The sequence below is a fragment of the Apodemus sylvaticus genome, chromosome 2, assembly GCF_947179515.1.
Source record: "Apodemus sylvaticus chromosome 2, mApoSyl1.1, whole genome shotgun sequence".
Lineage (NCBI taxonomy): Eukaryota > Metazoa > Chordata > Mammalia > Rodentia > Muridae > Apodemus > Apodemus sylvaticus.
In genome coordinates, this window is record NC_067473.1 from 58,496,641 (window position 1) to 58,568,729 (window position 72,089).

General features: G+C 42.1%; 1 protein-coding gene across 1 annotated transcript; it reads left to right on the top strand.

Annotated features, from left to right (window-relative positions):
• The first annotated feature begins 16,439 nt into the window (after positions 1-16,439).
• LOC127678453 (aldo-keto reductase family 1 member B7) lies at positions 16,440-27,367 on the top strand. Its single transcript, XM_052173408.1, has 10 exons — positions 16,440-16,571; positions 19,048-19,215; positions 20,358-20,474; positions 21,516-21,593; positions 23,221-23,343; positions 23,609-23,715; positions 24,113-24,194; positions 24,641-24,724; positions 25,265-25,347; positions 27,015-27,367. Exons 1-10 carry the CDS (start codon positions 16,506-16,508, stop codon positions 27,055-27,057), a joined length of 951 nt encoding a protein of 316 aa, XP_052029368.1. The 5' UTR covers positions 16,440-16,505; the 3' UTR covers positions 27,058-27,367.
• Positions 27,368-72,089: the final 44,722 nt, after the last annotated feature.

The window sequence follows — 72,089 nt, forward strand, 5'->3', positions numbered from 1 at the left end:
AATGTTGCTTTTACTTAGACCACTCAGGAGTAGTTAAGGATTCTATGGCCAAAGTTAGGGAGGGTCTAGCTAAGAGAAAGAGAGAAAGAGAACATGTCAGGGGTGGTTTGAGTTCTGGTTTAATTCATCTCCATGGCTTACCACCCCGATCTCCACTCTTTTAGGACCTCTGATAACCCTCCTATTGCTCTTAACTTTTGGACCTTGTATTTTAAACTGCTTACTAGCTTTTATTAGAGAACTCATAAGTACAGCTCAGATTATGATGTTGAGCCAGCAATATTTAGGATTAGATCAAGATGTGATGTAATTTTCAAAAAAAAAAGGGGGAAATGAGAAGTAATGCCTGTGACACTAGCGGATACTATGGACCTCAACCAGAGTTTCTTCTGGCTCACCAACTTTTGGGTCCTAATACATATGCTCATATGCTCATGCAAAAAGAAAAAAAAGGAAAAGGGGATCCAGACTGCTCTCCTGGTGTCTCCTCCTCCCCTTCTCTCCTAACACGCTTTACTAGCACTCCCCTAATGCAGACCATAAATGCCAAAGGGTTATTTCTATCCAAAATTGCCCTAGAGATAAGATACCCCCTGTGTTTGTATTAGATATTCTTTTGATGGCCTCCTGCTCCTGCGTGGAGTCAAAGATTAACCAAACTCCATTCTACACAAAAAAGCACTTCCCAATAAAACACAATAAAACTCAGGGATCTCCGGGCAGATCTGAAGGTTAATGGTCTATGGGTGTTGACTAATAGGTTTTAGTTACAAACTGACTAATATTCAAAGGATGAAAAATACAGCCTAACTCTCCAATGACCCCAAGAAGCCAGAAGTTTAGAAATGCTATCTTACTCCAAAGAAGCCCTAAATACCTCAAATTCCAGACCCTGCTCTCCACCAGTAAATAGGTAAAAGGTCACATTCCTTGTTGTTCCAGAGCCCGCTCTCTGTATAGAACTAGGTGAAGGGGTGTAAGACAGGCCCTTGAGTATATGATCCTGGCCTAGTAAGATAATAGGAAATAAGCTAACTGCTTGTAAACTGCTTGCGCCATAAAAGGAAACCCTTGTGACCTATCTTAACTGCAATATGTCCCCTCCCACCCAGGAGCCCGTGCAAATGCGGACCTCCGAGACTATAGGAAACTGATAGGTACACAGAGCACGGGCTTAAATGATTTGAAATGACTGGTCTAGAAACTATGGAGTGGTACAAATTGATTGGCCCGCACTGCACAGGCTCTCGATGCTAAGGAATGATTGGTTTGCTTTGTTGTAAACTCTAAAGCTGTCCTGATTCTGCACTTGGGGTCGGCAGTCCTCTACCCCTGCATGGTGTAGACTGCGGGCCCCAGCGCACTTGGAATAAACATCCTCTTGCCGTTTGCACCAAGACCGTGATTTGGGGTGAGTGATTTGGGGTGTTGCATTTCCCGAGCTAGAGCGTGGGGGTCCTCACTTTGAGGGTCTTTCAATGTATCTTGTACCTCTAAAAAGTATAAAAGCTGCCTACAATGCAACTTCGGGGTCGCCGCTGCCCCGACTTGCAGGGTGGCCACAACGCATTGGAATAAAACCTCATGCTGATTGCAGCGGTTTCAGCCTCTGTGTCTTTGTGAAATAAGGGCACCCAGACACTAGCCCTTTCAGGTCCAATACCATAAGCCCTCTTCCCTCCCCCTGTTCACCAATCGACACCTTCCTGCTTCCCTGTCCTGGTATTCCCCCCCCCCCAAAGTGTCTTAATACATCTTCCAGAGTAAGGTCCCTTATGCTTGAGGAGATGCTGAGACCTAGAGCCAGACTCTTTCTGACCCTGCACCCTCTACTCTGACCAATTGCAGAAGTTCCTAAAGACTCCAGGTCCTTTCAGTGACCATTTCCTTATTTTTTATTTAATTTCATTCAATATATTCTGATCCTGGTTTTCCCTCCCTCAACTGCTCCCAGATTTTCCCCTCCTCCCCACTCACCCAACTCCACACCCCTTTCTTTGTCTTTAGAAGGTGTACTGGTTGGTTTTGTGTGTCAACTTGACACAGGCTGGAGTTATCACAGAGAAAGGAGCTTCAGTTGGGGAAGTGCCTCCATGGGATCTGGCTGTGGGGCATTTTCTCAATTAATGATCAAGGGGGGAGGGCCCCTTGTGGGTGGTACCATCTCTGGGCTGGTATTCTTGGGTTCTATAAGAGAGCAGGCTGAGCAAGCCAAGGGAAGCAAGCCAGTAAGGAACATCTCTCCATGGCCTCTGCATCAGCTCCTGCTTCCAACCCTACTTGAGTTCCAGTCCTCACTTCCTTTTTTGTGATGAACAGCAAGCAATGCAGAAGTGTAAGCTCAGTAAACCCTTTCCTCCCCAACTTGCTTCTTGGTCATGATGTTTGTGCAGGAATAGAAACCCTGACTAAGACAGAAGGTAAACAGGCAAAACAAAACAAAGGCAAAACAAAAGAAAAAAAAAAAACCCAACTAAACAAAAACCCAAACCAAGCCTAACCAAGAAACACACATACCCACAATGCACACAAAAACCCATTATAACACAACAGAAACCTGTTGTCCTGTTGTGCTCGGACAGAAAACTGTGGCCTCAGGAAACCAAATCATCTGGTTCCTCCTCTGACCCCTTCACTAAGGCCCACTGCCCTCTGGTCAGTATTTCACAGCAGAAACAACTGCTGCCACATTCAAAGGCAGCCACACCTTAGCAGGTTCATTCATCTGACTAAAAAGGAGAGAGAAAAACAATGTGAACTCCTGGGCTAAAAACCAAACACGACAGAATTATTAATACAATGCCAAGAAAGAAAGAGGCAGCCTTCTAGGCTTTGCACCCCTGGAAGGGAAACCAGGACAAAATGTCACATTGTTTCACCTCAGGGGAATCTGAACTCTGTGTACCAGCAGCACAATAATATTGAAGCCTCTCCTTTCTTTGCTTTCTCATATCCACTGACTCCCAAAGGATGTATTTAAACTTCTCTCACTATCTGCAGTCCAAGATTATAAGGAAAGCCATGCCATTGTCATGCCACTGTTGCAAAGTATTTAACAAACAATGGTACTACTTACTCCGGTCCCCATCTAGAGTCTGATTGCAGCCTGTGTGGGTTCTGTTGTAGATACCTTTGTTTTCAGCAGCTCCAGGAGGCTGCTGGAGTCATGGTTCTCATTAATGCTGATCTGAGTTTACCCTGTTCTAGGAAATGGAGGTAAGACGTCCCCAGAGATTAGCAGAGAGAAAGGAAAGGGCAAAATCGCTACCTTAGTGGCCTGAACGGGGCTGGGAAGCCTGGCCTTGAGGGGGAGAGAAGAAAAAGCCCACATAGCTTCCAGCTACACGGGTACCCAGACTGCACTGACACCTGCCACTCTCTGTCACTCCTGCTGAGATCAGAGAGCTAAGTGAGAAAAAGGCATGAAAACAAACTGTTGACAGCATTACAAAGCAGAGGAGTGGGTTTGCTAAGCAAATACTCTACCAACTGAGCTGAGTAGCTCCGCCCACTCAAGCGGGGATATTAACATAAAATATATTTGTCAACTTGACAGGGTCTAGGATAAATGAGGAGACAGACCTCTGGCATGTCTATGAGGAATTATCTAGATTAGGTTAATATCTTAGTTCAGATTTTATTGCTGTGAAGAGACTCAATGACCAAGGCAGCTCTTATAAAGGCAAACATTTAATTGGGGATGGGTTACAATTTCGGAGATTCAGTCCATTAACCTCATGGCCAGAAGCATGGTGGCCTGCAGGAGGAGCTGAGAGTTCCGTATCTTGATTGGATGGTAGCCAGCTGGAGACTCTGCAGGCTCCTCTGCAGGAGGAAGCTCCCTATCATCCTGGGTGGAGCTTGAGCATAGGATATCCAAGCCCACCCCCACAGGGACACATTTCCTCCAACAAGGCCACACCTATTCTAACAAGGACACACCTAATAGTGTTACTCCCTGTAGGGCAAGCATTCAACAGATGAGTCTCTAGGGGACAAACCTGTTTAAACCACTACCATTAATTAAGGTAGAAGAAACCACTCTAATGGGTGGCATCATCCCATGGGTTGATACCCTAGCTAGCTTTGTACATTCATTTTTCTCTGCTTCTTGAGTTTGGATGCACTACAATAGCTATCCTAAATTCTTGTCCCAATGACTTCCCTGCATGGTGGACTGTGTTCCTTCAAATTGTAAGCTAAAATTAATCCTTCTTCCCTTAAATTGTTTTTGCTAGGTATTTTGCTATAGCAATAAGAAAAGTTATAAATACATAACACCTAGTTCATTTTCTTTTGCTAAGATTTTTCTTCTAGACTTTGTATGCATTTTTTAACCAAGTGAGTTTTATTATGTACATGAATTCATCAGAATAAAAAGGTAGCCAGACAGGAGTGGCGGCGCACACCTTTAATCCCAGCACTTGGGAGACAGAGGCAGGTGGATTTCTGAGTTCGAGGCCAGCCTGGTCTACAGAGTGAATTCCAAGTCAGCCAGAGCTACACAGAGAGACCCTGTCTGGAAAAACTGAAAAAAAAAAAAAGAATAAAAAGGTAGATATGTTTAGTAAAAGTATAAAGAGTAAATTGGTAAATTCATGAAGATAGGAGTACCTAAGCAAAGATTTTATTAAACACGCTGAGGTTGATTAAAAGTATCAACAAGTTCCTTATAATAAATCCCATCAAGAAATGGGAGTCTCTTTCTAATCCTCTGTTTTGTGCCGTCTTGGCAACTCATTTGACCAAGGGAATGTGGCAGAAGTGACACTGCATATATCCGATGAACAGAGCCACCGGAATGCTGTTACCTCATGACTTTGTGAGTAAGTCCCAGTCAGTCCTCCAGTGGATGAGAGAAGATACTTTGGAAAAGAAATCCCAGCCTTTTCTGAAATCCCAATCCAGCTATTTAAAGCCAAACCTAAGAGGGAACCCGACTGATGCCTTGCAGACCAAAAAATTCCAACCCAAAGCTTGAATTCATAAGAGCTCAAGCAAGAATGGTTGCAGTCATGACAAGTTGACATCATACTCAGAAATTGCTGACTGCTTATTCACAATTACTCAATAAGAATCTTTTTACTGACTCAGATTTATTGACTAAAGTACAAGTATGAGTAAGAACAATACACCTTTCTTTACGTTGTGACTCAAAGCGGATTTCCAAATTATAGTTATAACACTTGCACTGTCAGGCCACCCAGTGTGCATAGGGAGTAGATTTAGGAGACTTAGTACTGTTCTCTGGTACCACCAATTATAATATATGCATAAATTAATGTTGGAGTAAATAATATAATAATATATTATGATTCTACCCACAGGAGCAAAACATCACATCAATAGAATTCCATAAACAACTTCACTATATACCATCTGGGGACTAACATCTGCTTCAAGTTCTAATCAGAGTTGACTTATTCACAAATGAGGATGTATCTAAAGCAAAAAGAAGCACAAAAGATAGAAAGAAACACATCACCCATGTGTCAGCCCCAAATAATGTCACACCGTGGCAACATCTATATTCTTTCCATGGGTTGCTGGCTTCTCAAGTGTTATAACTGACATAAATCATGTCAGAACTTGTCCATCACTAAAGTGAATCTAGGACTGCAATCTTTAAAATCAAGACTCTGCTGTTTTCCTCTCCTCAGGATCTCTGAAAATTGCACCCTCCTTTTTTCCCCCCAGTGACTAAGTGTCTGACTACATGAAGCCTGTCTAGCTTTCCAATAGCCTTCAATGCAAATTTGCTGACTCATGGTGAACAAACAGAAAACCAGAACTTGAAGCGATGTTAGTTGCCAGACAGTAGATGGTGGAAGTCTATTGACATGATGTTTTGATGTTTTGTCCCTATTGGTAGAAAACCTTAACACACATCATAATATATTGTTAAATTTAAATACTTTAGTCAAAAGTTCATAAACATTAGGAAAAAAATCTAAATCCTTCCATACATATAAGTTCCATCAAAATGTGGCATAATTGGGGTTGGAGGAATGGCTCAGTGGTTAAGAGTGCTTCCTGCCCTTCCAGAAGATCTGAATTCAGGTCCCAGCACCAATTTCTGGAGTTTCACAACTACCCATAATTCCAGCTCCAGGGAATCAGGATGTCCTTTTCTGGCCTCTGCAGATATTCACACAGAAATAAAAATAAAGTAAAATTTAAAAATGGTGCATAGAGTCAATGGAACAATAATTCTGGACTCCCTCCCTGTCCTCTCAAATGGCTCATCATCAAGGCACTGAGAGACACAGAAAGGTTCTAAGTTTGCAATGTTAAAATATGAACATCTTTTAAGAACAAGTTTTTATGCTAGCTATGGGATGTACTTAGAAATCTGAAAAAGAAATAATACAAAGATAGGCAATAGACCACATCAGTACTTCCAGTATTTAGTAGGTAGAAGCATGAGGATCAAGAGTCTAAGTTCATCGTAAGGTGTACTGTTAGTTCAAAGCCATGTGACTCTGTAAGTCAGACACAGTAAGTCAGACACAAGAAATGCATACACTCCAGTTCCAGGAAATAAGTAGCAGCTAAGGGAAAGAAATAGAACTTAGAAAGTCTGAGTCCCTGGAAAAGGACTGAATAGCTTCACATTTCATTAAACAAATAATGCAGTTGTTATCTAGTTGTAAGCTTGGAGTTATCTCATAAACTTGCTTGTTTTGAAATCAAAGTCCATAGCATCATTGCAAAACAGAGGAATGGATTTGTTTTGATATTTGACCTTTATAAAATAGTGCAATAAAAGCAAATATGTATAGCCTATCCAAAATGATAGTTTAATAGTAAAAGTTAATGATAACTTTTACTATTAATAAATTAGTATATTTGGTCTTAATCTTTCAAAAGTTAATTATTATTATGAACATGTAAGGACATGTTTTTGAGAATAAGAATAGTCACCTGGTTATATATATATATATGTGTGTGTGTGTGTGTGTGTGTGTGTGTGTGTGTGTGTGTGTGTGTATTAGCAAGTATATTCTCTTAAATGTGTGCCAGGTCTGGCATGACTGCGTAAGGGGAGATGTAACATAATTCTTGCCCCTGGAGCACCACCAGGGCATTGATCCCATGACCCCCGCATGTGCTGATGGTTGATCTGCTGCTTTTACTACTCCACTTTCAATCCTTCTTTCTGGGGAATATACTTCCCCCATTACTCAGAGCTAACATATGAAACAGATGTAGTTTTCAGGAATGAGGAATGGAGGTGTTCATGAGGCTGTGGAAGACAAGGAATATGCCTTCTGCTTGGCCTTTAGGATCATGGGAAAAGATCTAGACAATACAATCATAAGGGCCATCAACGCCTACATGATCCTTTTTGGAAATGATTCATTGCCAGACTTGATTTTAGAATCAGGAGGAAGCACATGTACCCTCCGGTCCCATGACTCCTGCAATGATTAACTGGGATGAATTCAGAGACATTAGGGATAGAGAGTTAGAGTGGTCTCAGGAAGAAAGGGTATGGATAGAAAATATAGGAATTTATATATGATCTAGGAATAAATAGAATTATAAGAAGAGTACATGAGGCTATGGAATTGCCAAGATAGGGAAATGAAGATTAAAGAATTAAAAGATGATATAGAAACATATAAAAAGTTAGTACTCTATTTTTCTAGCTATTTGAGGAATTGAAGATAACAATGCCTGGAAAGATATTAGAGAGAACTAACTGTCATTTTAGTAATTTCTCATTTTTCTATTCTTATAGGGCAGAAGTTACTAAAGATTTCTGTCTGCTGTATCAGAAAACTAGAAGAGCTGTGGCCAGCTATCCGTAAAGAATAGGCGGAATAAACCTATAAGGAAATGTGCTTTTGCTTTGTGCTTGGTTTTGTTCTAAGGAAACAGGAACTGGAATTATTGATCTGGGGACTCATGGACTTTTTGTAAATCTAAGAACTCTTGACAATTATTAACACTGATCAAAGCCTTGATGATGTAACTTTAATAAATAAAAGACTGGGTTCAGGCTCTCTGAGAGGGGACAAAGCAAAAGAATGAGAAAGACGAAGGAAATAAGCTGAAGAATCAAGCTGTCGAGCTGAAGTTGAAGAATAAGGAAGACTGAGAATCATCAGGGAACAGAGAGAGTACCTGAACCAGCAGCTTGTGTCTACTACTGACTCAGAGTCAGTATTGACTCAGCACCATCCCATTCCCACCTTTCTCAAGACCCTCCTCATGGTGAGGCAGGACCTCTGCAAATGTGATGCTGTGATTTAAATGTATATGTTATTTAAAATTATATTAAATGCTATACATTTAAATTTATGTATAATTTTTAGTTTACCTGAAGTATTATTTCTTCTTCCTGTTGTAATTTAACTTTGTATTTCTTCTAATAAGTTGCCAATAAAATTATAGAAAAACTTATGTCCATATAAACTCCAGCGGAAAAAAAAACTGAAAACAACTTGTAAGTTGAAATTCTGCCAGGTATGGTGGCACATGCCTTTAATCCCAGTACCTGGGAGGCAGAGGCAGGTAGATCTCTGTGAGTTTGAGGCCAGCCTGATCTATTTAGTGAGTTTCAGGGAAGCTGGGGCTATGTAGAGAGACCTGTTTCAAAAGTAAATTCTTAGTTTAGAATTCTTGGTTTATGAATCAAGGACTTTTTGGACAATCTGAAATCTAGATAAATAGATCTACTATGATGACTCTGTTTTAATATTTTCAAGGGAGTTTCTTTGTAGGCAAATCATTCAAATTGATAATAGCCAATCTTGATACTGTATAATCTGAAAATGATGGAGCTTCTGGAGGCCAGCCTGGTCTCCATATTGAGTTTTAGGATAACCATAGCTATATAAAAAAAAACTTATCTTAGATAATAATGGCAACTGTAGATATTATTGAATTTATAGTTGAAGATTAAGAGATCCTGGCTACATCCCAAACAAAACCTTTCTGGATTTTGAAGAATTTACATTACTATGCCTTCCCCTAGAGTAAAACACCCTCATCCCTGCACTGAATGAGACATCCCTGCACTGAATAGGTAAGAGAGCATGGCTTACCTATCTAGTGTTAGTTAGATGAAGTTAATTTATGTTCTTAGACTCTGAAGACTTGCAGTGCCTGGGATCTGCATGGTGCTTTATGAAGCTGAAACTGTTTTCTGAAGCCATGGCAGCATTTTCTTCCATTCTTATTCTCTCAGAAGTGAATAATAGTTTCTAGTCAGAGCCAAGAGGAGTATCACTAGCGCAAAGCCAACTGGTCTACCAAGTGAGTTCCTGGCCATCCACAGCTACACACCACTACTGTGTTTAGAAATGGAGAGAGGCACAGCTTGCCTACTAGACTTGTCTGATGAGCTCCCCAGAACCTCACTTGCTAGCCTCACCCCAGTCCTAGACCCAGTCCTATGGTTCCTACACTGCCTTCTCTGGTAAGCATAGCTCTTGTCTTCACCATAGAAGCTTCTTTTTGCAACAGTCAAAACTACTACAAAAATCAACAAATGATCAAAATGAAAAGAACAACTGACCATGGGGTACCCAACCCAGATGATATATCTACAACTCAGGACAGTAAAGACTCAGGGAAGATGAGGGGGAAAGATTCTAAGAGTCAGAGGAACAGGACTTCTGCTGCAATGTAGTGTCTTCTAGACATGGCATGGAAGCTGTACCCATGAAATCTCAACAACATGGTCATCTAAACAAGATCTGCATAATGGCACCACCAATTAACGTGCCAACCTGAATGTGGCCAATCTCACAGGATCTTACCCCTTAGACCAAATGTTACAGGCAATCGATAGTTATTGAGAAAGGGAGAATCAATGTTTTCCAGGGATGAACCCTCTAATAGGTTATCCACTTCCAAGTGGCCAGCCCTAGACACATATATATATATGAGCAATGCTAAGTGCACTTAGTAAGTTGTGTGTATGTGCATATGCATGTGCATGTGCATGTGTATGTGTATATGAATGTTCATGTGTATGTGTATGTGAATGCTCATGTGTATGTGTATGTGAATGTATATATGTGTATATAACACACGCATAAATGTAATATAAATTGTCTTATATAAATTGTTTTATATATATTTATAAAACAATAGTAATTAAAGAAAAAGAAGCCATGAATTTGAGAGGAAATGGAGGATGGGAAGAATTATAGGAGGAAAAAGGATGTAAATATAGGATTCTTGGGTGAAATTCTCAAAAAAAATTAAGAATAAATGGAGTTAGGGTGTGTGGAGATCCAGATTCCAGCAGTCTTTAATCGGACTGGATATATTCAGAAGTTAATGCATAATGTTCTTCCAAAGGGCTGGAGTTCAGTCCCTAGCACCCATATCAGGCAGCTCACCATCCTTTTAGCTCCAGCTCTGGTTGCTTCAGGCCCTTGTGCCCATGTGAACATATTCCCCAACGCATGTACATAGCTAAACATATTAAATTAAGAAAAGTACACATCAAGGATTTTTATATGAACATAAACTAGTGCCACCCTTACTGAATTTTGTTTTGGAATTATTGAAGTTTTATGTGAAAATCTTACATGTAAGAATGGTCTTCTGATTCTTAGTGGTATTGTACACCATGTTGTAATTGATGTCCTATGTCAGGGACCCAAGGGTCCTTCCTATGTGGAGCTTTACTTGTCATTAATGTCTCACATAGCTTTTTAAAAACAAAAAAACAAAAAAACAAAAAAAAAAAAAACCCAAAACATAATATACTGGTAGATGGGACACAGAAAGAACTTTTATCAGTTCTAGGAATGAAAATTACACAATTTCCTATTGTGTAACAAAACCTTTACTGTGGAGATGCAACCCCAGTACAGAACTCAGGACAGACCAAAGTCCAGTTTGGTGAAGCAGTGAGTTTTATTGGGGTAACTTATGGAGGTATGGTTTGGGGGTCACTTACAGGAGCAGAAATTACTCAGAGACAGCTGCATCTCCAAAGCCCACCTTAGCACAGCCTGCAGACAGCTCTACAGTCTCAAGAGTGTCCTTTTCAAGTGGTTGCTTGCTCTAAACCTCTCTCAGGCAGCGCGGACTGGTTTCTGCTTCTTCCAGGCAGGACTGGTCTCAGTCTTCTTTACAGCTTGGATTCTCTGAGCATCTTACAGGCCCCTCTGTTCTAATTGCTTACTCTGGCAGGGAGGGGCCTTGTGAATTTGTTCAGTTTTAGAAACTGAAGCTATTTTGAGTTTTCTTTTTTGTTTTTGTTTTGTTTTCTTTTGTTTTACCTTCTTGCTTAAAGAGTTCATGCAGGATGGAACGTTTCAGTCCCAGAGAAAAGAAACACAACATTTCCTTGCCAGGCAAGTCCCCTAAGACAGAGCTTCTGCAACTTTTCTGAAATGACTTTAAAAATTTGAGGCAGGTTCTCACCACACTGCTGTGATTGGCTTGCAGCTATCTCTTTCCATAGATCAGTGTGGCCTTGAATGTTATTCTTTTGAGGAAAGGACTCTTTATCTCAGGCTGGTTGTGCACTCCTTATGCAGCCAACAATGACCATGACTTTTTAATCTTCCTGCATTTGTCTCCCACGTACACGACGACATCAGAGGTATGAGCCATCGTGTGCGAGAGAATGCCATTTGTTTTTTGGCAAAAGCAAAAAGTAAATTTCTACTATAGTCACAGTCATCCTTAGACCTTCATTCAGACCTAGTTCAGAATAAAATCTTATTTTCTTTAACACAGAGCTGTTATTTCATCAGCTCTAGAAATCAGCTGCCAGAAATGTAACAGAAAAGTTTTGAAAGTACACATTACCTGGCAAAAATGGTTACACCTTTTCTTCATTCAATAAATATCTTTAATTTTACTTACAAAAAGAAAAAAAAATTACTTCCGTGCTGAAAAAGCTTGGAGTGTGTCTCAGGGGAAGCAGAGCAAAAGCGGAAGGTTTACCCAAATACAGGAAATGAACCCAAGGCCTGCGTGAGAAAGAGGGAAATAACAGAGGCTCTTGGCCTCTTGTCATTACTCTCCAGGAATTGGCTTTATTCAGAGAAAGGACCCAGAGGCTGTCGTCCAGCCTTGAGCAGGGAGAGCTTTGGAAAGAAAGAAAGAGTGATCTATCAAAAGCAGCATCACAGGGACCTGTGCTAAACTGCACTTTACAACCTGTAGAGGAGCTTCATTACAAGGAAATGTTTAAACTGAGAATAGGAGATTCAGAGACAGAGATGTCTACCACAAAAGCAAGGGTGGAGGTGAGGGCAGAGGGGCTGGCTATGTTGATCTGAATGAAATGGACCCCATAGACTCATAGGGAGTGGCACTACTGGAGGTGTGGCCTTCTTGGAGGAAGCATGTCACTGGGGGCTTTGAGGTTTCAGAATCTCAAGCCAGGCCTAATGGCTTATTCTCTGAAAGGAAAAGTATCAGCTCAGGATGCCCAAGGCCAAGCTTTCAGCACAAAAGAGATTTATTTGCAGAGGGCCAGAGGGCTGGTAATAAGAGACAAAGACAAGAGATGAGGATGGGAGAGGAGGAAAGGAGTAAGGGAGAGGAAGGAGGGGTATTTGTCTTGGAAGAACAAAGGACTACTTCTGGATACAGATAGGAGGCAGACATGGCACATAGGCAAATGGCAGTTTATAAAGGTAAAATGGGACACTCGGGTTACAACGAGGTGTATAATTTTAGTTGAGCATGTTAATTAGGTGAGCTAAAGGGGGCTTTTGATTGCCGACCTTCAATCAGCAATTTTGAAAGCTGGACTGTCGTAGTTAGCCTAAGGAGAGGAAGTAACTAAATAAGGGAATGGACCTTGGTGGCTAACTTTAGAAATGTAATCTAATGATTTTGTTTTTACTAATCATTTTTATTTGTTTACATTTCAAATGATATCTCCTTTCCTGGTTACCCCTATATACACACACACACATACACACACACACACACACACACACAGAGAGAGAGAGAGAGAGAGAGAGAGAGAGAGAGAGAGAGAATAAGATCACTACTATAATTTTGAGCCAAATTTGAAACAAGTTTTAGTAAATACTGGCCAGCACTGACTGCTCTTCCAAAGGTCCTGAGTTCAAATCCCAGCAACCACATGATGGCTACAACCATCTGTAACAAAATCTGGCACCTTCTTCTGGAGTGTCTGAAGATAGATATAGTGCACTTACATATAACAAATAAATAAATAAATAAATAAATAAACAAATAAATACTGGCCAGGATAATGGACTTTGGCCAGGTCCATTCCAGATTTCCCCCAAAATGGCCATGAGCTTCACTGGTTTGGTGCTTATAAAGACAAACCCATGAGGTTATGTACTTCCTACCTTCATCCAATCAGGAGCAAGCTTACATCCTGATGTACTTCCTGACTATATATGATCAAGCACATCCAGTGCAGTTGGGTCAACCAAACTTTTCAGGGAAGTGAAAATATAGGCTTGTCATCTTATAAGAACAACAGCCTCCAGCATCTCAGGAAGTATTTGTCCTTGGGCAAGGAAATTGCAGGTTAGAACATTTTTGTTTTGTGGATCTCTTAAGAACAGTAATTAAAACTTAAAACATAACTTTGGCTCTCACAATTTCTGTAGGAAGAATGGTCACTCCCCCTCCCCCCAAAAAATTTAGCCATACAGTAGCATATACTCTAGCTGGCTGGTGTTATGACACCTCAAAACATAGCCAGGATTAGTTTAAGACAGCGGGGGTGGGGGGGTGGGGGGGTGGGGGGTGGAAGGTGGGGGGGGGTCTCTGAAAGCTCTTTCATGGGCTCTGCTACAGTCTGGACCTAGAATGTTCCTTGAAGATCCAGATGTTAAAGACTTTGTCTTAAATTTTTCTCTGTTGGAGGGTGGTGGAAACCTTAAGAGATGGGGTATAGCATGTACAAAGCCCTAAGATTGTTCTCCAGCATTCCCAAAACCAGTCATGGGGTGCATGCTTATAATCTTAGCACTTGAGAAGGGAAGATAAGACCATCAAAAGTTCAAGGTCAGACTGGTGTACTTGAGACCCTGTCTCAAGTAAATAAAAAGGTGCAGGAAAGATGGCTCAGTTGTTAAGAGCAATACTGTTCTTGCACAAGACCTCAATTTGGTTCCTGGTACCTATATTAGGGTTCGCAACAGCCTATAACTTCAGCTCCACTGACAACCTCTTGAAGGCTCCACAGGCACCTGCACTCATGAACATGTGCACACACACACACACAATTTAAAAATAAAAATAAATCTTAAATGCTCAAATAAGAAAGCCACAAATCAAAACAACAGCAGTTTCATGGGTGGGTGATAGAAAAGCAGTGAGCTCTCTCCCATAGGATTGCTATGTTCCCACATCTTCAGGTGGTGATTGGAGCCTAGCTGTGTGTCCAGTCTAGGGATACATTCCAAGAGTCTCATCAGAAGTTCATGAAGATGTCAGAGTAGATAACAAGTAGACAGTAATGGGGCTCTGTGTTGTCCGGCATTCCCTCTACCCACAGTCTGGATGTTCTAGTCGGCCATAGCAAAGCGGTCTGCAGATCTTTAGTATCGATGAAAGGTCAACCTAGTACACTTGCTGACCCTGCCTCCCTCTGTGTTACATTTTATCCCCATTTACTTCTGGATTAAAATATATGGCATTTAGGATCTTCTCTTTCCAGGTGCCAGTGGGATTTCAGAGGAAGGGGAGCGTGTAGTAACATCATAGTGTGTGACAGAGTTTGGCTGTGATTTCTACCTGATGTTTAGCTTTCCTGCCTAAGTATATCTGGTTTTTGATGGGGTGAGCCCTGTGTGCAGGCTTTGGAGATGTCCATATTACTATCCAGTCTCTATCCACAGAGCCTACTCCCCGAGTCCAACTTACCTGACTGTGACAAGGGTATGCCAGCACATTACATTGTTTTACAATTCTAACTGTAATTGGTGGCTAGCTGGAGCTCTTCTTTCATCCAGATTCTACAGCACACATAGACAATCCCATTTGCGAGACTTCATCAACACAGAGGAAACGCTCTGCATATACCTAGGCATCTGTGGCAGTAATTGTCAGTGTCCTGGGATGTGGAACTTCCATGAAATGTCTACAATACAATGGTATACTTAGGAGTATTATTTATTCCTATTATAAACCAATTGAAAGCCAACTAAATATCTAAGAATAGTGGAAATGACCAAACAAATGTTTACAAAACCAAATCTTTTTCAAACCAGGCACAATTTTTAAAATTAAAATGTATGTGGTAGAAGTAATTTGAAAATGGTGTTTTAGGGCTGGAAAGAAGGCTCGGTGGTTAAGAGAACATGCTGTTCTAACTGAGGGCCGACGTTCAACAAGCACCTAGAAACGTCCAGGGGAGCTGATGTCCTATTATGGCCTCTACAGGAACCTGCACACATGGGCATGGACACATACAAAAGTAAAAAAAACCAAAAAACAAAAACAAAACATTAAGTCAAAATGACTTGTTATAGATGTTTAGAAAGTTTGTTTTATGAAGTTAACTTCCAAAAAAGCATACATAGTATGTTAAGAACTAAGACATATATACTCAGAAACATTATTAATAATACACATATGCAAAGACAGAAGAAAATAGCAGTGGGAATGGCAATTTAAGTGATGGAAATATTCCACTTTATGTTCTCACCTTTATAAACTATCTTTGGTTTTCATAGTGGAGTACATGACATTTCATAAACATAAAAGATCTTTTTCAAACCAGGCACAATTTTTAAAAAATGTTATAAACACTACTGGCCAAATCCCCAAATCTGAAAGAAAAGAAAAGGAGGAAGAAGAAAAGTAGGTAATGGGGAAGAAAGGAAAAACAAATAAAGGAGAAAGAGAATTTTATTAGAAAAGATCCTATCCAAATGGCTAGCAGGTAATTTTCATCCTCAGGGAATTTTCGTGCCTAACAATTTGACAGAAAATACATGAATACAAATTAAATTACAGGCATTTCCAGAAAAGTGTCCATGGCCTATATTTAAAAAAAAAATCTTTTCACAAGGTCATCTGCCAGTTTTCTCTGTAACAGACATCCCCTTGTTCTTAATTCTTTGGCCAATGACAGTTATTTCAAAGCAGTTACTGTAAGACCTAGATGTCTCATTTTTCCTTGACATTTTTAACTTGCCTCAAACTGCTTGAACATCCATGCGGTTCACTAGAGTTATAGCCACTCCCATGTCAATGGCCCTTTCCAAAACTTACCAATTCAGCTTGGACAACCTTTCAACCTTATTTTATAGGTTCACAAACTTGTGCGCTGCATTCCCAATAAAGCATGCATTCTGCACCAGGGAGACTTTGCACTGTGCGGAGTTTAATCTTTGTTCACTCTAATCAGTTCAACCCAAGATTGGAATGAAGTTCCTGTTCTCGTGCCCCAGCCTCGGGCCTTGGCTGCTTGCCAGTGTAGTAAGAGCCCGCCTCCTTTATCCAGGATATAAAAACTTCACCGGCCTCCTTGCAGAGAAAGCAAGCATTTCATCTGCTCACTCAGAGACATCTCTGCAGTCACCATGGCCACCTTCGTAGAGCTCAGTACCAAAGCCAAGATGCCCCTTGTGGGCCTGGGTACCTGGAAGGTGAGTGTGCAGTCTTGGGGCACCTGCTGCCTGGGTGGGTGGGTGGCTCTTAGCATTTTTTCTTCTTTGCAGAGCATCTGCCTTGGGTTTGAAACCCCCAGAATTATCATCACCCAATAGCTGTTCATTTGGAGCTGCTTTGGGTTGCAGAGTTCCAAGATGAGCCTTCCCCGGAAATGACAATAGCTGCCTTGTCATGTGTCAGGTTTAAATTGGTACTTCAGGGAGAAAACAGTTTTCAGGGACGATGTTCTCTTAGAAAGCTTTTTCTTGGGACTCTGAGGGTCTCTGTTGGTTTGTTACTGGCTGAGTGACTGAGAGAGAGAGGAGAGAGTTCTGAAAGACCCTGCTCCCACTCCTGCTCTTGATGTGAGACTATGCTATCACCTGAGCGGCGGCCTGGGAGCCTGTGGAAAAGGCCCCAGCCTAGGCCGCTGGGCTGGCCCCTCCCTGCAGTTTACAAAGACTCCATGTGATTCTCTCACATTGAGACCTGAGCAGCAAGAGGGCCACAGAATGGGAGTCGGCTCAGAGTCTGTCCTGGCTGTGTTAATCTCTGCTGGGGAGTTGCTCCGTGGCCCATTCCAGTGCCCAGTGAAGCAGAGTTCCCATGAAATCTTGAGATATTTCTGGCATTGGCCCATTTTCTTCTAACTCTGTCTTCTTTACTGTTTCCATTACCCACAATGTGACAGTAGCCAGCTTGTTACCAGGAGCTGTTTTTAGTTTTGATTTTGATTTCTTGATGCAGGGTCTCTCTCTATATATATAACCTAAAATGACCTTGATTGAATCTGGAGTAATCCTCCTGCCTCAGCTTCTTGAATGCTGGGATTACAGGTGTGAGTCTTCATCCTTGGATCAGGAGTGGCTTGGGAACCAGTCTATCCTATGTCTGAGACTCATTTCCAGCTTTCCTCTGTTTCTCCTTTCTTCTTTACACAGACGGTAGGTTCCCTCTTTGTTTCTGTACTAGGTTGGGATCTTACTAGAATAACAAGACTTGCAACCAAAGTAGAAATTTCACATTCTGTCAAGGTAACAAATAATTACAAATCTCCAGGATACTCACCCTGGATCAGTTTAGAAGAAATGCACTTCCAGAATTTCAGAAGCAGTTGTAAGTATTGTAAGGGGTTGTTTTCAAGGTAAAGAGACAGTGCTGTGGTAAGGCCTCTGTGCTTATCAGTGGACATGCAGGAGGGTGGGGCTTTGGCCCTGGACTCCAGAGCTCTTGAGTTTCTGGAAATTCCTTCTCCTCATGATGGCGTAGCTGTTGTTCTCTGCTTAATGTGTTTCTCAAGGTTTGATACTTAAAAACAGAATTTTTAGATTTTGTGATAGAGGAAGAGTTATTTATTTGCTGTTGTTTGAGAATGTCTCCCGTAGCCCAGGTTGGCTTATAATAATTTATCGTGTGGCTGAGACTGGCCCTGAACTCCTAAGTCTCCTACTCTTTACCTGCCAAATGCTAAGATTAAAACATGGGCCACCACATCTAGCAAGCTGTTGTTTTGTTTTGAATGAGATGGTAATGTGTCCCAGGCTAGCCTCAAAATCATGACCCTCTTGCCTTTGTGCCTCTCATGGTGTGATTACAGCCATGAAGCAGTCTACTCTGCAGAGAGATAAGTTATAAGTGCTTAGTTTCCTAAGTCAATACCTGGCTTGGTTAGGTCAGGACAGAAGGTGATATTTCAAATGTTCCTTCTCTTGTTTTGTTTTTTTTTTCTTTTCTTTTTATCAATGGGGGAAAATCTATTTTTATAAAGTTTCTGTTAGGTTTAAAACCCAGGACAAATGAATGAAGTGCCTACTTAACAGTTTCCTATTTGTTCATTTCCTGAAACAGTGATTACATGTTGGATTGCATCTACCCAGTCTTACCAAGTGTCAGGTGATGTGCTAAAATCTTCACAATCTTGTGGCAAGCTAGTCACACAAGCCTCATGGGGCAGGGTCCATAACTTGCTATGTTTTGCTGTCAAGGTTTAGGGAAATTGAGGAATTTCCTCAGCTTCATACTCCATCATAGCAGAGTTCAAATTATATCACTATAATGGTTTTTAAGATCCTTCCATCTGGAGTCTGAGAAATCCTCCTCAGAATCTAGTTGTGAGTCTAACCATCAGCAAGTTGTAAAGGGAGCCATTTGTCACTCTCAGAAACCAAAGGCACTTCAAGAGTGACCTGGATTGGAGGACTAGAACTCATGTTATTGTCATGAGTCACAATCATGACAATAACATGTGTATTAAGACGTCATAATGAAACTTAAACATTTGTATGATAACCTAAAAATTTAGTGAAATAAAAAAAAAATCATTTACTTTTTTCCTTTCCTGTGAAAAGCTCACCAAGTGTATGTTTTCCAAGAGACTTGCAGCAAGGCTGTGGTTTTGAGAATCTGGTCTATGTGGAGCCCTTAAGAGGGGGCCTTGAGAGCATCCAATGGTTTTTTTCTATTGCCTTTCAGTCTCCCCCAGGGAAAGTCAAGGAAGCTGTGAAGGCAGCCATTGATGCTGGGTATCGCCACTTTGACTGTGCCTATGTGTATCGGAATGAGAATGAAGTAGGAGAAGCCATCCAAGAGAAGATCAAAGAGAAGGCTGTGAGGCGGGAGGACCTCTTCATCGTCAGCAAGGTACAATGGTCATGACTTCAAGGCAGGTAGAAGTATCTGGGAATTGGCAGCTGTATTAGTTTGGGTTCTCTAGAGTCACAGAACGTATGGATAGTCTTTATATAGTTAGGGAATTTGTCAATGACTTATAGTCTATAGTCCAACTCCCCAACAATGATCAGCAGCAGCTGTGGATGGAAGTCCAAGGATCTAGCAGTTGCTCAGTCCCACGAGGCAAGCAGGCAAGGAAGAGTGAGAGAGAGCCTTCCTTCTTCCAATGTCCGCATATATCTCCAGCAGAGGGTGTAGCCCAGATTAAAGGCTGTAGGTCTCCAACAGAGGGTGTGGCCCAGATTATTGGCTTGTGGGTCTCCTGCAGAGGATGTTGCCCAGATTAAAGATGTGTGCATCCATGCCTTTAATCCCAAATGATCTTGAACTCGGAGATCTCCTTGTCTTAGCCACTCTGCTTCAAGGTCTCCATGCCAAGATCCAGGTCAGAAACTTATATCTCTGAGCCTCCAAATTAGGATCATAGGTGAGCCTTCCAATTCTAGACTGTAGTTCATTCCAGATATAGTCAAGTTGACAACCAGGACTAGCCACTACAGCAGCTTCAAGAGCTTATTAGCCTTTCCTTGTGTGCCTACATGTCTCCTGGCCCTTTGTTCTTTGCCTTCATATCTCTTGGTAGATTTCCACACACAAATTCACCCACTGTTGGAGTGGCCACACCTGTATATGTATACTTATTGTCATTCATCACAAGACCTGACAGGCCTGGGGATAAGGGAGTACTAAAATTGCCCCCCCCCCCCATTGCATCATAATATTTAAACTTTAAGAGCCATAAACAACTCCTGCCTTCTGAGAAATGAGAGCTGCTGGAAGGCATGTTAACACAGGAACAATTTGGGTCAATGGCCAACTAAGTTAAATGACTAAGAAACAAAGGCAATACCTACTGAGAGCATAGAGGAACACTTAGGAAACAACGTCGACTTGCCAAGAGCTGATGACCTACTAAGTTGCATTTCTTAATGGATTTCTTATAAGTGAATAGCCTGTCCTGGGGTGTACAAATCTCAAAGCAGGGAGAGTGTCTGTTCCAGGGTGTGACCTTTCTCTCTCTGGTACTAATGCTCCACTGTCATACCCTGCAGCTGTGGCCCACCTTCTTTGAGAAAAGCCTGTTGAAAACAGCCTTCCAGAAGACCCTCTCAGATCTGAAGCTGGACTATCTGGACCTGTACCTAATTCACTGGCCACAGGGATTTCAGGTTTGAGCAGCTCTTTGCCTTCTCTCTATTGTCGGGGAGATGCTACAAAATGGCTGCTGTGCCAAGACTGTGACACTGGGGCGGGATGAAGCAGGAGGCTGGTTTTAAGTTTGATTCTATTTTCCGTGTATGAGTGTTTCGTGCACATGTATATATGTGCACCATGCCCATGCTTGGCACCGGTGGAGATCAGAAGGGAGCATGTGATCCCTGGGAACTGGAGTTATAGAGGGTTGTGAAATACCACCTGGGTACTAGGAACCAAGTCTGAGTCCTCTACCAGAGCAACAAGTGCTCTCATCTTCTAACCCATCCCTCTAGTCCCCAGAAGATCTTATACAGGGGCAGAAAAGACACTGGTGTGGAATGGAAGCAGAGGCAATAGGTGGTACTTGGTGAGACTCATGCTTGGTTTTCTGCAACTGTGTTTGAAAGAAACAGTCATTTCTGCTACCAGCTTAGATAAGCTGCAACTGGCTAGTCATCTTCCTGTTGGATGCATGTCCATGTGTGCTCTGGGTCGGATGTCTTGTGATAATATTACATAAGTTTCTATTAATCAAAGAGAGAGTGACCTCCAGGTATCATTGGTAGTTAGCCAGTCCAACCTGAAGAAATACTGTACAGTGTCTGGAGCTCTGCTCCCAAGAATTGGAGGGGTAGGTTCTCATTCTGTTGCCCTCAGGAACAGCCTTGTGTAATAGTGGCATGGTCTCCAAAACTCAAGCCTTCTCAAGCCTCTTCCCTTATAAAATCTCTGTCTAGTGACCTTGACAGTAAAATTTCCTCCAAGTTTACATTGGTTAATTTCCATGATGATAATGATGGCTTTGATAATATACTAGTGGATTTGGAGTCAGCTGAGTATTGCCAGAAATAGAGGACTAACATCCCATGGTAGACTGACACAGGCATTTCTTTGAGTATGTTTTTATGTGAGTTCTCCAGAGTTTGACATGGGTAGTTCTTATTTCACTGTCTCTTTGTCAGACCAGGTATCTAAATGCAGATTCCAGTGAGATTTTTGTTTTTCATTTACAGGCTGGGAATGATTTATTACCCAAAGACAATAAAGGCAAAGTTCTCATGGGTAAATCCACGTTCTTGGATGCCTGGGAGGTAGGTTCCAACGTCTTTCAAGTGTGCTTAAAGTTAACAAATGACTCTTTTCTCAGGTGTCCTGAGACTCCTCCCTGATATGGAAAGGCTCAAGTGCTCTCTATGTAACTTCAAAAGTATCATTCTCTAGTTCTCTCTCTGTCCTGTAAAGTGCTGTATGTGGGGCTATGTGTGAGAGTCAGAGGACAGCTACCCAAAGTAGGTTCTTTCCTTCTACCGCATCGGCTCCAGGAAGAAGCAGAGGCTTGGTCTGGCAGCAAGAGTCCTTACCCACTGAGACATTTCCCTGGCCCCATAAAACACTTTCAGGAACCAAAAAAAAAAAAAAAAAAAAAAAAAAGCCTTGCTGCAAGCTTGAGGCTCTGATAAATACTATAAGGACCAAGTATGCCGATGATTGAAAAAAAAAAAAGATAAAAAGGAAGGACATGACTGTTTTTAGGTATGATGGAGGAGTTTATTCAGAGTATTCCAAGTAGTAGCTGACCACTCCTCGCTGTCCTTGCTTCTAAGCCCTTGCCACCCCCTCCCCAACTCAGTCATGATTTTACAACCTTTATTCATGTTTTTTTTTCCAGGCTCAATTTAAACTCTCCTTCTAATTATTCTCCCTGGCTTAGATGATTCCTCCCTTTCCTCCCTCACCCCTGTGCTAATTGATGTCAAATAAACTGAGATAGCCTAGCACTGAGGCTGATGGCTCAGTGACAGAAACCTGAGCACTTGAACTTGGCCATCAGAATCTCAAGCAGGAAGCACATTTTACACACACACACACACACATATGTATATGGAGATATTTACATATATATGTGTGTGTATGCACATATGATGTATATGTATTATAGTATATGCATATGTATATGCATATATAAACAAAAACAGAATGTATGAATAATTATAAATTCATATTCAATGTGTGGCTTCTACTATCAGGTTGGATAATTATCTTTGAGAAAGTTTAGAAAAAGTTCAGTGTATTTAGGTAATAAATAAATAAATCCTAGATCCTTGGGTGGATGTGGTATGGATTGGACAAATGACCAGTGGGACAGATGTCAGTTCATCCAGATCTAGGCTGGATGCCCCTGCCAGGGTCCATACTTCTGCAAGGCAATCTTTCCTGTATATTCACAATCACAGCTATGGTAGAGGCTGAAGCAGAACGATCACATTTTGAATCCTGCCTGAACTTCAGAGTAACTACAAGACCAACCTGTATAACTTAAAAGATCCTATTCAAAATTGAAAGATGAAAGGAGGTTAGGAACTAGAGATACAGCCCAATGGCAGATTGCCTGTGTAACATACGAGAGACCGCAGGAACGATTCCTTTCCTTACGCTGTGGACTGTGTCTTGGATAACCTACATCGCTCAGTTTGGGTTACTTTTGCCTAACAGTAGAAAGCAAATAAAACCTTTACTTCTCCTTCCTCATTACATCTGAGCTGGGGAAGAGTAGGAGGGCTGGAAGCAGCCATTAGGGACCACAGTCTAGACTAAAATTCTCCATTAGTGCTTCACTGAATCTGCCGTGTAGGAACCATTCCTCCTACGAAGGACTAAGCAAGCCAGCATCCCTGTATCCTCTTGCAGACATCTAAACAATGTTCCTCCCTGTGACAGGGCATGGAGGAACTGGTGGACCAGGGCCTGGTGAAAGCTCTGGGAGTCTCCAACTTCAACCACTTTCAGATTGAAAGGCTCCTGAACAAGCCTGGACTGAAACATAAGCCAGTGACCAACCAGGTAAGTTCCCTTTGCTGTGGGGTCCTGCTATGAGCCTGCTTCAGCACTAGGGGGCGAGCTCAATACTGTCTGCAGAGTCTCATCTCTGAGGTCTGTGTTCAGGATGCTCAGGGAGGTGGGAGGCAGGTCTCTGGGTCTGGTTTGTAGCACATCTATCAGTGGGTTGTATTTGACCATTGTGTTTGGCCTTTCTAGTGCCTGAAGTTCCCGCTGAGCCATACAGGAAGGCCTCCTTCCCTAGTGATGGAGATGTTTTCTCTTGCAGGTGGAAAGTCACCCTTACCTCACCCAGGAAAAACTGATCCAGTACTGTCACTCCAAGGGCATCACAGTCACAGCCTACAGTCCCCTGGGCTCCCCAGACAGACCTTTGTAAGCCTTCAGTGTACTGGCTCTTTTTTCCTGTCACTCTTAAAATTAGCATTTCATAATTTGTTCTATTAATATGTGATTTCCAAGGCACAGGATAAAATATACCAATGGCAATGTGTTTGGCAACCCAAGAGAGATCGTCAGGGTAAAGTGTTTTTTAAATGATAGTGTGTCTGATCCCCTGGAATATTTCATTTCTGATGTCCAGTGCTGGGACAACCTTCTCAAACTGCCAAAGTACTGGATCCTATGCATGAATTCAGGGGAAAGATCCTCCTGCCTGCCTTGCAGAGGAAAACAGGCTGCAGTGCTCATCTTTGACGCTATCTTGGCAGTGATGCTCACGGGTACATAGCAGCCATGGTGATTTTCACTCCAGCCTTCTTTCTGTCTCTAGCGCCAAACCAGAGGACCCCGTAGTACTGGAGATTCCCAAGATCAAAGAGATTGCTGCGAAGCACAAGAAAACAATAGCTCAGGTAAAATGAAGTGTATTTCCCTTTTTATTTCGCAATCAATTCTTGTAGTCATGTGTACAACTGTGTTTCTTGCTTTAAATTCCCTGGAGAGAAAGGAATGGGAAGTGCAAGCCTGTTGGGAGGTTTAGAAAATACCCCTAGTATTAGCAAAGCAAGGATCAGTCCTTCAGCTTCCTGCCAAGCCCTCAGGCTTTGGGTTCAGGTGCCAACTGTATAGGGTCTAAGCCTATGGCTACAGGCTACCCTCCTCATTCCTAGTTAGGAATTCATAACTTTTCTTGGATCAAGGGGCATAAGAAGGGAATTGGCAAAGTGTCCCTAACGGTGAAGAGCTTTGTTAATATTAATTGTTGTTAAGCCATTGGAAGCTACTTAGATAGTTGTCATTTTACAAGGAGAAGGTCTTGTAGTTAACTGGACACAAGCCTTCCCTTCCTTCTACATAGGTTCTGATTCGGTTCCAAGTCCAAAGGAACGTGGTGGTGATCCCCAAGTCTGTGACACCCTCACGAATACAGGAAAACATTCAGGTAAGTCCTGGGTTGTTCATCTGACATTCCTCAGTGGAACAGATGATAGGAGGGAAGGAGGAATCTTCTTCCCTGTCCTTTGGCTTCTCATCCCACACCTTCATTGACAGTGTGTCTTTCCTTCTTCCAAGCACTCTGTCAATTCGTAGGCCAGAAAGCTGGCTTCAACAGAGCTAAGATGATTGGGCTCACAGATGATACCAGCCAAACCTGTCAGGACTTATACCACTGAGAAAAACACTGCCTACCACTGAGCACTTAGATCATAGGGGGAACACTGTGCTAGCCAACTGCAGACTGTCTCGTAGACTTATGGACTGGACTTGAAAACTTGTCCTCTGCCCTACCCTTCGGGCATCATTGGACACACTTAGCACACCTACAACCCAATCTCTCCCCTCTTAGAACACTAAACTCTATAAATAACTCTTAATTTAGAGAATGTGTTTGCCATGGACATATTAGGGGAAACACCTAGAACCTCAGACTCTACCAACACCTTCCTTGCTGAGGATGTTTTTGGAACTCTTGTCTTTCTAGGTCTTTGACTTCCAGTTGAGTGAGGAGGACATGGCCGCCATTCTCAGCTTCAACAAGAACTGGAGGGCCTGTGGCCTGTTTGAGTAAGTGGTACTGGGTTAAGCAGGAGGTTGATCAGCCCTTTTTCTAAGGTTGATGGGTTAGTAAGAAGGAATGGAAGGCATGTGGGATTATGGGATGGGTTTTCTCTTCAAATACTATTTTCTGGCAGTTGTGAAAAGTTATATTAAAAAGTTTGAGTCCTGGGGAATCACTAAGAGCAGAGGCATTGTCATTTTATGATCAGTTTCTGAGCACATAAGGAGTAAGAATTTTAAAGAAAGGAGCTGTCACTGCTGTGTGGGAGTCAAGTTCTCCTTCCCTCACTCATTCACCCAGTGACTTACAGAAGTGTGCTATGGACAGGAATGGTCTACATGTTTGGGACATGACGCTACAAGCTTCCTATTCCCAGGCTCATATTCTACAGAGGAAAACTGAAGTAACGCTGATGCGTATGTTGGAGAGTGACAAATACTATAGAGTAAAATAATAGGGCAAAAGGTATAGGAAGTATGGAGCTCCATGTACTAGATATTTTAATATAAGACAATCCAGGGGAAGCTTTACTCACAAAGTGGAAGTTGAAGACAGTGAAAGATGAGTAACATGGATATTTAGGGAAATAACATTCTTGACAATCATGGTGAGCTTTGCAAATGTCATAGATCAGAGCATTTGAATGGGATTGAGAATACTGTGAAATGACTGTTATTGTAAGAAAGCAAAAAGTTGAGAAGATTTAGGTTAAGACAATGGATAGGTCTTTGATTTTTAGGCCTGAAAGAGGAATAAGCCATGAACAGAGGCTGGCATGATCTGATAATGTCCTGAAAGATTGACAATGACTTGTAGATTGAGAGGCTACTATAATAACACCTGGAAAAGATGACAGTTACTGGACCATGGTGTCAGGGAGGAAATGAAGAAGACCACAATCTAGATAAATGGAAGCATGCAATCAATTTAATTTCCTCCTCAAAATTAACATTTCAAACTGCTTTTTAAAAATTTTTGTTTGTTTTGCTTTTGTTTGAGCAACTCAAATACAGTTTAGCAATTTGGTAAAATCAAGGGTTTGACATGTGTTTATTATGCCTGTTGGGTATCAACTAGGAATATACGTGAAACTAGTGGATTTGGTGGCCTCAGAAGTCAACTGACACTGGGTCCTAATCCAAAATCTACTACTTATTTACTAGCACTGAGGTCCTTGGGTAATTTTGGTGATGTCATAAAATCACTTTTCTAATCTACAAAGTAGGGATGACAATATTAATCACAGCCAACCTTCACTGAATACTCATTTAGGATACAGCAAGCACTTTAAGTTCTTTGCTTATATTAGTGTCATATTTACTATTCATAACCAATCTATAGATTGCAATAGTATTTCCTGCTTCACAGCAAGGCCAGAATTTGAGACAATAGTTCTGAGGTCCTCAGCTGTATGTCAGCTTGCTTATGATCCCTCATGATGACAATTAACTGGTGACCAGGTGGCCGATTGCGTACAGGCCCTCCTTCCTTAATACTCTTCTGATTTTTTGGGTGAAGGTCATGTTGTGTGCCCACCTCGCCCCCATGTCCAGTGTTCGTAGTCTTGTTGGAGAAGAGATCAAAAGAGTACAGAGATAGCCTTATCATGTAAGAATACCTCATATCACATTTTTGCTTCTGTGGACTGTTTTCTTCATATTTGTTGTTATAGTGCAAGTAAAGAAGAGGACTTTCCTTTCCACGCGGAATACTGAAGTTGGTTCACTTGATGAGATTCACGGCTGGTAGATTCCTTCTTCCTTGTATGAAACTCATTCCTCCTGAACCCAATTTTAGCCAAGTCTCTCTAAAATCAACCTGGATGTAGGCTACCATCTAGCAATGCGAGATTTAAATGTTTGTGTTCATCAAGGAGCAGACTCTCACAGGGAAATGTGACTCTGGAGAAACAAAGGACAACAGTTCTCACTAGCAAGGACTGAGCAAATGTTTGCCATCAGGAACACGTGCTTATGATCACACTGAAGACACAAGGATAACACAATAAAAAGCAACAATACCAACTCTCGTAGCACGCTGTCCATTGCTGTGATAACCACCATGACCAAAGTAACCTGTAGAGGAAAGGGCTTATTTGTCTTACATGTTTCAGCCACAGTCCATCACAGGAGGAAGCCCAGGCAGAAACAGAGGTAGGGGCTGGGTCCCTGAAGCATAGATCATGAACGAATGCTGCTCAGTGGATTGCTCCGTGACTCATCCAGTTTGCTTTCTTATACAAACCAGCCCGACTTGCCCAGGGGTGGTATCAGCCACACAGGACTGGGCTCTCCTATAGCAATGAATCATTAATCAAGAAAATCCCCTACAGACATGTCCACAGGTCACCTGATGGAGGCAATTACTCAACTGAGGTTCCCTCTTCCTAGGTGACTCCAGTTTGAGCATGGTCACCAAAGCATCCGACATAATTTGAAGGGCTTTCCAATGAGTGAGCTCATTGTGTCCAAAATTCCCAGGCAAGGAAATAGCGGCATCAGGGAGCCAAGAACTTGCTGATGGTCCCAGGTCCTATGTGACTAAAGCAAGTTTCCAGGGAAGGTGCTTACAGGGACAGTGCTCGGCAATTTGATGGTCTCTCTCCATAAGCATTCACCCCCTTCCCTCCACTTTCTCCCCCGAGACTTTCTCAGTTACCTCCTCTTGTTGTTTGCCCATCTTGTCTGTAGTATGCTGTCATGTCAGAGTTTGAGATGCTGGCAGCAGAGGCTGTGAAATCCACAGAAGTGCCTCTGGTCATTGAGAGAGAATGGCACCTCCTGGTGTCTTACAAACCTAATGCCTATGGCCAACATCCCGCAACATTTGGTCTAAGTGAAAAAGGAAAGGAAAGGAAAGGAAAGGAAAGGAAAGGAAAGGAAAGGAAAGGAAAGGAAAGGAAAGGAAAGGAATGGAAAGAAAAAAGAAAAAAAGAAGAAAGGAGGGAGGAAGGGAAGGGGAAGAAAGGGAAGGGGAAGGAAGGAAGAAAGGAAAGAAGGAAGGAAGGAAAGAAGGAAGGAAGGAAGGAAGGAAGGAAGGAAAGAAGGAAGGAAGGAAGGAAGGAAGTGGTTCAACTAAGTGGTGACCAGTAGGAACAATAGTTCCTGGAAAGGATCGTATCTTCAGCGGAACCTTCTGCAAAGCTGATTAAGTGATTTGAATTTGCATGCTATTGAAAGATCAGAATAGTGAATTATCTTGAGCTATTTTTAGTAGGCTTAATAACCTTTTTATTACCTACTTCTATATGTGACCAGGAGATTCAAGACAATGAGCAGAATTAGGGGTGGGGCTGGGGGCTGACATGATGTGTTTACAAAACAGAGAAGGCAGCAGGCTGACCAAGAGAGCTGTGGCTTCGTAGGACAGGACTCCAGCACCTTTGTGTGCCATACTTGAAAGAATCTAATAAAGAGCATCAGGGGAAGCACAGAGAACAATCACTGTATGCCAACTTTCACACCCTGCTAACAGCAGAGAGCACCCTGCCTATTGTTTGCTGCAGAGAAACCTACCCACATGTATGGTACACGTTCATTTCCATAGCTTACTGATAAAAATGGTAATTCTGTTAAAGATTGATCCCTGTTGCAGGAAATATTAAAAACAAAACAAAAAACCAAACAAAAGGATTTTCTCTTACTGAAATCTCTGAATTTGGGTTAGGCAGTAACTACACACAGTGAAGCTATAATCTCTCCCTTATTTCAGGTAAGCCCTCTTTCCTTGAGAATGCATGAGCTAAAGGAAATGTGCCAGCACTACATTCTACCACTTTCCAAGCTTGGCATGGGCAAGCTTGGCGTGATGACCTGAGATCTTTGAATGGGACAAAGTTGTTGAACTGGGATAACACAGAAATTGGTTTACTAGCCACCTTTTCACACAAGGGAAACACCTATCCAACACATCTATACCAAATGAATGTGTCAGTGTCTCACAGCCTTCAACAGACTCATAGTGTACCATGGCAGAGGAGGACACAAATCTCAGTTCTGTTAGTTCCTGTGGCAAACTTGCTTGGGAGCATTGAAATGAAATATCTACCAGTTTGATTATCTGCAGTGGGGCAAGGCTGGGGAAAGGATCTTTGTCCTGGGATCTGTTGCAGTCATTTTCCTGTTCAATTTTTTCAGTACAGAGAGGGTCTGTGATTGGACTGGGAAACAGGGGGCAGAGTTCCAATGAACTCATGTCATGGTTTGGGTTTAAATAGCCTCCCTGTGTTGAACATGGCATTGGCAGGCGGTATATATTTTAGGAGATATTGTCTGGTTATAAGAAATAGATAATTACAACTATGCCCTAGAAAGCTATATCTTCTTTCCAGGCTCCCTTCCTATTCTGGTTTTGTTGTTGTTGTTGTGAAGACCATGAAGAGCAGGCATCTTAGAACTCTGGGTGAAGCTCAATTGGGCAAGAAGGGTCTGGTCACCCTCAAATATCCTGCGTGAAAACCATCGCAAAGTAAATACATAGAATAGAGTTCCAGGCCCCAAGTTTGTTGTCTCATGACAAAGAGAGTTAAAGAAAGGGACTTTCCTGGGAGTGAGGAAAGTGACAACAGGCTCTGACACACATGCATACATGCAAACATTCAATGAACACATAAAATCAACAAACCTTTTTAAATTTTAAAAAAATTATTACAGAACACCAAGAAGTGACAGAAAAGTGAAACTTAAGTAAAAATAAGAGAAAGTCTGGAGAGAAGGAAGGATTTCCAACAGAATAAAGGAAATGAATGTCCTTTGTTCAGGGTTTTTGTAAAGCAATGCCTAGAGACAGATATGATGCAAGAGTGTCTTTTCACATGCCATTTTTTCTAATGCAACTAATTGTAACAGATTTTGTCAGGAGCCATAATGGGTCAAGCTAATAGATGATCATCCTGAAATGCTTGCCTTGGATTGTTATATAATCTGTAACAGGTGAGCCTCCATTCAGCAAGGCTGTGGGGGACTAATTTTAGGAAATATTCCTGCTATTAATATGCCTTTCCTGTTATTATTATACATTTATAATAACCAATAAGTAATAGCACATCCCTTTGGAGCAGATCTCTGCAGATCCATGAAGATGTACTGTCTTATAGTGATGTTATATAGACAAATAGATGACTTAAGTTTTAATGATGATCCTATAAGAATTCCTAAACTTATATCTGTGATTATTAAGCTCTTTTATAATGGGACCCCTACTATGTCCTTTTCTAATAGTCAAACTGCAATAAGAACTCTGCCAGTCTCCCAAGTGTCACAGGTTAATCACCCTTAGATGGCAACCAAACTTTCTCCTACTCAGACCACATTCCAAGAGGTTGTAAAACAATTAACCAAAGGTCATAAAAAGGGAACTAACAATTTAATATAGGTGCTAGGACTGAAGATAAAATACTGACTGGGTTTATCTATACAAAACTTCACTTACAACTTACTTATGGTTTTAAACTTTCTACGAACCTGTAGAGAAGATAAGTTACTATCTAGATAATTACTCCTAATGGATATGCATATAAACATTCTCCGTTGTAAACTCCTATTTCAATTTATGACTTGATATTTTGTGTGAACTTGTGATGAACTTTGTAACATGTGATCATGTATCCTGGAAGATATATAAGTATTGAAGACAATAGAGAGGCAAGAGAGAAGGCGGCCTTTTTCTCCTTCTCTCTCTCTTCCACTCTCTCTCACTTTTCTCCAATTAGAACTTTTCCCTTTCCCCACTTTCAGTTTTCCCCTTAGATAGCTTTCATAGGAAACTTTTTACAACTTAGTAATAAACTCATTAACCACTTCTTTAAATGTCCTATTTTTCTCCCTGCAAAGACTTCGGACTAGCAAGATGAAAGTTAGAGCCCAGCAGTTCCTGCTGAGATAGAACAAAGACCACATTGCTGAATCCTCTGCTGTTAGGCTACAGGTATTAATCACCTAAGCCAGCAGTCTTTCACCCTCAGAAAGAGCAAGAAAGTTTCCAGGACATTTTAGAACTTATCATAATTATTTTAGTACAGTTAGAAAGCCCTGAGACCCTCAGACTTCAAAGCCATCATCACCAGCGTCCTATTCCGTGCCTCCACCACCATCTTCACTAGGTTGGGAGGCTCCCGGCCGCCGGCAAGATTTAGTGTAAGTAAACTGGTTGTGTGAAAGAGAGCAGATGCTGGACAAAGCCTGAGATCATCCCTACCGACATCGATCCATTCCCTGGGGTTTCACGGGCAAAGCCAATGGAGGGCTCCCATCCTGTAGGCGCGACATTTTTCCTCAACCAGGAAAATGATCATGTAATGGTCATCTAACTTGGCTGCTTGCCAAGTTAGGATTGAAGCCTCCCTCCCACAATGTCTTCCCTATTTATCTTCGACTCTCGATTTAACTTTGACTGTTGGCTGTTAATCCCCCAGTGGCCTTAATTGTATTAAGGTCTCTTGGGTCTCACAATTGTACTAAGGTCTCTTGGAACTTGTAGCTTTACCATTGCAGTGTTATCTGTATCTGAGCCACCAAGGTGGTCGCCATCTTTCACAGTTACACCTTGTTTACTGGGTGGTCTGGGTGAAGGGACTCTGGCCAGCTTGAGCATGGCCAGCATAGGTCTGGCAGGCCTTGCCCTTCTCCCCCATTCCCTCTGCCTTGCTAAAAACCATTAGATTACATTCCTAAAGCTAGCCACCAAAGTCTATTCCCTTATTTGGCCACTTCTTCCTTCTGTGGTTGCCGACCCAGGTCCAGCTTTCAAAGTATTGAAGTCTGGCACTCAAAAGTCCCCTTTGGCTCATCTAATTAACATGCCCAATTAAAATTAAGCACCTCATCCTAAAATGGGGTTTCCCCTTTTACCTTTATAAACTGCCATTTGTCTATGGCCATATCCATTTCCTCTGAATCCAAGGGAAGTCCTTTGTCCCCCTCCCTCTGCTCCCTTCCTTTTCTACCTCACCCTTATCTCCTATTTTTGTCTCTTATTCTCTGTCTGTTGTCCCCCTGGGACAAATAAATCTCCTTTATGCTGAGAATGTGGTCTAGGGTATCTTGTGCTGATTATCAGTCCCTTCTGTGGGAACATCTCCTGGATGAATGTTTCTTATAAGTAGCCATCCTTTCTTAAATTACATCTAATTGCAATTAGTTGCATTAGAACCAAGGATATATGAAGGGGAAATAGCATCTTCTAAAAATAGAATGTTAGTAGCTTAAAATGATAGTATATATATCCCAATAGTGCGACTTCTTTCCTGCCCGTTTCTACACGATCTTCTTTCTTCCTTGATAACTTGAATGTTAAAGAATAACATGAGATCACAATGCTCAGTTCAGTCTTTATCTTGAATTCTTTATTCTCAACTTTGTATGTATTTCTAACAAAGTAAAACTAATTTTCTGTACATATTTATCTGAAAGGCAGAAAGACAAATTTCTTAAAAATACAAACCAAGAATGTATTGATAAATTCCTGAGCCTATTATTGCTAGGCATTAGAAAATACCTTTCTTAGGGTTTCTATTACTCTGAAGAGACACTATGACCAAGGCAACTCTTATAAACACATTTAGTTGGGGCTGGCTTATAGGTTCAGAGGTTCAGTCCATTATAATGAAGGTGCATGGCAGCATCCAGGCAGACATGGGGCTGGAGGAACTGAGAATTTCACCTCGTACTCCAAAGGCATCTAGGAGAAGACTGGCTTCTGGGCTGCTAGGGTGAGGGTCTTATAGCCCAAGCCCACAATGTCACACCTACTCCAAGGCCACACCTATTAGTGCCACCCTCTGGGATGAGCATGTACAAACCATCATAGCACCTAAGCAAAAGCAAAGCTTCTGTTGGACCTTTTGGACTTGGTTAAAAGTCACCACGAGCTTTTTGTTCTGTTATGGTTTTGTTTTTGTTTTCTTGCTTGTTTTTCCTTCTTTTAAAAACAGTGACTCCCTGCCATTAAGAAGTAGGGTCTCTCTCTGCTTCTAAGCTTTTCTGCTAGTCTGATGACTTGCTTTGGCCAGGATAATGTAACAGCACATGCATACCACAATTAGAGTCCCTTCGAAGCTACCCCTGGTGACAATGTAAACACACTCAGGAAGAGGGGTCCCAGCCTCCCCTGATATCCCAGCCCACCCAAAAATGAAAGCAAGGCGAAATCCCACAAAGGTCTTTACTCTGAATCAGCTTTCCTGGTTCCAGTAAATCTGATTCCAGTTTCCAGGGGGATCTGATCCCATCTCTGGCTCCTCAGGTACCAAGCACAGACACACATGCGAACAAAATACCCATACACATAGAATAATAGAGAAACAAAATAAAATAAGAGTAAATAGAAATAACCTCCCTGTGTGCCAAACCAAAATACTGTGGACCATAGCAAGGCCTATGTCTTTGTCATGGCTTTACTGGCTACAAATGCTATCACTGACTCCAATTGTGTCAAGTCTTGTCCACCTCCAAATTGAATCTGGAGTTGCAGTCTTTAAATTGAAGACACTATTGTTCCCATTTTCTCTGGACCTCATATCACACAGAAAACACTCAACTGGCCAAAGAGACTCCCATATGCACATCCTTCCCCACCATGACTGAGTTCTTGTCTACATTAAGAAAGTCTACGTTTCCAAAGTCAGCGACGTTGAATTTTCTTACACATGGTGAGGTAATAGAAAAATGATAATGCTTCTTTCATATAAATCCACAAACATGGAGGAAATGCCTCTGCCTTTCCAGAGGGAAATGGACAAGTCAATGATGGTGTATGCAGGCAATGGAAGAGTAATTCCAAGAAAGCAGAAATGAGCAGAGTCCTGAGTGGCGATGGTCAAGTTGTGGACACAGTTCCAGAAAGGCTATTGATTACAGCTGTGGGGCACCCTAGAGAAAACATTACAAAGATAGGAAATGGAACCAGGTGGGGTCCATGTCTACACAGCAAGTACTCAGAAGGTAGAGGCAGGAGGGTCAGGGCATCAAGGCCAACTTTGGCTATGTAGTGAATTCTAAGACTACCTTGGCTTCAGCTTGGGAAAAAATGCTGTGCAGGTGAGGGACTCGGGTGTAGCTCAGGTCGCAGAGAGCTTACCCAGTGTTGCCAAGGAATCTAGCATTGCCTTTGCATTCTTAAACTTATTAATAATGTTATTTTTAAATTATCTCAAAGAAAGCTCAAGGGTAATTTTATTAGACTTGGAGAGAAAAATCATAGGACAGGCAAGATGTAAGTGTAGGAACTGGTATCAGCTCAGGACCCCGAGACTGAGTTACCCACTCAAAGGACATTTATTTGCCCCAGAGGGACAAACACCATGGAATAAGAGACAAAAACAACAGGAAATATAGGACAAGGGAGAGGGGGAAGGGAACAAGGAGAAGGGGAAGGGAACAAAGGAGAAGGGGAAGGGGCATTTATCCTAGGAGTGGGACAAAGGACTACCTCTGGATAGAGAGGAGACAAACATAGCCCATAGGTAAATGGCAGTTTATAAAGGTAAAAGGGGAAACCCCATTTTAGGATGAGGCAATTAATTTTGATTGGGCATGTTAATTAGGTGAGCCAAAGGGGGCTTTTGATTGCTGGGCTTGGTCATGAGCCTCAGGAGGATGAATTGGACAGACAAGGACATAGACCTTGGTGGCTAGCCTTAGGAATGTAATCTAATGGTCTTTAGCAAGGCAGAGGAAATGGGGGCAGTGCAAGGCCTGCCAGAGTCATGTATGCAGTGTCTGGGGTGACTACAGTCCCTTCAGTAAGCCTTGGTAGTGCTGGAAGAAGGGCGATGGGGAGGAAGGGCAAAGCCGTGCCCTTTTAAACTGGTCACAGGGCTGATCCAGCACCTGTAGAAATTATGTGAGGCAGGTAAAGGTCTTCAGAGAAACATTGAGAAAGTTCAGAGCTTCAGAGAAAGCATGTTTAGACTTTGGGGAAATATTTGGAAAGGGAATAAAGAAAAGGAAAGGAGAAAAAAGCAATACTATGCTTAGTGCCAGGACCTGGATCTGGTCTCAGGGGGAACCTGCTTCTAAGTTCTTGTGACTCAGGACAAAGGACTGCACCAGGAACACATGATTAGAATCAGACATAGAGACAATTGGTTAAGAAAGAATAGCCCTTCCAGGAATGGGAACGGAAGAGTGAGCAAAGAGAAAAAAGTTTTGGTCACAGGATGTATATCCCTTTTAAAGAACACAAACACTATACCCACCTCTCCCAAGTTTATCTATCATAGACTTTTCTCTGCATGGTCTGTTCAATACAAGGAGCCTGAATAAGGAAGGGCTTGGAGACTTTCTCTGCAAATTGGTTTCTTTTGTATGTTAATCTTGAGGCTTCAGTTTAGAGTCCTACTTTTCTATATGAGCAAACTCCTGAACTTGATCCCCAACATCTCTGCAACTTAGTGTGACGACACACAGCTTTAACTCTAGCACTTAAGGGGTACAGATAGGAGGATCGGGAATTCAAGGTTATTCTCAGCTCTACAGTGAGTTTGACAAACAGATGAAGACGGGATCAAAGGGAGTTCTGGGGGATAGTGAAACTAGTCTGAGACTGTTGGGTGGATACACATTATTAGACAATTTTCAGTGGTCACAGGATAGACATGCCAAAGAGTGGTCCCCCTAACAGCAGATTTTTTTTAATTTTTAAAAAATATTTTATTTAATACTCATATGCATATAATGTGTTTGGATCTAACCCATCCCAAATTTGCTCCCCTGCAACTCCTCCCCAATGCTCCTCCCCAATTGCTTTCCCTTCCAACTTCACTCACTCTCTCTTTCTCTCTCTCTTTTTTTATTGGATTTTTTTCACATTTCCATGTCCATTTGGCGATGCCTGTGTATGCACAGGTGCGGGACCATCTACTGGAGTGGAATGGAAAGGCTTTCCAGACCCTTATTTCTGAAGAAATCTGACTCTTCTTCCCCAGCAGACACCAGCTGTCAATTGCTCCTCAGAGAGGGCATGAATGTAATGAGCTCCCCCACCCCCACCAAACCCATCGATTCTAGGATTTGGCTGGCCTGATCTTAACACAAATCTTGTGCATGCAGTCCCACCTACTGAGACTTAATATGTGCAAATATGCTGATATGTTTAGCATATATTGTCTTCTGCAGATGTCCATTCTTCTTGGCTCTTCCAGTCTTTCTACCCTGTCCTCCATGATGATCCCTGAGCTTTGTGGAGAAGGGGATATGATGTAGGAACAGGTACTTGACTTCATTGTTTATATAGACCCTCACTGGAATGTGTCATATAGGATTTACATCCTTGGCAAATCACCATCAAGCACTGAGAACACTCAATGAGACCACACCACAGGACATTTTGGGAGGCACCCATGACTTGAACAATCTCTACATGTCATTGCCAACTTTGCCTTTTCTTTTTTTATTTAATAACTTTTTATTGAATATATTCTTCATTTACATTTCAAATGCTAAAACCTTTCCCCCCTCTCTGAAAACCCCTCCGCCCACCCTCTGCCTCCAAGTATATGCCCCTCCACTTGACCCACTCCCACCTACCCCCTCTTGATTTCCCTATGCTGGGGCATCTATTGAGCCTTCACAGGATCAAGGACCTCTCCTCCCACTGATGCCCGACAAGGTACTCCTCTGCTACACTTTTGGCTGGAACCATGGGTTTAGCCCCTAGAAGCCCTGGAGCATTTGGATGACCAACATCACTGTTCTTCCCACGGGGCTGCAAATCCCTTCAGCTCCTCCAGACCACCCTCCAACTCCTCCACAGGGGACCCTGAGCTCAGTCCAATGGTTAGCTGCTAGTATCTGCCTCTGTATCTGTAGGGCTCTGGCAGGGCCCCTCCAGAGACAACCATATCAGGCTCCTTTCAGTATGCACTTCTTGACGTCCATAATAGTGTCGGGGTTTGGTGACTGTTTATAGGATGAGGCAGTCTCTGAGTGGCCTTTCCTTCAGTCTCTGCTCCATACTTTGTCTCCATAATTGCTCCTGTGAGTATTTTGTTCCCTTTCTCAGAGGAACCAAAGCACCCCTACTTCAGTCTTCCTTCTTGAGCTTCCTTCTGTTCTGTGAATTGTAACTTGTTTATTTTGAGCTTTTGGGCTAATATCCACTTATCAGTGAGTGCATACCATGTGTGTTCTTTTGTGATTGGGTTACCTCACTCAGGATGACACTTCCATCCATTTGCCTAAGAATTTCATGAATTCATTGTTTTTAATAGCTGAATAGTACTCCATTGTGTATATATACTGCAATTTCTGTGTCCATTCCTCTGTTGAAAGACATCTGGGTTATTTCCAGCTTCTGACTATTATAAATAAGGCTGCTATGAACATAGTGGAGCATGTGTTCTTATTATATGTTGGAGCATCTTCTGGGTATATGCCCAGGAGTGGTATAGCTGGGTCCTCAGGTAGTATATGTCTAATTTTCTCAGAAACTACCAAACTGATTTCCAGAGTGATTTTACAGCTTGCAATCCCATCAGCAATGGAGAAGTGTTCCTCTTTATCCACATCCTGTCCAACATCTGCTGTCCCCTGAGTTTTTCATCTTAGCCATTTTGACTGGTGTGAGGTGGAATTTCAGGGTTGTTTTGATTTGCATTTCCCTTATATAACTAAGGACATTGAACATTTCTTTAGGTGCTTCAGAGCCATTCGAGTTTCCTCAGTTGAGAATTTCCTGTTTAGCTCTGTACCCCGTTTTTTAATAGGGTTATTTGACTCTCTGGAGTCTAACTTCTTGAGTTCTTTGTATACATCGGATATTAGCCCTCTATCAGATGTAGGATTGGTAAAGATCTTTTCCCAATCTGTTGGTTGCTGTTTTGTCCTATTGACAGTGCTCTTTGCCTAACAGAAGCTTTGCAGTTTTATGAAGTCCCATTTGAGTTTTATGAGGTCCCATTTGTCGATTCTTGTTCTTAGAGTATAAGCCATTGGTGTTCTAGTCAGGAAAAATTCCCCTGTGTCCATGTGTTCAAGATTCATCCCCACTTTCTCCTCTATAAGATTCAGTGTGTCTGGTTTTATGTGCAGGTCCTTGGTCCCCTTGGACTTGAGCTTTGTACAAGGAGATAAGAATGGGTCGATTTGCATTTTCCTGCATCCAACAGCAGATTTTTAATAGACAGTACTGAGTACTTTCTGTAAATCATTAACAGCCCTTTAGAACACACACACACACACACACACACACTCACACACACATACATACACACTCACACACTCATACACTCACACACACACATACACCCACACACACACATATACACACTCACTCACACACATACACACACACACTCACACACACAGCCATTTCTCATCATAAGAAATGAATGAGCCTCCCCCATATGTTCTATTATAGCCCATGCCTGTAATTTCAGGACTTGTAAGCCCAAGTAGGGAAGGCAGACTGAGGTCTGGAATTAGACATCAGTTTAGGCCATGTAGTGGGACTTTGACTCAAGAAGATAATGAGAGCGGAGAATGGCGGAGCCATGCCACCTGGGAACGGCCAGGGTTTAGAGTTTACATTTCCCCAAAGCCCAGAAGGTACCGAGTCTAAAGTCTAGGAGACTCTTAGGGATCCATGAAAATTCTATAAATTTTAATTTATTTAAACTCAGAAGAAAAACCTGAGCATAACAAGTATTCGACAAACCATTTTTTCTATCAATACATCTTAAAATATACCTTGTTTTTCAAATGCAGGGAAGTGCATGTGTTGTCACATTTGGGGTCGTAGTAACGGAATACCTGTGGCAATGAATTTTTAAAAGGATGGGCTTAGTTTGCCTCAGTATCTTGGAAGTTTCTACCCATGGCCAGCTGGCTCATCGCTTCAGTTCTGTGGACAAAGCAGAACGTCACTGTAGGAGCAGGCGGTGGATGAAGCTGCTTACCTCGTGGAGATAAGAAGCAAGATAGAAAAGACCAGAGGCCCAACCTCTCCTTCAAGGACACACCCCACATGGCTAGAATCTCTCAATACACACTACCTCTTAAAGTGCTGATTCCCAACCTTCCTAATACTGTGACCCTTTAATACAGTTCCTCGTGTAAATACAGTTCCCCAACCATAAAATTATTTTTGTTGCTACTTCACAGCTGCAATTTTGCTACTGTTATGAGTCATAATGTAAATATCTGTTTTCTGATGGTTTTAGGTACACCGTGAGAGGTTGTTTGACCCCTAAAGGGGGCTGACCCTGCCCCCACTTCTCTATTTAACGATATAAGCTATCCAAGGGTGGTACCAATCAGGAATTTGCTTTCCATAGGGGCTTTTGGCTCTTCAACCAATTCCTTCTGCTTTCTTTTTATTGTGCCTTGTACCCTAAAGGTGTCCTCTGGCATGTTCCTCGTTTTGGTTGGCTGCTGTCCCCCTTACTGCCTCTCTCCTCCCTGCCCCAAGACTGCTTCAAAGCAAGCAGGGTAGAGCTCGCAGGAGATTGGCACGTTTCAGTGGCTCCTGGTTCGGGCGACTGCTTGGGCACACCCTGAGCCCCAGGGCCCCTGGGCTATAAGTTCGGCTTTGTTTCCCATGGGCTGGTCTCCTTGGTTCAAGATGTGCCCTCACCTCTGGAGCCGTGGAGGCTAGGGGTTTACAAGTCACAGTAGCTCAGATGGACATGCAAAGTCTCCAGGGCCTCCGAAGATGAAATGACTGACTGAGCTTGTCTCCTGATAAGGAGGTTGGGAGCAGGCATCTGGAAGAGCCTGTGCTGAACTCTCCCACAGGTCATTGCTTGGATTTCAAATCCATGGAAACCTGCTGCCCTTTGTCTCCTTTCCGCCCCCCCCCCCACCACCTCTCACCTCCCAAATCCCAGGCAGGGTGCTCTTGGTGTGTTCTGACTCTGAGAAGCCACAGGTGGATGGAATCTCAGGAGTACGTGCTGTTGGTCTCCATTGGGGATCGGACCTTAACCATTGGGCCTCAAAGGCCAGAAACAAGGCACAGAGGAACCGGGAAGATTTGCACCTCCCCAGAAAGGAGCCTCTGAGACGCTCCCTACCCCTGCTCTCCCTTGCCCTGAGATAGCTTTCTCTCACTCAGTGTAGACACCACTTGGACGAACTGCCCAGCTGTTTATTTCTGAGGCCTGGTTTGCTCTTAATTCCTTTACTGGACCCTCAGACCTTAAAAACTTCCCACATCAAGGATCAAGTGGCCATAGGTGTGTGGGTTCATTTCTGGATCTTCAATCCTATTCCATTGATCCTTCTGCCTGTCACTGTACCAATACCATGCAGTTTTTAACACTATTGCTCTGTAATATTGCTTGAGGTCAGGGATACTGATTTCCCCCAGAATTTCTTTTGTTATTGAGAATAGTTTTAGCTATCCTGGGTTTTTTGTTATTCCAGATGAATTTGAGAATTGCTCTTTCTAACTCTTTGAAGAACTGAGTTGGGATTTTGATGGGTATTGCATTGAATCTGTATATTGCTTTTGGCAAAATGTCCATTTTAACTATATTAATCCTGCCAATCCAAGAGCATGGGAGATTTTTCCATTTTCTGAGGTCTTCCATTTCCTTCTTCAGAGTCTTGAAGTTCTTGTCATACAGATCTTTCACTTGTTTGGTTAGAGTCACACCAAGGTACTTTATACTGTTTGTGGCTATTGTGAAGGGTATCATTTCCCTAATTTCTTTCTCAGCCTGCTTATCCTTTGAGTATAGGAAGGCCACTGATTTGCTTGAGTTGATTTTATAACCTGCCACTTTGCTGAAGTTGTTTATCAGCTGTAGGAGTTCTCTAGTGGAGTTTTTTGGGTCACTTAGGTAGACTATCATGTCGTCTGCAAATAGTGATAGTCTGATTTCTTCCTTTCCAGTTTGTATCCCTTTGACCTCCTTAGGTTGTCTAATTGCCTAAGCTAGTACCTCAAGTACAATATTGAAAAGATAAGGAGAGAGGGGGCAGCCTTGTCTAGTCCCTGATTTTAGTGGGATTGCCTCAAGTTTCTTTCCATTTAATTTGATGTTGGCTACCGGTTTGTTGTATATTGCTTTTACTGTGTTTAGGTATGGGCTTGAATTCCTGTTCTTTCCAAGACTTTAAGCATGAAAGGATGCTGAATTTTATCAAATGCTTTTTCAGCATCCAATGAAATGACCATGTGGTTTTTTTCTTTGAGTTTGTTTATGTAGTGGATTGCATTGATGGATTTCCGAATATTGAACCATCCCTGCATCCCTGGGATAAAGCCTACTTGATCATAGTGGATGATCATTTTTATGTGTTCTTGGATTTGGTTGGCAAGAATTTTATTGAGTATTTTTGCATCGATGTTCATAAGGGAAATTGGTCTGAAGTTCTCTTTCTCTGTTGGCTCTTTGTGTGGTTTTGGTATCAGCCTAATTGTGGCTTCATCGAAGAAATTGGGTAGTGTTACTTCTGTTTCTATTTTGTGAAATAGTTTGAAGAGTATTGGTGTTAGGTCTTCTTTGAAGGTCTGATAGAATTATGCACTGAAACCATCTGGTCCTGTGCTGAAAACATCCAGTGGAAAAAAGATAGCCTTTTCAACAAATGGTGCTGGTTCAAGTGGAGGTCAGCATGCAGAAGAATGCGAATTGATCCATCCTTATCTCCTTGTACTAAGCTCAACTCCAAATGGATCAAGGACCTCCACATAAAGCCAGACACTCTGAAGCTAATAGAAAAGAAACTGGGGAAGACCCTTGAGGACATCGGTACAGGGGGAAAGTTGAACAGAACATCAATAGCTTATGCTCTAAAATCAAGAATTGACAAATGGGACCTCATAAAATTACAAAGTTTCTGTAAGGCAAAGGACACCATCAAAAGGACAAATCGGCAACCAACAAATTGGGAAAAGATCTTCACCAACCCTACATCAGATAGAGGGCTGATATCCAATATATACAAAGAATTCAAGAAGTTAGACCCCAGAAAGCCAAATAACCCTATTAAAAAATTGGGTACAGAGCTAAACAAAGAATTTTCAGCCGAAGAACTTTGGATGGCTGAGAAGCATCTTAAAAAATGCTCAACTTCATTAGTCATTAGGGAAATGCAAATCAAAACAACCCTGAGATTTCATCTTATACCAGTCAGAATGGCTAAGATTAAAAATTCAGGAGACAGCAGGTGTTGGCGAGGATGTGGAGAAAGAGGAACACTCCTCCACTGCTGGTGGGGTTGCAAATTGGTACAACCACTCTGGAAATCAGTCTGGCGGTTCCTCAGAAAACTGGGCACGTCACTTCTGGAGGATCCTGCTATACCACTCCTGGGCATATACCCAGAGGATTCCCCAGCATGTAATAAGGATAGGTGCTCCACTATGTTCATAGCAGCCCTATTTATAATAGCCAGAACCTGGAAAGAACCCAGGTATCCCTCAATGGAAGAATGGTTGCAAAAAATGTGGTATACACAATGGAGTACTATTTAGCCATTAGAAACAATGAATTCATGAAATTCTTAGACAAATGGATGGAGCTGGAGAACATCATACTAAGTGAGGTAACCCAGTCTCAAAAGATTAATCATGGTATACACTCACTAATAAGTGGATATTAGCCTAAAAAATTGGAATACTCAAAACCTAATCTACACATCAAACGATGTACAAGAAGAACGGAGGAGTGGCCTGGTTCTGGAAAGACTCAGTGTAGCAGTATAGGGCAAAACCAGAACAGGGAAGTGGGAAGGGGTGGATGGGAGAACAGGGGGAGGGAAGAGGGCTTATGGGACTTTTGGGGAGTGGGGGGCCAGAAAAGGGGAAATCATTTGAAATGTAAATAAAAAAATATCAAATTTAAAAAAAAGAAAAGAAAAAAAAAACTTCCCACATGCTTTCTTACTACACCGGAGTTCGAACTCCTCATAAGTTGTATGTTGTGGGGTCTGGGTGCTTTTTGTTTTGTTTTGTTTGCTAATTGGAGCATATTCAGGTACCACCTTTTGACGTGTGGATCTTTCTCCGAACCACCATGAGAAGGGTCTGCCAGGCCAAGACACTTTGCTAAGCATTTCTGAGGGGATAGCTCCTATTTCTTGTTTTGATTTTAAGGGAGCTGTCTATTTCCTATACTTCAAGAAGAATCAAAATGTTCCTGAATTTTAAATATCTTATGCAAAAATATCTCCTGAAATAAGGGAAGGAAAAAAAAAACTTTGAAAATCGTAATGTTGAAGTTAGCAATTGCTAAAATGTTTCTGTCTTAGTTTTTTTTTTTTTTTTCTTGTACTTAGAGATTTTGCCCTTCAGGTGGTCATTTCTGTGAAGAACTATGTTCTGCGTCTTGGCTGGGAAGCAACTAGATGCACGACCTCCAAGGTATCTCAAGGTCAAGGAGGCTTTACCTCCAGCTAGAGTTAGGGCAACATTTTTCTTTTGCAGCAAAACTCCATTTTGTTGAAAGACGAATTTGGATATTTATTTCTTTTTCTGGAAAACAAGAGGTTACAATGTAACAAGAGGTTACAACGTGAGCAGCTGAGGGAGAACCCAACACGGGCATCCACAGAGCCAGCGGGGCAGCCAGGGCTGCCTGTGCCTCTTCTGCCCTCTGCAGCCTCTCTGGACAGTCAGGAGGCGTTGATACAGTTGAGAAAGAAGACACCAAAGAGGCCCACGATACCGAGGCTGTCATTACTGCCTGCAGTACTGAGACACTCTGAAGTGCCTGAAGGTAGGAATGGGCCATCTATGGGGGACCATTGCGATGCCCCCCCAGCCCCAATGCCCACACTAGGCAAAGAGTCAGCAGCCCTGCACTCCACACTGGCACACTGGCCAGGAAAGCCTTCCACGAGGAGCAGTCAGACTGCAAAATCCAATGTGCTTCCTTTCCCACCATGGTCCTGGTCCCTGAACCCCTAGCCCTTATCCCCACCACAGAATCTAAGACCTTTCATCTGGCTGAGACAGGGGCAGGGGAATCCTAAGCAAATGCCTTCCCTGCACATCAGGCCCCATGGCCTAAAGGGCTCCCAGGGCAAACTTCTGCCAAATCTTGAAGGTGGGGGAATGGCGGCTACACATTCCACAAAGTTACACCCACAACCCTGAAGGAAGACTCTTAAGCGATTCTTAGAGGGTGGTGACTGCCAGTCAGTCAGTGTCATGATTTGGAATGTTAATTATTGCCAAGGACCTGGTATAAAGACCGTTTTTCAGTTACCTACCTTTTCTTCCCTCTTACAATTTTTTTTTGGTGTTTTGTACAGCAGTATAACTTTTCACTTATTTATTCCATCAGTAGATATTGTTTGTACAATACACAAGAGTTTCATTTCAGAAAAAAAAGTTCTGATCACGAGTTTGGTGGCTTAGCCCATTGTCATAAAGAATAAAATCAGGTGGGAGAAAAAAAAAAAAAAGAAGTCCAAAGCTCAAAGTCTCTTCGTAAACTCAAGGCAATCTTTTAACTGTAACTCCTTGTATAATCAAAAAGCAGATCACATACGTCCAACATACAATGGCACGGGATATACATTGCCATTCAGAATAGCGAGGAAATACTGGGCCAAAGCATGACAGAAAACCAGCTGGGCAGACTCCAAACAGTTCCTAATGTTGCTGTGGCACGTCTATGCCTGGTGACAAGTCCTTTCAGCTTTGTTAATTGCAACACACTTCTCTCTCTCTCTCTCTCTCTCTCTCTCTCTCTCTCTCTCTCTCTCTCGGGCTGGTTCCACTCCCTGTTGGCAGCTCTCTTTGGCAGCTATCCCTGGTATCGTCAACATCTTAGGGACTCCAAGGAAATCCAGGGTTCCCCTTCACAGCTTCACACCAAGGTCTCTCTGGGCCTCCATGCAGGGATACCTGGGACAATGCCTGGCCTCAGGGGCTCTCCTTGGTCATGGAGGGAGATTCCATAGCCTCTTTCTAGTATCCTTGACTCTGAAGCCAGAACCATGTGGCTGAAGCTGCCAAGTCTTGCTTGCTGGGGCTTGAGCATGGCCCCCATGTTCAATTTCGACTTCCAGCTTTCTGTTTTCAATTCCCTTCACTGTCTATGTTTGGCTGTCCTGAAAATGGCTTTGTAGCCGGCGCTGGATCTATGTAACTCTGCCTCAGAAGTGTTGGGATTGATTAAAGGTGTGGGCTGCCATACCCAGCCATGAACTATTATTTAATTCCTTTTAACGAGTGTAAAACTTAGTTGGGTAGGATCTTGCCCCGAGGTCACTACCTAGCGTCAGGGTTTTCTTTAAACTTTATATCTCTGTGATATAAAGACTTGACTCCATTACACTGCCTGGTGCTCCTTTCTCCTCAAACTGTATATTTTGCATTTTTTTCCTGCTCAGCACGGTCCTTTTATCTTCAGTTATAGTAACCACTATTAACTAAGCAACATTGTTAATAGTAAGCATTCTAGAAATCTGTCAAAGCTGTTAATTAACTCTTTCAATTTAGCCTTAGCCAGTTTATTTTTTTTTTTCAGACAAGGGCAGAAAGCAGCCACATTCTTTGCCAAAAATATTACAAGAATGGTCTCTAGCTCATATACTAATACTCTTCTCCATTGAAACCTCTTGAGCCAGGACCCCACTGTTCAAATAAATCACCCTCAGCACCACTGTCTTCCATGTTCCTACTAGGATGGCTCTTTAAGCTTAACGTCTTCAGCTGCTATGGCATTCAAATCCACTCAGAAAGACCAAAGAGTTAAACTCAATTTAAATTTAGATTAAATAAATATATTCTTTCTATTAGCAGAAGGATGGCAGGGTTAGAGCCAAACAGCATGCAGTGCCAACGGGGGCTAAAGGAAGGGCTTCTAAAGGTAGACATCAAAGTGGACATTACGGTTATCTATGGAATCTAAGATACAGCTGGGCAAGAAAGCTGTTTTACTTCCCTTGGTTGTTTCCCTTTCCCATTGTATGAAAATAGAAAGATCACTTCATCCCAGTACCACAGCAAGAAGTGAGTTTATGAAAGCAGAATGCAGGAACATCATTATCTGATTCTGCAGGTCACTAGGACCTCACAAGCATTCCAAGGTAAATCTCAACAGCCCTTACGGGATGCTGGTACCATACTGAGTTTCTTTAGCCCTCACAGGGGTGTTATGTGTAAATTATTTCATAGGACTGAGGGAAGTGTCACTAATCGACTGGGACAGAGCAGGCAGTTAACACAGTGCCACCAGGTTAGGGCTGGATGCCACATTCCTAGAAAACTGCTTTCCTAATCAAAAGTCCCAAAGTCCACATTCCTCCAATGAGAAACACAGTCAGGCCTATCATAGTGGTATAAATCCCTGGTACCAACTTCTGTCTTAGTTAAGGCTTTAATTGCTGTGAAGAGACACCATGACCACGACAGCTCTAATAAAGGCGAACATTTAATTGGGGCTAGCTTATGGTTTCAGAGGTTTAGTCCATTATTGTTACAGCAAGAAGCATGGCAGTGTGCAGGCAGACACAGTGCTAGAAAAGGAGCCAAGAGTTCTACATCTGGACCAGCAGGCAGCAGGAAGAGGGAGTGACCCTGGGCTCAGCTTGAGGATCTGAAACTTCAAAGCCCATTGCTAGGGACACACTTCCTCAAACAAGGTCGCCTCCGAATACTGCCACTCCTTCGTGACCAAGCCTTAAAATCTATGAGTCTACTCAAAGATTCATTCATTCTTATTCAAATCATTACATGAGAAATTCTAGTCCAAGACTACAGCAGAACCCATAAAGACAAAAGCTTTTAGAGCACCCAAGAGTCAAAAGGTGGTCCAGGCTGTGTATTAGTGAATCACAACACTAGGCAACTTGAGAACAAGTTGCTCCATGGTTAGAATTTTATTGAGACGGACACCACAATACCCAACATCTAGAGAAGTTTGGACAAGTAGACTACTGGAGAAGAATTAGCGACCACAGTAGAGTTTTGTAAACAGGACTGGAAACTAAAGGGAAACCAGGGTTTTGTTGTTTGTCTGTTTTTCATGGAGAGCAGAGAAAGGAGATGTATTCACAGTGACTACATTAGAAGAGGAGTAAAGGAGTCCAGCGGCCATCTCTGCTCCTGTCTGTTTTCAGGGCACTTTGAAATAGGGTAACACTCTGTTACCTTGAACTTGTAGCAATCCCTCTGACTCAGCCTCCCCACTGCTAAAATTACGGGCAGGACCCACTGTACTTGTCTGGAGCTGATTTTGAAGCCTTTTTGCACTCCTGTCCCACATGGCTCATGGCCAAATGACTTCCTGTTCCTCTTTTCTTTCTTATACAGAATAGGACCTCTCTTTCAACACTAAATTAAACTTAGTAGATATCAAGGTTTTCTTCAAATAGCAATTTCACATCCATCAAAACAACAACTAATCACTTGCAGATCTCCACAGAATCTACTCACATGGAAAACTTCACCAAGATGAACTTTCAGAATTTCAGCAGCAGAGGCAGAGAATGTAAAGGTTTCAGGAGGAGGAGCCAATGCTGGCAGAAAGGACCGTGTGCTCCTCAGTGCATGCCCAGGAGGGCGGGGCTCTCAGCCTGGACCCCAGTGCTTCCAAGTGGCTGGCAGCAATTCCTCGTCCCAGTGATGGTGCAGCTGTTGACCTCTGTCTTATGAATTTATTGATGTTTGATAGCTACAAAACGTCTAGATTTTTGTGAGAATGAATCCTTTTTTTTTTTTTTTTTTTTTTTTTTTTTTTTTTTTTCCTGAGACAGGGTTTCTCTGTGTAGCCCTGGCTATCCTGGAACTCACTCTGTAGACCAGGCTGGCCTCGAACTCAGAAATCCACCTGCCTCTGCCTCCCAAGAGCTGGGATTAAAGGTGTGCGTCACCATTGCCCAGCAATGAATCCTTTTTCTTTCCTTGAGTTTGTTTCGTTGTTTTTAGGTGGAGTGTTACAGTGTTCAAGCTAGTTTCCAACTCATGATGTGGCCGATGCTGACCTTGGACTTCTACATCCTAAGTGCTGATTTTATAAGCATAAGCCAACAAACATGATATTTAGGGCTTCTGTGTGTGTGTTTTTTAAACTTTTAATATGATAGTGATGTGCCTCAGGCAGACCTTAGCATGGGCTCTCCTACCTCTGCCTCCCTTGCGCTAGGGCTCCTGCATGTACTCCTGTACTCTGCTGAGAGATGACTTTCAAGTTTCATTTTCCAAACCTAATGTCTGGATGCTTTAATCAAGATGTAGAGAGATTGAAAAATCTGTTCAGCCTCACACTGATACACGGTAGAGTTCAGGTTTAGCTGTAGTGAACATTTTTGAGGTCCTAATAGCTGTCTGGGGTCTGTAAAAATCACCTTTGTCTCTTTACAGTCTAGTTTTTCAGTCTGGCTTTTAGGGAGTTGCAATGGGAACCACCCATCACTCCCAGAAACTAGAGACCCTTCTAAATCAGTGGCTACTTACATCCAGGGATAACAACAATCAAGGAAGAAGGAGGTTAGGGGAAACATAGCCATGGAAGAAAGATGGATAGGGCTCTGGGAGTGGTCCAGAAACTTCTACTTGCCTTGAAGCTATCGTCACCAAGTGGGTCTTGGTAGTACCATGCTGGCAATCAAGAGGTCTGCTTCACAGCCTTCTCCTGGATCCCTTCTCCTGGATCCCTTCTCCTGGACCTTCTCCTGGATCCCTTCTTCTCCTGGATCCCTTCTTCTCCTGGATCCCTTCTTCTCCTGGATCCCTTCTTCTCCTGGATCCCTTCTTCTCCTGGATCCCTTCTCCTGGACCTTCTCCTGGATCCCTTCTTCTCCGGGACCTTCTCCTGGATCCCTTCTTCTCCTGGATCCCTTCTCCTGGATCCCTTCTTCTCCTGGATCCCTTCTCCTGGATCCCTTCTTCTCCTGGATCCCTTCTTCTCCTGGATCCCTTCTTCTCCTGGATCCCTTCTTCTCCTGGATCCCTTCTCCTGGATCTTCTCCTGGATCCCTTCTCCCACTCTCACTCCGATACACACAGGCACAGTCACTGTGGCGATACCCAGCATCAGTGGCTGCCCTCACAGCTTCCCTGCCTTGGCCTGGGGGAAATCTGAGAAGCAAGAGAAGAACCATCATATGTATTCAGGCCCCCACAAAGGCTCCACATGGATCAGAGAAACTAATAACTTGTTACTAGAATGGAACATGAGACGACGCATGTGACAATGACATATGTATTAAGATGCTGTGGTGAAACCCATCACTTTGTATGATAACCTAAAAAATTTAGTAAAACAAACAAGCAAACAAAAAACCCCCGGAATTCACTTTTTCTTTTCTGGTGAAAAGTTTTCTAGCATATGTTTTTCTCCCCAAGAAATAGGAGTAAGGCCATGTCTGACTTCAAGAAGAGTGTAGCTATGGGCTTTGGGCTGCAGAAGAGAGGCTGGGGATAAGACTGGTTAGGGAGCTGCAGCCTGGGTCAGCCAGCCTGGACTTAGGGACTCTCAAGGATGGTAACACTTAGAGAAACCAAGTACGTTATCTTCAGTGTCACAGTCTTGCTGGTGACCAGGAACTGCTGGTGACCAGGAACTGATTCCCGCAGCAGGGTGTAATGCTGTGTCAAAGAAAGGTCTTCTGTGCTTTTCTTCCCTTCACCCTCTGCATCTCAGATCTGTGTGCATTGACAGTACAGCACTGTCCTAAGTCTCAGGAAATCTCTCCAGACCTCCAAATACTGAAGATAGCTTGGTGCACAGGTACACTGTGTCCTCTGTGAACTTGTAGAGAGATTGCCTTTTTACTGTCTTATGCCAATGTATGCCTTGCTTGGCAGCAAAAAATGAAAACCAAAAAATCGGATGAGTCATGGGAAAAGAATCTTCAGTAGCCCAAGCCTGTTGATCAAAACAAAAGCCCATTAGTTCTCTTCCCCCTTGACAACCAAACTCCTTTTCCTGTGTATGTTAAAATACACAGGAAAATACACTTTAAAGATATCATTAACTAGCCAGGTATGGTAATGCATACCTATGATTTTAGTACTCAGAAAGCTGATGCAGGCTGATTTTGAGTTTGTGCCCAGCTTGGCTTCATAGCAGCTTCCAGTACAGTCTCAATTATGTATAGATTTAGAGATTGTCTAAAAACTAAAACAAACTCTAATCAATGGGTATAGTTGGAATTCATCCAAATAAATCAACTTATTGATTTATTGGCAAACTTTATTATTAGCTAATTTATTATTAGTAAATCGATCATTGACATCAATGAAAAAACAATTTGCCCGGCAGTGGTGGTGCACGCCTTTAATCCCAGCACTTGGGAGGCAGAGGCAGGTGGATTTCTGAGTTCGAGGTCAGTTTGGTCTACAGAGTGAGTTCCAGAACAGCTAGGGTTATACAGAGAAACCCTGTCTCGAAAAACAACAACAACAACAACAACAACAACAACAGCAACAACAACAAAATCATACAGTTGAAAATGAATGTATCTTTAAGTGAGTGCTGACCAGTGTAGCAGGTTGGCCCATGCCCGGCAACCAATGAACCACTGCTTTCTTAATAGTGTGGGAGAGAATCCTGGTAAGTTCTGATTGAATGGTTGTTTCTGAAATTTGTTACAAGTCATAAAAACAACCTCCCTCTTGACTCATTTCTGAACGTGGTAATGTATGTAGTTGAGGTAGGTATAGCATACCAGCCTGGGACTACTTGTACAAACACCTCTTCTAACAATGCACTTGGAGCAAGACTCTCACCTGCAGGTCCTATGCATTCAGACGGTCTTAGGGTTTTGTGGCTGTGAAGAGGCACTATAACTCTTAGAGGCACTATGGTAACTCTTCTAAAGGAAAATATTTAATGGAGGCTAGCTTACAGTTCAGAGGTTTAGTCCATTATTGTCATGGAGAGAAGCATGGCGGCATGAAGGCAGACATGGTGCTAGAGAGGTAGCTGAGAGCTCTATGTCCAGATCAGAAGGCAGCAGGAAAATCAAGTGAGTCACTGGGCATGGCTCGAACTTCTGAGATCTCAAAGCTCATCCCCAGTGACACAGTTCCTCCAACAAAGCCACACCCACTCCAACGAGGCCACACGTCCTAATAACGCAGCTCCCTATGGGCCTATGGGGGCCATTTTCTTTGAAACTACCGAACAGGTCTCTCTCCTACCAATGCACTTTGCAGCCTGAACTCCCATCTGCACATGCATCCAATTCCAAACAATGGAGTGAGTGTCTTCTCCCTTAAATGACCACCAAGGACATAGGGATATTCAGTCATATTCCAAGTATATCGTAGTATGGAAGGTAGGGAGCTCACCCTTCCTGAACTAGTTTTGTGTGCATGTACAGAAACACAAATTATATCTTCTGAGTGAACTTTTAGGGAGAATCCTCTATTTACCATTGTCTTTGTTAGGGTTTTATTATTGTGAAGAGACACCATGACCAAGGTAACTATTATAAAGGAAAGCATTTAATTGGTCTGGGTTACAGTTTCAGAGGTTCCACCCATTATCATCGTGGTGGGAAGCACAGCAGCAGGCGTGAACATGGTGCTGAAGAAGGAGCTGAGCATTCTACATCTTGATCCATAGGCAGTAAAAGTGACTGAGCGCCACACTGGACATAGCTTGAGCATATGAGACCTCAAAGCCTGCCCTCCACAGTGACACACTTCCTTCAGTGAGGCCACACCTACTCTACCAAGGCCACACCTCCTCATAGTGCCACTCCCTGTGGGCCAAGCATTCAAACACATGAGCCTATGGGGCCTGTTCCTATTCAAACCACCACAGCCATCTGATGATTGTGCATGGTTAGATTAAAATTGGGATGCATCATAGAAGGGACATATTCAGTGAGTGAATCCTAACAGAATTCAGCTTGCCAATCAAAACAGAGAACCACAACAATTTTCCCCTTAGCAACAAACTCCCTTTCTATTGAATCCCATAAAAGGAAGCAGGAACATTACCATGGGGCCATCAGCACTTGCTCACTCCCTTTAGTCTTGTCAGCATAATTCTTCCTCATATACACTATACTTTCCCATTTTAAAGCTATCTTGCTACTTTTACAATATGTGAGTGCCTCTGTTTCATTGTTGTTTATGACACCAAGAACCTGGAAAACACCTGGTTTGGACTACATAGTGTTTGGGTAACATACTAACATTGTGGCCATGAATCTTAGTCCTAAAGGCTGTAAGCACTTATTAAATCACTGACTGTATGAATCATGTAGGAACTTGAAGGGCTGGCACACGCTTTATGTTTGCAGATTCTTTAGTGAATAGTTAAAAAGCACCATTTTTTCCAGACGAGCCTTGAAGTTCATCTCGTCCCGAGATTCAGGAAAGCCTCTGGCAATCAGCATTTATAATTTACCTATCAGAGGGGTAAATTGATTCAGAGAATCAGACACTTTTATCATTTCCCATTGAAGAGGCTCCCCAGAGATGTAAGCAGCTCCTGTGCTATTTGAAGTAGAGGGGTTCAGAAGAGGGCAGGGCAGGTGACCCAGTTCTTGTGGAGAGGGACAAGTGTCACTTGTTTTTGGATGCTCTGAGGTTGGTTAAGGGTTTTCAGAGAGGGAACAAGTTAAACTGTTGTTATGAGTAACACCCCAGGAACCACCAAAGCAAAGGACAATTGTGCAATCTTGACATCACTCATGAGGATACACTTAAGGAATTCAGAGTTAGGCCAAATACACAGTCTTCTGTATCTTCCTGCAGGAGCACCCGGCTGTCCGGGATGGAGATGCTGTTGACTCAAAGCCCTGAGGATTAGCCACATCACTGAGAGCAAAGGGCTTTTGGATGCTTGCTGGTTCTTAAGTAGAAAATCCTTCAGGATGGTTGGGCAGGAAATGTGTCAAAGCCGAGAGAAGACCAATTTCACAGATAGTTATGAATGGTTACAAACAAGGAACTGAGAACACCTTTCTTCTGCTATTGCATGGGGGTAGCTACTGGTTCACACTTGTGTGGAAACCAAGTTCCTCTTGTCCTTAGCCAATTGATCTTTCTCCTTACAGTGATAGCTTTTGAGGGTTTTTTTGTTTGTTTGGCTTGGTTTTGGTTTTGGTTGTTGGTCTTTCTGCATTCTCAAACCTTTGTTGCTTGTGTTTTGGTTTTGTTTTCTATGGGGTTTCCCTAGGCAGACAAGGCTAATCTCAAAACCTTGGGTGTATATGAGCCTCCTGCCTCAGCCTCTAGAGTGTTAGGACTAAAAGTATGTCCAGTTTTTAAGCCTTTGTTTAATTACCATTCCTTCAAAATTTAGGCTGTCTTACAAATACTGATTTCTTTACCAAACTAGTGTGCCAGGGACTTGAATAGCTAAGGGTTCTGCTGCCACCTAGTGGTCCTTGGTCAACTCACATCTCCATCCATGGTCTTCAGGCTAGGAAGTAGTCACTGGAACCAAGACAGAGTTGGAAGATTTGGATATTAGCACTCAAAATATCTGGAGTTCACCATAAGAAAAGGAGAAAGGTGTTAGGTACAATAAATGCAAATTAGTAAGATTTTAGGGGCTAAAATTTTAGGAGAAATTTTGAGTTGGAACTCTTGACAACAGAAGAGTTTTATGTGGGGTGATATCAAAGCAGCAACTATGATGTCACATAGACAAAAGAGATAGAAGAAAGACCTTAAAGTTGAAAGTCAGAGAAGTTATAATGGCCACACACACTCCTCACTCAGATGAGTTTGTTTTCTATGACCCATGTCCCAGTGCTACCGTTTAAATCGACACTGTCCAATTCATTGTCTCTGAAGTGTTGGTCCAACTGACTTGAACGTCTGGAATTAATGGTTACTGTTGGGATGCCTGGCATCAAGAGGACAACTTTGAACTGGGTGGCCTAACTTCTAAACGAGATGGTTTCAAATACTTGGCTTTCTCAAGTCAAGCGGCTATGTCCAACCTTGCAAAGACTGTTCCCTTGCATCTCCCCTGAGCAATTGCCTGCACCTGGTAGCTGGTGGCCGGCATGTGCTTGTAGGCCAGGAAAACACTTGAATGTTGCTATGTACTTGTTGCTAGACACATTGAAATAATATCCTTCTCAGCTTCCCAACTGTTTCGTTTTCCTGTGAACTTTCTCCAAGCAAGTTTTCCATTCAACAATTCTGAATCTGTGGTTCACGCAGTCCATACCGCAGGGCATCCCCTGAAATTATTTGGAGAAATTTGCTATCTTTTCTATCCATTTTAAAAAAAACAATATGTTATGTCGTGTCCCATGAATACAGAGCCCTTGCTCTGGACAAGGGACTTCCTTTGCTTCCAGGCCTGTACCTTCCAGAGTCCTCCCTCCCTCCTCTCTGAGCTCCTAAGTCACTGTGAGCTATTCTTCTTCCTCAGACTTCTCTCAGGAAACTTGGAATTGATAAACATTTGCTTCCTGGCTACCTCATCCTTGACCTCATAAGTCTTTGGTCAGCTTGGAGGAATTCCCTTCTTTAGTTCCCAAAAACAAGATGATTTCTAGAGACTTCTTTCAATCCTTGGACTATATTTCTGCCAACTGTGGGTGTCAGTGGGCGTGAGAAACCCAGCACCACAGTGTTGCCTAGCAGCCCAAGGAGTTCTTCCAGAGACTTCTATTCAGATGAGGCTACAGAACTTTAAAGTCACTCTTTTGATATTATTCCTACTTAATACTCCTCCATTGTTGAGATTTCTAAGTGAAACTTTCTTTCAGATCCTCAGATCTGTTTTTCTTATACCAAATAATTTTCCTCCTTTTCTGTTAACTTTGCTGCAGAGAAGAATTTCAGGGTGAGTCTGTGGAAAGCAGAATTGAACTTTACTGAGAATGTGGGACTGGCATGTGGTTAAGTTGGTAGCTTGTTTGCCTAGTGCCATGGCCTTGCATGGCTTCAGGGACAGACCTAATTGGGGGCATTGAGGGAACTAAGAAAGACAACACAAAATCTGGGTTTCAGATGGACTAGGCTCTCTGCTGGAGAAGCAGCAGCACCCCAGAAGCTCAGAGTGTGTATTCTATACAGCTGGACAAGGAGGCAGCCTATGTTATATTCGGACTAACAAGGAGGCAGAGGTTATAGTAAACATCTGGATTAAGGAGACAGGTTTAGCTAATCTCAGGAGTAGGCTCTATAGGGAGCAGAATTCAGGATGTAAACATCCAGGAGGGGTGGAAGGATAAAGCTGTGGTGGACATTTCCTGCACACACTGTCAGCATCCACACATGGACCAGGAAGGAAGGTGTTTCTGCTTCCCATGAGCCTCCTGTGGCTATGCCCATGCTAACAGCATGCATTAACGTCACATGCTCAATGTTTCCTCCATTCCCAACAGCCTAGAATGCATGCAAGAAGTCCTGGATTCGATCCCCAGCACTGCATGAACTGGGTATGTGGTACATGCCTGTAATCCCGTGTTCAGAAAGTGGAAGTAGTAATATCAGAAGTTCAAGGTAGGTACACAACCTGTGTGCCAGCCTGGGCTAAAGACCCAGTTTCAAAAGAAAGAAAAGAAGGAGTTTAACATAGATTTAAGCATAGGCCTTAATAAAGAGATGCTTCAGGAAAGGGCAGTACACAGTGTAGATATGGGTGTGGAAATCTCATGCATGATGGCTATGTGTCTTTACATTAAGATATTTATCTATGTACATACATATACATATATATGATTTTGTTGCTTCTGAAATTAAATTTCAAGTGGTTGTTAAGAAACGTTTCTTTTTCTGTTTCAGTAAATGATCTTATAGGGTGAATCTATAGGTCCCAAGGTCAAAGGAATCCATCCTATATTAAGCTATTCAAAGGGAGCTACAACATATGCTTTGACTGTTAACACAGCATATACTCTTGTTTGTGAGAGTTTCTCAGAGAACTGCAGGTTCACAGCTGGGAAAGCAGTAAGGCTTTATCCATCAAGGCTTTAGGTGTGGATCACTTTAGTATTCTTACTGGAATATCCCTCTGTAAAATGAATAGTGTCTTCTTGTAGTGAGCTATCAGAGCAGTTTAATCTGGTGCCAGAAAAACTAGAACAGCCACCGCCTAGCTCTGTATAACCCTGGGGGTTGAACCCAGGGCCTTGTGCGTCTAGACAAGCCCTGTATAAACAAGCTACATACCCAGCCCGACATTCTGCTCTCTCAGGCTACATTTCTTTGGGGTTTTGTTCGCTTTGTTTGGTCTGCTTCGGATTAGTAGCCACAGCTTGCCGTTAACTTGTTTTTATCTTCAAGCCAAAGGAAATTCTGAGTGGGTTTTTTTTCCATGTGTGTATTTTTTTTAATAGACCAAAGTAAAGGACTTTTCGTAATCATTAAATTTCATCTTGTTGTATTCATTGTCTCCATGATAGACTTTAGCACATGACTATCCTGCCTGTGATCACAGTACGTATCTTCTTTCAATCAGCTCTATTTTCCAATCATGGCCTTTATTGAACATATCACTAAAATATTTAAATAGAACAGATCAGAACACAGAGGCCTGTGATTTGCCACTAGAAGAGTGAAAGAAATTAGTTTACTATTATTTCTTGATCATTCAGTTGGTATGAGGTCACCTAATCTATAGTCTAAGGCTTATTATTAGATATTTTTATCATACAACTGAAGGATTTTTCCGAATGCCTGTTCAAGTCCACATACTAAGTTTATGCTATCTCTACATCACCTTCCAGTCAAGAAAGCCCTATCTAAAGTGAAGAGAACTCTACTGTAGGATGGCTTATTCACAAAGGTGCATACGGTATTCACCAGCACCTGAGATACAGGGCCCCTCCACCCACAGTCGGAGAACAAAGACACATGCTGCAGTTTTCAAAAATTCTCTCCTGAGGTGTTATAGATGATATCTGGTAGTGGGGGAGGAAGAACTTCTGGAAGACTGAGGAGACAGAAGGAGACAACCATCTAAGACTGTGACAGAGGGGACGTGGAGAACAATGACCAAGAAACACCAAGGCTCATTTGAGCTCAGTGATTCCAAGCAAAAGCAAGAGCAGTCCTTGCTTTTCCGCTTATAAAGTAAGAACAGTCCTTATGGGTATTTCTTTCTCCATCTCTGGCTTAGAATAAAGGTGAATTCAATTTATCATACATTGTATATATTTTACCTAACAGCTCCCAGCATGTAATTTTCCCCCAGGAAGACGTATAAGAATCTGGTAAGTATTTTTCAAAGATCATAATCTCAAATTTTAAGTCTTAAGAACAGGTCTGAATGTAAACTTATTTGGGAATAAGGTCATTGTAGATTGACTAAGTTAAAAATTGGGGAATTAGATGATCCTAGATTGAGGGTAGGTCCAAAACCCACTCACTGATTGGGCTCTTTATAAGAGAAAGGAGATTTATGGCCACCAAAAGGTGACTTGATAGAGGTAGAGATTAGAGTGCTGTTTCTGCAAGGACTAAGTTTGTTAGTCACTTCTAGAGGCTAGGAGACTGGCATTCTCCAAATAAACAACCCCGTTGACTGCTTGATCACAGAGTGTGTCTTATTTGACCGAGAATAAACTTCTGTCATTGTGAGCCATGCGTTTGTGGTAATTTACTATGGTAGCCCTAGAAGCTGAGACAGGGAGGGAACTCATACTTCACTGTAAAGTGGTTAGGGGAACAGACTAGGAAGTTTTCTTAAGGTTAGAAAAGGAGACTGGCACCATCTGAAGTTCCTGAAACCTTGTGATATTTCCAGTAGGGTTCCTCTAGAACACCATGACTCCCCCAGAAACCACACACAGAGACAGCCTGGAAACCCTGGGGTTATTTTGAATCCATTGTCTAATTTCCATGAAAGTATTTACAAATATTTTGTTCTCCAGGAAGTTGTATCCCTATGGCTTACTCAGCCTGGCTCTGCAGCCTTGCTGACACCTAGCTTACAGTAAGTCCGTGCTAATTCTGTCCCGGAGGAAGGCAATCTCCCACACATCTGGATGTCTCTGGGTTCTTGACTTGTCTCGTCTGGAATGAGAAGAGGCAGCAGCCAACACCACACTGTCAGCCTTCTAGTCACAGATGCTTTGCTTGATTCTAGTTTCTGCCTTGGTGCCCTCAGTCTCCCTAGGGAGTCTCTGCTCATCCTTCAAGACTTGTCCCAACATCTTCTGCTTTGTTCATGCAAGCAAGGCATTAATTTCTAGTAAAGAATTTAGTAAATTCTATTGTGGCTTATTTCTACCTGAAACATTGGAAGAGCTATCTTGACTTAAATCACTAGCCTTTAGCTTAGAATCCAGCTCAATACTTTTCATATAAGCCAAGGAAAGTTATATTAGAAATCTATAACAAGCATCTTTGAATTTTTTTTTTTATAAAACATGCAACTGCAGTGATTACATTTCTTCTATTTGCAATTACAGGTTATTCAAATTTGACCAAGAAACAAAATGGCATGGAAATTAGTGCAGCTTACATCAAAGAGTTCCTCAGAGAAGCCTCGGGAGTTTAATGCTCTTCCGCTGTGATAAGAAGAGCTTCTTCCCTGCAGAAAGAAATGGCAATGCCATCCCTGGGGTCACCAAGTCCTTGAACACATGGCAGGTGGCTACTCCCTGCTTGAAATCAGCTTAGCAAAAGCTTCCCAGAATTCATCCCGGGAGAATCACACTGAGCCACACTCCCCCTATCTAGTCAGTGCAGAGAGCTGAAGCTTCCACAGCAGATGGTGTTCCCTCGGAGGCTCTCATTCTGCCCTTTATCCAAAGGCCCCTTTCATCATGTTTCACTGGGATTACATCAGGAGTATTTTGTATTTAGAAATACTCATGAAACTCTTAGACAAATGGATGGAGCTGGAGAACATCATACTAAGTGAGGTAACCCAGTCTCAAAAGATCAATCATGGTATGCACTCACTGATAAGTGGATATTAGCCTAGAAACTTGGAATAACCAAGACATAACCCACATATTAAATGATGTCCAAGAAGAACGGAGGAGTGGCCCCTGGTTCTGGAAAGACTCAGTGCAGCAGTATAGGGGAATTCCAGAACAGGGAAGTGGGAAGGGGTAGATGGGGGAAAAGGAGGAGGGAAGAGGGCTTATGGGACTTTTGGGGAGTGGGGAGCCAGAAAAGGGGAAATCATTTGAAATGTTAATAAAGAATATATCAAATAAAAAAAAAGAAATTAAAAAAAAGAAATACTCAACATGAATCCTTAGCTGTATTCAAACAAAATTAGATTTTTGTTCCAAGCAGCTAGCGTTCTATGTAAGCATGTTCTGTGGGAGATGTAAAACTTCCAGTAAAAAGCGGCTGTGGGCAGAAACATTAAAAGAAGTTTGGGGGAGGTAAAGTGGTATGTTCCCACGGGGCTAAAACCGTGGGAAAGAGCTGGAGACCCTTTTTGTGATTCAGGCTAAACTCAGACTTATGACTTATGACACATGAGTCATCTTCTCAATCACCATTGCCACTATGTCTACATCAAAAGCTGCCCAAGACTCAATGAAAACCAGACTGCTGCGCAGCTACAGATGTTTGCACTAAAGAATCTTCCCAGCAAGGTGTTCCAAGAGCGTCACATGATTTCCCATAACACCCAGCACACATTCCTCTTGTAATCTGATACAAGAATCTCTCATACCTAACTTCTGCATCTTCTGATTTTGATGACCAAGAGCTTCTGTCATGTCACATAGGCAGAACCTTGTGACATGCCCACCTATAACTCCTGACATACAAACCTCCTAGAATGGACACTTCCAGAGAGCAAACCCTAAAAAACAGACCAACAGGCATGAGTAGTGAGTACTTTCCCATTGAAAACTAACTGGCCCCACTGTCCTTCCAGATGCACACCATATCCAGAAGTATCCAGACCTTAGGCTGAAATAATACATATAATAGCTTAATATATATTTAAAAAAAACATGTGCTTTTTAGTTTAGTTAGGATATTTGGTTTAGAGGAGCCAACTTTGGGCCCAGCTCCTGTGGCATAAGATTCTCCCTTCCATATACCATCATTAAAGACCTTAAAAAAAAGTATATTTTATTCTTCCTGAACAGGTTAAAGTTTTTACCTCAGAGTCTTGCTCTGTTTTAATAAACTCTTTGCCTGGAGGAGGATTTGAATCTGAACTTATCCTGAGTGTTGTTACTCCCTAATAGGACTTTTTTTTTTATTTGATATATTCTTTTTTTACATTTCAAATGATTTCCCCTTTCCTGGTTCCCCCTCCCTGAAAGTCCCATAAGCCCCTCCCCCATTCCCCAAACCACCCCTTCCCACTTCCCTGTCCTGGTATTCCCCTACACTGATGCACTGAGCCTTTCCAGGACCAGGGGCCTCTCCTTCCTTCTTCTTGGGCATCATTTGATATGTGAATTGTGTCTTGGGTATTCCAAGCTTCTAGGCTAATATCTGCTTATCAGTGAGTGCATACCGTGAGTATTCTTTTGAGACTGGGTTATCTCACTTATGATGATATTCTCCAGTTCCATCCATCTGTCTAAGAATTTCATGAATTCATTGTTTTTAATGGCTGAATAGTACTCCATTGTGTATATATACCAAACTAAGGGAAAACACAACCTAATAGAACTTTCTAAACACCTGTGACAACTCCTAACTCTGAAGTTTTCTCATGTGATCTTACTACCCCAGGGCATTTTCCTCCCTCTTCCTCTATTTACACCGATTTATCCTTAAATTCATGGGCTGGTGCCATCTGGTTTTCAGGGTTTATCACCATTTCTTCTTTTCACTCCGACAAATCTAAGGAACAGAACATGGAGGAGAACAGTTCCCAGAGCCTGGGTAAGCAGGGAGGAACGCCAGTCAGAAACACTATGTCAGTCAGAATCACAGTGAGACAGAGGAGGATGGAGTGAATATCCAGGCAGCTCCCCCGTCCTACAAGCCAGAGCACAGAGCAACTTAAGCAGCCACTCCACAGAAGTTGGGATCCCAAGACAAAGGAGGCAGCGAGAAGCAGCGGAGAGTCCGTGTGGAAGGAGACAGAACCAACACACATTTCTCAACCCTTGCTGAAAAAGGAGGAGAGGATAAGGAGAGTTACATTTAAAAGGAAATCGGCTACAGAGAAATCATTGAAGTCTTTGAACTGAGTTCCTCCAAAATGGATATTCATAAAATCTGTGCCTTAACCAGTTACTTATCCATGTGGGATACATGGTTGACCTCAAAATTGTCTCTGGAAAGATTCTGAGAGAGCTTCATGGCACTAGAAGACACTGATACAATTAAAATTAAAAGCACTGGAAGATGTTTATTGCCAGGGAGGCTATGAAACTAAATGCCAAGCTGAGTCTCTCGATCTTGACCTAGTCTCTATTTCAAGTAAACTCTGAGTCACACAACCCTGACACCCCTTCAGCTCTGTAAGACTTTTCTTGACCAAAACAATTATTATGTGGAAAGCATCGCCAAGCTATCAACCTAAAATAAGTTCATAAACCCAAATCTTCCAGAGTATTTTAATTGTTAATGTTTTGGGGGGTGAGGTGGGAGAGGATGAGGGACTCTAATAGCTTATCAGTTCACACCTGTGGCCTGGTATCAGCCATTCCTCATCAGCAAAATTAACTCTTTTACTCCAAATGAGAAAATCAAAATATCAGCACCTTAAAGAGTTCTTTTAATGCATGAGTTAGTACAATAACTTTCTTTGAGAAGTCAGTTAGCTGACTACCACCTCAATACAATTATATAAGACACGTTTCTTTAGTCTGGGGATTATTTCTTAAAACAGGTCTCTACCTGAAGAAAATGGTCTACAAACAATATCTCAGGAGCTGGGAAGGGTGGCTCATGCCCTGTGATTGCAACAGTGTGGAGGCTAAGGTTGGAGGACTGTATCAGCCTGAGCCACAGAGATTCAGGCCGGGCTAAGTTATATAGCATGATCGCATGCAACTGTGCCAACAAACAAACAAAACACCACCCCAAGAACAATACCAAGTACACTAAATGAGTTGTAGATCTATAGAAGCATTGAATGTCTGGTGGGACATCTGAACATCAGAATATTTCCTTATGCCCACCCACATTATTTTAATGATTCTGCTTGATATAGAATCAGCCCTGGTGCATTTCTTCAGAGCAGCCCCAAGACTTAGATTGAGAGTCAGTAGTTTATTTAGACATGTGAATCCAGAGTTGGAATGGGGACAATGAGTCTCAGAACAGGAAACCAGCAGAGACTACAACGATGAGGAGGTTACTGTTGTAGGGAGAGCTCATTGCTACTGGGTGAATTTGGAAAGTAAGAGTCCTGCAAGACTTGAGGATGAGAAAACCAGAGAAGAATTATCTGTCATTATCTGTTATTCTAACGTCTGAATATTTCCTGCCTGTCTTGTACTCAGTAGCATCTCGTGGTCAAAGAGAAGGCTGATTAATGCTAAAATATACAGGCATTTACTTTAGTGTAGGAGCTCATAGAGGAATGTGGAGTATGGAGGAGATATGTAACAGAGCACAGTAACCTTCAGAAATGTGACTGATTTATAAGCCCGTCATTAACACCAAAATGTTGGCAGCCGAAGGTGCCAGATGTGAAAGCACAAGCCACATCCGATCATCTTTCCATCCAGGGTCCTCGCATGCTCCTCCTCAACCCCCCAGGTTCTAACTCAAAACCAGGCTATACAGATGGCCTGAGGAAACAAGCTTCTGTCAGAAGACAATGGGGAGAAGGCGAAGAAGCTCTATCCAGCACACTCAGCAAGAGAATGCAGTACTTTTCTTATCCACAAGAACTTAGGGCCCATCTTGCAAGGGAATTGTTTTCTCATGCTGCAAATTTTAACTACATTTCTTTGCAGGTGGAGAGCTACAAGATTGTCCTTTCAAAAGGAACTGCTGAAGCCAATGTACTGTGCTTACAATCCTTCAGGAACTAGGTCTGCACAGTACTTCTCTTTAGATTCTATGGGTGCATTAACCTCCACTCAAATGTCAATCATTTAAAATTATTATATGTTATTATATACTTAGTACTCTTCTTCTTCTTCTTCTTCTTCTTCTTCTTCTTCTTCTTCTTCTTCTTCTTCTTCTTCTTCTCCTTCTTCTTCTTCTTCTTGAATATTTCTAGAGAATAATCTTCTGATCTTGGTTCTCTTTCCACTGTGGGTTCTGAGAACAAAACTCAGGTCACCAGTCCTGTGCAGGAAGTGTTTTTACACATCTCTCGAGCCCTCAAATGCCACTCTTATTGGCATTAGAACTTTGCTTCAAATTATGTACAGGGATAAAGAGATGGTTCAGCAGGCAAGAGCAACTGCTACTCTTGCATAAGACTCAAGTTTGCCTCCCCACACCTGTGTTGAGCATTTTAAACTACCTGTAAATTCAGTTCCAGATTTGACATGCTGGTCTAGTCTCTGCAGGCACCCATGCATACAAGGTCATACACAAATACATAAATAAAAATAAATCTTATGTGGCTGCTATCATTGAGTATCAATAGATATAATTATTTGGTTAAATTATGATATTGTTGTTGGTGGAGGAGTGACAATGGTTGAAAGCTTCTGTAACCCTGATTGGTTAGCATCCCTAAATATTGATGTCTCCTCAAATGGACAAGAGCTGTGTATTCACACACCCATGACGAACGTGCAGCTATTAACATCTCATGTGCATCTTCTCATTTACTGCAAATCTGAGAAACAAATACAAAGAATGATTAAAGTCTTAATCAGTGGAGTGCCAGTTTGTTAATTCTGGATTTATATTTCTGTAGTAACTTACAAGAAGGATCAGCAATATCCCAAAAGGAAAGAGCTTTAAAAGCAAGGTGGTTTATCTCTCAGTTTGACCTGGTTAATTCTGTATTTATGTCCTGTGGTGCACTGAGCACCTTGTACCTCAGCTTCTGACAATTTGGGAAACAGCTTGCATTGATTCTGGGGTTGCACTTTACAAAGCCCCTCAAATACACATTTCCTTTAAATCCTAAGTTTCATTTTATTGTTTTATGTGTGGAAAAATTGAGTCTAAAGGGAAGTTAAGTTGTGTCTGAAATGCCAGTTTCCCTACTCTATTACTCCATGCCCATTCGAACAGCTAAAATTTCAGAGTGATAATTTCACATTTTGATAGGATTGGAACAAAGAGTGTTTAGTTATGCCACTGACAGGAATATAAAGTTGTGTAACCACCTCGACAAGACTGGCAGCTTCTTGACAGTTGAAAACAAAGCTACCTTCAGATTGACAAGTACAGTCTTAGGTGTTTATTCAAGATAACTCAAGCTCACAAAGGGATCTATTCAAGAAAGTTCACTGCAGCTTCTTTGCAAGGGTACAAAATGGAAAAGCACCTAAGTGCATCAAGAGGAGAAGGGATAAACACGAAATGGCACAGTATCACTTAGCAATACAAAGAATGGATTCCTTTACCAATACACAGAAAAATAGGAATGAATGCTGAGGACAGAAGTCAAATATCCACTTTAATTTCCAGTCGTATTAGGTTATATAATAGGTAAAAAATACTGTAAGATGAAAACAAACAACAGCTTGCCTTTGGAGGTTCAGGAGTAAGTCCTTTCTCATGGATAGAGATGTGATAAGCATGTGAATACACACTTATATCCAATTGTCAAAGTAATTAAGACTTGTACATTTCAATGTATGTAAACTTTACTCTACAAATCACAAAGTTAATAATTGGCGCATTTGAGGACTGAATGGCACAGCTGAAACAAGAACGTTACAGCCACAAGGGAAGCCAAGTGATCAGTGGATGTGGTCCATTGTATTATCTCATTTATGTCTGAAAATTTACACACACGCGCACACACACACACACACAGACACACACACAAACACACACAGATACACACACACTGACACACACAGACATACACACAGACATGCACACACAGATACAGACGCACACAGACAAACAGACACACAGACATACACACAGACACACACACAGACATACACATAGACACACACACACAAACACACACAGATAAACACACAGAGACACACACAGACATACACACAGACACACACATAGACACAAAGACACATACATAGACATGTGCACACAGATACAGACACACACAGACAGACACACAGACACACACAGACATATACAGATACACACAGACATATATAGACACACACAGAGACACAGACACACACAGAGAAACAGACATACACACAGACACACACACATAGACACACACAGACACATACATACAGACACACACACAGACATACGCACACACACACATAGACATACGCACAGACACACACATAGACATACACCCAGACATACACATAGACATACACACACAGATACAGACACACACAGACATATACAGACATACATACATACAGACACACACAGAGAAACAGACATACACACAGACATACGCACACAGATAGAGACACACACAGACAAACAGACACAGACACACACAGACATATACAGACACACACAGAAACACAGACATACACACAGACACACACAGAGAAACAGACATACCCACAGAGACATCCACATAGATACACACAGACACACACAGACACACACATAGACACACAGACACACACATAGACATATACACACAGATACAGACACACACAGACATATACAGACACACAGACAGACACACACAGACACACACAGAGAAACAGACATACACACAGACATACAGACACACACACACACACACACACACACACACACACACACAAGCAAGAATGATCAAAAGGCTTCCAGAGATCTTCTTCCAGAAAATAGCTCCACATGGCTGGAGCAGAGTCTCTTGTACTCTTTGATCTCATAGGAATTTTCCAAGTTTGCAGTGAGCTGAAAACACCAAATCTCTTAGTCACATCTCATTCTGGAGCACGGATGATTACAGTGACTAACTAAAAGAAATGAATAACTGTGGTTGAAAAAACAGATTTTTTTCAAATGTAAACATAAATTAAACATTGTTCCTTGAGTTACCTGGCAGCAGCATGGGCCATACAGCTACCGCAGAATATGGACACATCTAAGGGTACAGGTTTGGAACAGTATAATCCCCTTTTTTTCCCTTGGGAAGGCTCTTGAAGTTGCAGTAACTACACTACACCACGCCCAATCAACAATTAATGAAAAAATAATAAATGATTTATATTCCTGGAAATTTGTAAGAAGCATGCTCAATGAATCACCCTATTCATCACAAATGTCAATACAGTAGATCATTAGATGAGACAATATTAAAGTCCCTTCATCTTAACACAATGAACTAGAGAGAGAGATTGTGTGTTAGTACACAATACAAGAGCCCAGATGTAAAGTGTGTGTTCATGCACAAATAGGAGAGCAAACAGAGAAACTAGAAGAAAAACAAGGAATTTAGCTCAAGATGGCCTTACTTAGGAATGCAATATATTATAATTATATTAGTATATTATAATATATCTGTAATATAACAATCTAAACTCCTTGTAGGCTGAAAAAGAATTAAAGATTTTTTTTTTCTAGAAGAGAACTTAAAACTCTCCGTAGTTTTTCAAATGAGAGGACTGACTTCAAAAGAAATGAAATGTCTTCCAGGGCAACAGTGGGCTAGCCTCGGGTCATATCTTCTGAGTTCTTCAGCCTGAAATAGTCTAGGCTACAATGTGTATGAATCCAAAATGCATCCATCTTGAGTAACTCAAGATAACTTTAACTTGGGCGATTTACGGATAACTATACAAATATGCCGCTGCCCAGAGCATTTCCAGTACACTAGTAGACATCCTCTTTGGGGCCCATAGATCTTACAATTTAGGAGCAGGATAACACTTTCAAGATATTTTTTAAAAAGTAGGAAATAGAGCACACATGCAGTTCGCTTATGTAGGATTACATTTTGAGCTAAATCCCTTTGTTTTTCTTCCAGTTTCTCTGTTTGCTCTTCTATTTGTATACAAACACACACTTTACTTCTGGGCTCTTGTATTGTGTGCAAACACTCGCTTTACATGTGGGCTCTTGGAGCTGCCAGTTATAATCTCCCGGTGACCTATGAAGTCAGTTTCATAACAGCTACAATCAGCATATTAAAGAATGAAGTTTTTTTACATGAGAAAATACTAGGGATCCTGAGAAAGGAGAAAGCAGAAAGTAACACTTTCAAGGTCTCTCCTTCCACATATGGGTTCTTGGGATCAAGGTCAAAGAAAACATTACCTACGCACTAACTACTTTAAGGTTCTCAGGGAACGACAAGATTCTTAAGAGTAAAGAACGTCATTTGGTGAGGTCCCACCTGTCAGCTGTTGGCACCAGTTCCCAGGTAAATGAAGTCCTGTTCAGAAAGTCCCTTTCCTATACCTCTATCTCATAGTGTACCGCCTGTTATCTTCTGGTGGCTTTAGCATCTCAGGCATCAAATTGAGGTCTTTGACTCACTCACAGTTAGCTTTTGTGCAGGATGACAAATACAGGTCTACTCTCAGCCTTCTGGAGGGGAACATCTGGCTTTCTGTTATCATTGGTAGAGTCAGCCTTTTCAGCCCTGTGTGTACTTGGCTCATTTGTCAAGTATCTGGATGTTATGCTAATGTTTTGTACTCATGTTTGGTCTTCTATTTTATTCCACTGATCTACATTTCTGGTTTTGCAGCAATACTGTACTGTTTTATAATTATAGCTCTATAATAAATCTGGAAATCTGGAGTGATAATTCTTCCAATACTGATCTTTCCGCTCAGAATCGCTTTGGCTACCCAGAGTCTTTTCTGGTTCTATATGACTTGTTTTGTTGTTGTTGTTGTTGTTGTTGTTAGTTTTCTAATTTTTTTTGATGAAGACTGTTGTAGGTGCTTTGGCTGGGATTACATTGTATCTGTAAATTTGCTTTCGGTAAGATGGTATTTTTCACAAGACTAATTTTACCAATTCACGAACGTGAGAGATCTTTCCATCTTCTAATGTCGTCCTCGATCTTTTTTCAGAGATCTGAGGTGTTTGTTATAGAGGCCTTTTACATCCTTGCTTAGGAATGCAAACTTATGCAGGCACTCTGGAAACCAGTATGGAGACTACTAAAGGAGCTAAAAATAAATCTACCATGTGACCCACCTGGTACCACTGCCTGGCCTGTGCCAAAAGACTCCTGTTTCACCCTGTCTGAGTCAAGGTTTCTATTCCTGCACAAACATCATGACCAAGAAGCAAGTTCAGGAAGAAAGGGTTTGTTCCGCTTACATTTCCACATTGCTGTTCATCACCAAAGGAAGTCAGGACTGGAACTCAAGCAGGTCAGGAAGCAGGAGCTGATGCAGAGGCCATGGAGGGATGTTACTTACTGTCTTGCTTCTCCTGGCTTTCTCAGCTTGCTTTCTTATAGAACCCAAGACTACCAGCCCAGGGATGGCACCACCCACAATGGGCCCTCCCTGATTGATCACTAATTGAGAAAATGCCTTACAACTGGATCTCACGGAGGCATTTCCTTAAGGGAGGCTCCAAAGTCCAGCCTGTATCAAGTTGACACATAAAACCAGCCAGTACACTTGCTCAACAGTGTTCATCTTGGCTCTATTCACAGTAGCCTGGAAATGGAAACAAATGTCCTTAAAGAGATAAAAGGATTCCGAGAACGTGGAATATATACATGGCGAAATACAGTAAAGAAAAACTGAAATCATGGAATTTGAAGGTAAATGGATGGATATTATATTTGAATGAGGCAACCCAGATCCAGAAATACAACACTACATATTCTCTCTCACCTGTGGTTCCTAGTTCCAAATCTTCAGATGTGGCTATACAACTTGGGATAACCACAGAAACCAGGAAAATATAAAGGGACTATGGTGGGAGAGGGGAGAGAGGGGAGCCAGAACATGGGTGATGTGAAGGGGGAAATGGAGAGGAGTGTTTTAATTGGGACTGGGAGAGAAAGGTCAATACAGAAATAAGAAAGGAGAGAGTATGGACAAGCAACACTAAGGATGTTTGATAAAGCCTTAAGGAATCATATTAAATATTTTCCTAAAATATGAATATATATGAGTATGCATGTGTGTATAAAATGAAGTCATGCCACTTGGGCTGACAATGCTCTCCACAAGAGCCACAGACTATCTCACCAGACCCCTATCACCTGGAATGAGAAACCTCCATTGTTGCAGTTGGTCAGGGTAATCAAGTAACTTCTAAAACAGTATAGGCCATTGCTGTTGCCCTTGGTGGCCTTTAGAGGTTAAAAGTTGGTCCCTATTGCTGAAGATACTGTACATTTTGGACACAGGACTTGGAAGATTAGAGCTCCCGGAATCTAGCTTTCATGGTGCCAGAAGGTGCTGTGCAAGATGCCTATGGGGAAAGCAATCAATGGTCCCATGAAGCTGTGTTGCCTCTTACCAACAGCAATGACCACAGCCAGATATCCAAAGAAGCAAGAGAGGCACACATAGCTAGGTGGTAACCAACAGTTGACTAATTGGACGGAAGTCCAAAACTCCACAAGAGGGAAATCATATCTACTACTAGAAACACAGCAACCTCCTGGGGTGAGTGAGATTACGGATCCTCCTGAAGTGAGTGAGATCACTGATCACACAGGAGAACATACTACTGCCACTTTACTAGGCCAGAATAACTCCTAACTGCTTTGTAAAACTTATCCTTATGCCTACAGGTTAGTGTGGCTCTCACCCTGCACCAAAGAAACTTGTAGCAAACAGAGATCATTACAGAAAACCACAACCAATCAAAATGCAGAAATCACCTGACCATAGGGATCATAGCCCTCACAGATACATCGGATAGCATAACTTCGGCACCTAGGTCTCAGGGAACTTCAGGAAGTCTGCTGTGAGATTGTCTCCTAGAAATGACAGAGAAGCTACATTCATATCTCAACAGTAAGGTTGCCTATACAAGACCAGAATAACAACAATACCGATATGCATGCTAACATAGAAGGGGGAAATCCCGTGGAAGTCCCGCCTACTAGACAAAAAACTACAGGCAACTAATGTCTTTCCTCCAGGAGATGAGTCTCCTAATAGATTATCCAGTATAAAGTAGTCAGCCCTGAGGTCAGATACATACAAGCAATGCCAAATGAACCCACCAGGTTGTATTTCTATATATTTGTGTGTGTGTGTGTGTGTGTGTGTGTGTGTGTGAGAGAGAGAGAGAGAGAGAGAGAGAGAGAGAGAGAGAGAGAGTGAGAGAGAGAGAGAAAGAGAGAGAGAGAAGTAGAGAGAAAGAAGAGGCAGAGAGATAGAGACAGAGACAAAGACAGACTCACAGAGACAGACAGATACACAGAGACAGACACAGAGAGAGACAGAGACAAAGACAGAGGCAGACAGACACATACAGAGACAGAGACTGAGAAAGAGTCAGAGATACAGAGTCAGAGACAGTGAGACAGAGACACAAACAGAGACAGACACACACACACAATAATAATTTAAAAAGGTCATCAACTTGAGAGGGACTGGGATGGTATGGGAGATGTGGAGGGAGGAGACATAGGAAGGATTAGAAGGAAAAAGGGAAGGGGTGATAATGTAATTAGATTTTAAGTAAAATAAAAATAATTATAAATTTAAACCAAACTAAAAGGAATAAATATTTCTTTTTCTTTTATTTCCCTCCTTTCTTTCTTTCTTTCTTTCTTTCTTTCTTTCTTTCTTTCTTTCTTTCTTCCTTCCTTCCTTCCTTCCTTCCTTCCTTCCTTCCTTCCTTCCTTCCTTCCTTCCTTCCTTCCTTTCTTTCTTTCTTTCTTTCTTTCTTTCTTTCTTTCTTTCTTTCTTTCTTTCTTTCTTTCTTTTTTTCTTTCTTTCTACTTTTCTTTCTTTTTCTAACCTGAGATAGGGTCTCATGTAGCCTTGGCTAGCCTGTAACTTGCTATGTAGACTAGGTTGGTCTTTAACTCACAGAGATCTGCCTGCCTTTGCCTCTCGAGTGCTAGGATTAAAGATGGGCACCGACATGCCCAGCAGGATTTATTTCCTTCATACTGAGCTCATCAGAGGGTAAGCATCTCATTGTTTAGGACATCTAAAATTGCAATGTGCAAAATATTGTTAAGGGTCATGCAATTTGACAACTTCTAGAAAAAAAAATAAAACAACACATCTTCAAACCTTGGACTGCAGTTTTAAGCTCACTATTCTAATGTCACACAGTGAGAATAATAGGCTGTTGGGTATCCCAAAGTCTCCTGTCTCCAGGTCACATTGTATCTGACTCCATATAGACCACCGAGTTAAGCCAATAAGAATTGTCCAAGTATGTGACATTGTATGCCAAACAAAGAAAGACGCTCTATGGATTTTCTTCTTTTCTTTCCACAAAACTGATGACTTAATACATAAAGATGATGGTTTGTATATGCTTGGCTCAGGGAATGACACTATTAGGAGGTGTGGCCTTATTGGAATAGGTGTGTCACTGTACACATGGGCTTAAGACCCTCACCTTAGCTGACTGGAAGCCAGTCTTCTGCTATCTTCCTTCATATGAAGATGTAGAACTCTCAGCTCCTCCTGAACCATGCTTGCCTGGATGCTGCCATGCTCCTGCCTTATAATGGACTGAACCTCTGAACCTGTAAGTCAGCCCCAACTAAATGTTGTCCTTATAAGAGTTGCCTTGGCCATGGTTTCTGTTCACAGCAGTACAATCCTAACTAAGACAATGATCTTGTTTGTTGAAAGTAGCGTATATTCCAATCATTTTGTGTGTGTCTATATTGTGGCTCAACTTAATTCCGTTCTCAAGAATGAATATTATAGCAAGAAAGCAAGTAAACAAGAAAACACAGAAGCACAGTAAACAAGAAACACAGATCTAGTTCAAGATCTAGAAAGCTGATTGTCTATCAATATCAGGATGTCTAAGGCAGAGATATAAGTATTGAAGATGTGAT

Bases quoted from the DNA above. Each gene is read 5' to 3' on its own strand.
- LOC127678453 (XM_052173408.1), top strand. From the start codon at position 16,506: ATGGCCACCTTCGTAGAGCTCAGTACCAAAGCCAAGATGCCCCTTGTG. The intron at 23,344-23,608 runs GTAAGTTCCCTT...TTTCTCTTGCAG, and splicing joins ATAAGCCAGTGACCAACCAG to GTGGAAAGTCACCCTTACCT. The intron at 25,348-27,014 runs GTAAGTGGTACT...TTGTTGTTATAG, and splicing joins AGGGCCTGTGGCCTGTTTGA to TGCAAGTAAAGAAGAGGACT.